Genomic DNA, 72,089 nt, shown 5'->3' with positions numbered 1-72,089 from the left:
CTCAGATCTTTATAGTGCCAGAAAGTGCCCAGTTGGATCCTGCTGAAGAATGGAGCTTCTTTGATGTTATAACACTTATCTACAGCCACTGTTCTTCCTAACATTTGCTGGTATATTCTACTTCAGATCTCTGTTATTATTAGAGTTGATATATCAGAGGTATATGTAATCCATTCCTGTAGTTGAAGTTCAAAGAAGGAAGAAGTCATTTAGTTGTGCATCCATACAAAGCGTATCTTGGTATACCTGAGCATTTTAAGGGTGAAACATATCTATTGTATCTGTGTTGGAAGGACTTTGAGCCTCTCATTCTTGCTGGACACAAATCTGTTAGTGATTGGCTAAATTCCTAGCTGGAATCTCTGTATTTTGAGGGCAGAATACATAATAAAGCCCTGCTGAAGTTTTTAACACATTGCATATGGTATTAGTTGAGTGCCTTTTGAATACCTTCGGTGAAGGTTTTTTACATCATTGGGGTCATTTCCAATAAAAAAGAGGTTGAGATTCTTGGGTTTATTATTGAAGGAAGAGGTCGAGCTACCCTTGTGTATATTCGTGGAGTTTGAGCTGTGTCTCCATTGCTGGTATTCGCGGATTTTTTTATTCTTTTGCATTCCTGAGCTTCCAGAAGGGATATAGAGGCAAGCTCTATAAAGTTTGAAGGAATCAGCTACGTAACTTAATTTAAAAAGTCTAGTCAGATGTGAAATTTCTACAGAATTTAAAGAACAGAATCTCTACAAGTCTGGTATTGGACAATGTATTTTTCAAACTGATATTCTTAATTTTTGAAATCTTCAATAGCTGGGGTTTGTCTAGACTTGCTATAGTCTCCACTAGGATCATTGAGTGTTCATTTCTTTGTTGAGACAATGGCTAGATTTGATGATGTATTAGAGTTACTGAATACACTAATACACTCCACTATTGGTGGGAGGGTAAATGTTAGCAAAGACACTCTTTGTGACATTTAGACCTGCCTGCATGATGCACAAGAAAAGATTGATTTTTTGCAACTAGAATCTTAGTTCCAGCAAGATGAGCTTCAACAGATTTTTCATTCCAAATTGTTTTCTCCTCAAAACAATATGTTGTTCAAGGTTAAACCAGCAAGTGGTGAAATTAGTAAGATTGAGGTTGAATTAGATCCATAATCCAATAAAGCAGCAATTGTACATGTAGATGCAGAAACTCAGTCTGCACTTCCCAAGCCCATCATCAGACCTTGGGAACAACTCGTCCACAACAAGCACAGAACTGGTCTTGGATATGACAAGGACTTGTCCTTTCATATTCCAGACTACACCAAGCCCATTCAGTTTCAGAGTGCTAGATTCATTCATGACAGTTCACTTGCTCTTCATGACAGTTCAGCTTCAGCTGTTCCAGATTCTGCCCCTCTTCCACAGCAACAACAACAACAACAACAACAGATCGTGAAATGCCAACACTGTGACCGAGTTGGCCATCTGAAAGATCACTGTTTTGATCTTCATCCATGTAAGCACTGTCATAAAACTAGTCATTCTTCACACAGATGATTCAGAAATAAACGTCCTGCAAGAACAAAGATTCATCTTGGATGGATCGCTTCTTGGCAATGGGCATCAACAGCCAAGAAGATATTCCAAACACATGTCAGAACTTGTTCCAGAATATTGAACAGTATTGCAGTTGAGTTTTCTCCATCTTCTCACCTTGTATCTGACAGGGGGGGAAATGATGGTCATCTACAAGCTTCAAAGCCACATCAAGCGAGCCTGAGCCACAACCTGCCACACCACTTTCAGAGTTGTAGCCAGAGACAAAGATGCCCCTGAACATGCCTTCAGTTGGCAATCTGGGACACTTCCTCTAGCAGAATACTTCAGCTTCTTTCCAGTTTTGGAAGAGTTCCAGGAACAAAATTGAGAACACTTCCTCTAGCAGAAGACACCAGCTTCTTGCCAGTTTTGGAAGAGTTCCAGGAATTGCATTAAGCATTCCAGAGTTGTTGGTCATCCTTAAACCATCACAGGTTGAGACTTCCCCTTTTAGGTTGAAGTTTTACCTTTTATGTGGGGTGAGACCTCCCTTTTATGGTTGAAGGTTTCCCTCTTTAAAACAATAGGATCACTTCCTCTAGCAGAAAACTTCAGTTTCTTGCCAGTTTTGGAAGAGTTCCGGGAACTGCACTAAGCGTTCCAGTGTTGGTGGTCATCCTTAAACCACCGCCCTTTATACCAACATTTCATAGAGCACATTCAGCCTAGTGCTGCCATGCATTTTTTGCACATTTTGTATTACAGCTCTCTTCTTGGACTCATACATAACCCTTCGGATTAAGGGGGGGAATGTTGGACACCTAATCCTAAATGGTTACTGTGGAATTTGAATGGACAAAAGCAGTCCAAGAGACCTTGGGATCTGAAACCCAAGAGTCACATATTGTACTATAAATGTATATCTGATGTTAATAAAAAAATGAACTCACTGATTTATCTTTCCTATTCTATGTTTTCCATGTGTGTTTAACACATCCGAAATCCAGCTATCTATCGCATGTTCCTAAGGGTCAAGATTTTGGAAAGGCAATTTGATTTTATTCAATATCAGCATATTTCCATAAACTTAAACACATTAACAGATTCATTGGCAAATTATGTGTTAGATAGACATTTGCAACATTTATAAAAAGAAGCATTTCATCAGTATTTGCATCAGGATCATGTAACTTAACCAAAATAAAGCTCCGAAAATCAAAAATATATATATAATTGTTTATGGTTTACACATAATGTTTTGTAACCAAGACAAAATTGGTCAAATGACCCAAAACTCAAAATGCTAGGGAGCACCCTAGTCTAATGATGCTGGGGATAATAAGTCACCGCCTGTGCAATCATGCGTAAAAGCCTAGTCCATCGACTCGACACGCCAGTAGTATGTCGCTGCAACCTCAGGGGCAGCTCATCAGTCCTCATGTCCGGAATACCAAGAGTGAGGCCTTTGACCTAATCCTGCAATGCTGAGAGAGTCTCAACCACATCAAGGTCACGAAGGATAGCCCTTCCCATTGCCTCTCCTGCTGGAGCGGCAGCTGGCACTCTCAGGTGTACTACTGGCCGAACTAGTCCAACAACTACATGAGCACATGAGTTTTGATTAGTCCTGATAGAAGAAAGCACAAGAACATTATAAAAGAAACGATGAACAGAGATATGGTCAGAGAATTCACCAATGACACCCCACTGCTCGCCAACCGACGATACCAAATCTAGGTCACCCCGGAAATCCCTACCAGCATATGGATACTCGGAAAAGACCATCTCTTGATGATTGAACCACTCGAAGAAGGTATCAGAAAAGGAAACCTGGGACTGACCAGCATGTCCGGCCATAATGTTGACCCATCTCTGCATTCGTGGCTCAGTCGGTGGAGGTAAACCAAGTGAAACATACTGCAGCTGCATCAGTGGGATCTTTTCCAAGGAAAAAGCGGTCAAAATAGAACCATATCCAAAGTTCTTCAATCTTCCATTTTTCACCTTGGTCAGTTGTTCTTTCATCACAGAGAGTACTGCATCACACCAGTTGAACACCTTTGGTTCAAGGCATTCCAGGGCATATTGCATATAAGACTTGTTGGCCACATGAAGAGCCGCACTACCAGCCAATCTAGCAAAAGTGAACAGAATGGTCCTCAGGGACCTGTCAGTGACATCTCGGATATTGATCTTGCCGTCCTTACTCGGCTAAGATCCCTCTCTGCAATACCTGCGAATGTAATCTCTCACAGATTCACCCCCATAGGCCGAACTTGATAATGAGATAGGGGCACCACGCCTCGATAAGCCGGTCAAAAAAGAGATGTCCACGATAGTCAAGGGGATGGACTTGCCCCTAATCTGGAACACCTAGGTGGTAGGATCCCATGCATCGAGAAAGTATTGCAACAAGTTGATTTGCTGCCTCATGCTAGAGATGCGGAAAAACTTGAACAGGCCACAGTTCCGCAGTGCATTTACCGTAACCGGATCATGTAAAGAAAGCATGTCCTCTTCTTCATGCTCACGTTCTCACCATGTAACAGGCATTTTGCTCCAATGAATCTCTGCAAACAAACAAGAGAAGAGTTAGGATCTTGATTTGGTGAAAAATAGGCAAAAATTTCCATGAAAAACTGTGCAAAAATTTCCCTCCTTGCGCCCATCACACCCCCAGCAGTGTTCTCGGTGGGATGCATGCTGATTGGCCAATGGCCAAGCCAGCATGCATCACACCTTTAAATATAGAAGAGGTGCGATGGAGCCAGGGCGAGTTTTTCAAACCTGAGAGGCTCAAAAAAACCAGAAAACATGCTCAGAATTCAAAAAGGAAAGAATGAAACTGAAGAGCTCAGGTTTAGCTCCTACCTGGTCGAGATGGCACCAACAATCATCCACAGAATTTCTCGGAATCAGCTAGTGAAAATCAAAGGGGAAAGCACCTCCAAAGCTCCAACAAGCCAAAGTTCAAATGAAATGGTAAAATGAGAGGTAAAAAACCACTTTTAAATTACTTTTCACGTAATTCAAGTAAAATATTAGTGTTTTGACTCATTTTTCAAACATATATTGCTTGTTTCTAACTAGATTTATGAAGCAATTGAGCAGGCAGTACAACATTTGAAGGAACAAAAGTTGTCAATGGTAATATCAAGATAATCAATGACCATTGGATCGAGCAGTTTTAACGCGGAATTCAAGCTGGTTAAAAAATAAACATAAGAAATGAGCAAATGTTCCCACAGAGTTTAAGCTCATTAAAAAATCAACCAATTTTCGATAAATAACCATCGTGAATGTATTATCATCAGCCTTTGAAGCCTTGGTCATGTTCTCATCATCACCTCCACTCTATTTTCGCCGATCATTCACCTCCATTTGATTTTTTACCCTTTTTGAGGAACAGCCGCGAAGAGTGATCCTGTTAGCCATCCTTGTGACACTGCTGTGATTGGACAATTCCAAACCTTACCTGGAATTAAGTGCTACCAAAATTTATCACTCATTCCTCAAAAAACGAGTCTCCTTTAAGCTCTTTTCAACTGACTCGTAAAATATGAAACGATTGCCGAGTAATTGGCCTCTCCAGCTCGTTAAAGTGACCGGAAGTGCTATCCCTCCTTTAGATTTTAATCTTTTTGGACTTGAGGGATTATTACACAAAAAGATCGAGCGCTTGTTTTGTTCGGCTCATTAAAAATACCGAAAATTCATCCCTTTTGTATTGTTTTATACTTTTTCGGACTCAAGGGATTATATGACGAAAAAGGATTATTGGAGTTTTCTTTACGTCCCCTTTCAGACTCTCTAAAATTGAAAAGGATCGAGTTATCTTTGTCGTTAAACTCGTTAAAACCTAATAGCGAAAAACTTGTCCATATAGACAAGAACGAGTTTCACTATCGCTAGGCTCGTTAAAATATAGCGATGGGTTTTCCCGAAGGGCAAATTATAGAACAAGCATATGTTATCCTCCTCAAGCTTGACAAAAATAAAGAGGTACTGGTTAGCAATGACTGGGGAAAAATTGGGAAGAAAACTTGAAAAAACTTTATTGGTAGGAAGTCACTCTTGAACATGACACTTTCACTCCGCATCCGAGTCGGGTTGGGTTGTTCCGTTCACTGGTCATATCACCATGGGTCCGTCACACCATCCACATTTGGGGTTAACACTACCAATCCATCATGTCAGTGTCGCCGATATGTTCAAGAGAAGTCGCTCAAAGAATTCACCTGTGTCTCGTCCACTGCAATACAGTTACGCTCCGTTCTTTCATGACCGCCACCCTAAACCTTATATCATCAGATCATTTTCACCTCCATTAAAATCATTTGCTCCGTTCCGTGTCATTGACGTTGGATTCACTAAGGCCCTCCTATGACAAATTGCTTCTTGTCAACATCAGCTCATTATCCAGGAAGTCGATCTAGGAACAACCCTTTCAGTACTTTGAAGCTTGCATGCCTCAATGGCAAGTTTCTCACTTCCGGCGACAGGTTTACATCAATGGCCTCCGACCGAAAGATTTTGCGTGGTGTTTGATGCCAAGTCCCTTATTCACACCATGTGAATTGTACTGTAGTACCCTGAGGGTCATCATCATTATCGGTGATTCCTCTCACGCCTGTTAATAGCGTACATCATTGGCTGGTAATTAGGCGATGTCTTTCCATGTTCGACTCCAGAACATCTATCACATGGATCAACTTGTACTTTGAGTGAAGATCGAACGAGATTGAAGACCCTGGATCTAGTTTCATCCATCCGGGCTGTGATATATATTCAGGAAAATAAAGACATCAAATGTACATCATTCCTGCAGAGATAATCATCCAACCTAAGGGATGATGGCTCTACTAGAATCATCAGTCTGCACGCAAACGATTGTCTGTCTTATGTACATGAAAATGAATTTATAAAGCTGAGCATGGGAATGCCCGCCTCAACTAGATCATGAAAAATATTATGAAGATAATGTATTGTATTGTATCCTATTATAGGTCACCTTCCAGCTCGAAAAAAAAACTTCAGATCCTCGTGATAAGGCATTTCACCTGACATCAAAAAGATTAACGACCTCATGCTTTAGGGGGAAACTGTTATAGACATTTTTGGGCACTGAAACCCCAGTCATAAATGTCCATAAACCAAGGGCTCTTAAGTCCCTAAAAGTGTTGTTCCAACCCCTAAAAGAACAAGGTCAGCAGATTACATCATCTCCCAGAAGTTCTCCATGAAAAACTACTCAGAACTGGTCAAAATTGGACCATCTCACTTGCTCCATGGTCAAAGTGCACTGCATCCCACCTAAATGCACACGAGAGGTGCGATGCATATTGAAAAGCCCTTCTATGGGGTGTGATGGGCGAGAGTGGACAAATGGCAGGGTCAATCTGCAAGGTGGAGGATCATGGAATCTTCCAGAAACTTCTCCTGTGACACTTGCCTCTCTGCATTCGCCCAAGGATGAGTAAGAGATCATCAATCTCTAAGTGGAATCAAGAACTATCAGAGAGAGGACACTAATCAAATCTCAAAAGCTGACTCACCCCCCTTGCAAACATCTATATATGGATCCCTCATCCCAGAGATCCAGAGGCTAGAATTTTGTGTCTTGTAAGGAAGTACTGCTGGTTTCTTGGTGTAACATCATAGTGTTGGGTGATCTAAGCTTTCTATGAGGTGAAGAAGGGCTTTCTTGCTGAGAAGATGATGCTGAGTCAGAACAATTGGTTGTAATCCTCTTTTCTATTCTTGATTATTAATAAAGCTATTCAAGTTTTCCTCCACATTCTTGTATGATTGATGATATATGCACTTGTGTGGTCAATATATATCTAGTCCTATATTTTTTATGATAGTAGATCTATGTTCTTGGATAGTGTTATGCTGCTTTGATTCTACAGGTGCTCTTTGAAGCTGGGTAGACAAGGAAGTGAGTGGCAAAAATCTATCAGAAGGGAGAGGAATCAAGAAAGGAACCAAGCGCAAGACAAAGGTTGGTCTCCTTTGTTCCCGTCTTATCTACTTCTCATAAAGGAAAACGAAAGTGGTTTTAGTTTGTTTCTTTCTAAGGTAGCTACCAGCCTTAGTGGGACTAGTAGCTCTACATAGACACTAGATTTCCCGATAACACTGTGCTAGGTCATACCATTTCTCAGCAAGGATTACAGGTGGATCCTAACAAGATTGCTATCATCCCACCACCTCAAAAGGTAAGAGATGTTCGGAGTTTCCTAGGCTTAACAGGGTATTATAGAAGATTCATTAAAGATTTCAGTAAGCTAGCCTCGCCATTCTTTGGCCTCTTAGGAAAAGATGTTGAGTTTAAATGGACTGAGGACTGTCAAGGGGCTCTGGAAGAGTTGAAAGATAAGCTGGTGTCCGCCCCAATCTTGAGAGGTCCAAACTGGGCCCTACCTTTCCACATCCACACTGATGCATCGAACAAATCCATAGGGGCAGCCTTAGGACAAGTTGAGGAGAAACTACCATATGCCATATACTTCGTCAGAAAAACCTCTCCAAGGAAGAAATGAACTATACTATAACCGAGAAAGAATTCCTAGCCGTAGTCCATTCCCTAAATAAGTTCAGACACTACATCACTGGTTATCAAACATTCGCACACATTGATCATGCTGCGATTAGATACTTAATCAATAAGCCTGATGTCAATGCTCGTATCATTATATGGTTCCTTTTGTTGTAGCAATTTGATTTGACTATTATCGATAAGCCAGGTAAGGATAATATTATTGCTCACTTCTTGTCTAGATTGGATTTTCCTGCAGGTGAAGAAGGGACAGTGGATGACCAGATGCCAGATGAACACCTATTTGCTATCTTAGTACTCTCTCCATGGTTTGCTGATATAGCAAATTACTTGGTCTCAGCATAGTTCCCTCCACATCTATCCTCAAAGGAGAAGAGTAGAATTGTAAGGAAGAGTGCCCCATTCACTTGGATCAGGGGCAACCTGTTCAAACTTGGCCCAGATCAGATCTTGAGGTGTTGTGTTAGGCAGGAGGAAGTCTTTGACATCCTTCTAACCTGTCACGAAGGACCCTGTGGAGGCCACTTTGCAGCAAAAAGGACTGCCTTCAAAATTCTACAGGTAGGCTACTATTGGCCTACTCTTCATCAAGATGTCAAAAGATACATCAGCCAGTGTGACCGATGTCAAAGGATGGGGAAACCGACTCCAAGGGATGAAATGCCTTTCCAACCTCAAGTGACCTTCGAGCCATTTGAGAAGTGGGGCATGGATTTTGTGGGGCCTATCAAACCTCCTTCAAAGCAAAGGTCTTACATCATTGTGTGCACCAACTATTTGACAAAGTGGGTAGAAACAAAGGCAATCAAAGCAGCAACAGAAGAAAAGGTGGCTGAGTTTTTAAGGGAAAATATCTTCTACAAGTTTGGCTACCCAAGAGAGTTATTCACCGATCAAGGAAGCCATTTCACCTCTAACCTGATTGAAGACTTGCTCGTTCATCACAAGATCAAGCACAGGACTTCCACCCCATATCATCCACAAGCAAATGGACAGGTGGAAGTCACTAATAGAGCATTGGAAGGGATCTTAACTAAGGTGGTGAGTAGCAGTAGAAAGGATTGGGCAGATCACCTGGTTGAGGCCACCTGGGCCTATAACACCACGTGGAAGACTACAACAGGTTTCACACCTTATTAGTTGGTCTACTGGAAGAAAGCTTTGTTGTCCATAGAATTCGAGTACAACACATTGAGGGTGGCAACTCAGCTGGACTTGCATCTCAGCCATGCTCAACATGAAAGATTACTACAGCTGAATGGATTAGATGAACAACGAATGCACGCCCTCCTCCACTCAGAAGTAGTTCAGCTTCAGAGAAAGATATGGCATGACCGGCACCTTAATGAAAAACAATTCCAGCTGGGAGATTGGGCGCTGCTGTATGACTCCAGATACAAGGATTTCAAAGGAAAGCTGAGGACAAGGTGGTTAGGACCATATACAGTGGAGAAATGCAATGACAATGGTTCAGTCCTTATCAGGACCATTGATGAAGAAGCCATCCCCATGCTTGTCAATGGGCATTGATTGAAAATCTACAGGAAACCCCTTTCGAGGTAGGAGTTCATTGAAACTTTGGAAAGTCAGTGCTAGTAATAGAGAAGGGCTATGCCTCTATTCCACCCATACCTTAATCATTCAAAAAAAAAAAGGGGGGAATAAAAAGATCCTTGGGTGAAAACCTCCCTGAGGCACTGAGGGCAAATAGTGGGGGTGAAAACCTCATTGAGGCGCCCCTGCTGTCCCTCAAAAAATAAAAAATGACAAAAAAAAGATCCTTCGGTGAAAACCTCTCTGAGGCGCCCAGGGCAGATAGTGGGGGGTGAGAACCTTATGGAGGCGCCCCTGCTGTCTCTCAAGAAAAAAAAAGAAAAAAGAAAAAAAAAGAAAAAGAAACAGAAACAGGTCTAATCTCTGTAAAATTATTACAGGTTGTAGGGAATACATGGCAGATAAAGAAGGTCGTGCAAAAGGACGACAGGGGTCTGTACCAAGCTACAGGACATCCTTATAGGCACTCCCTCCATCGCCACTCAATTTTCCTAGGATTTGATCACATTCAGGCCGAGATTTCACCTTCTACAGGAAGTTTTAGGCTTTCTACAGGAAGTTCTGCATTTCTACAGGAAACATCCTGTAGAGCCTTCGGGCAGGCCAAATTCGATTTTAGAAGGGGATTTGAAGCTTGAAGTCTGTTGATTAGGCTACAGCCACCCGTCTCTTCCATCCATCACCTGTTTCATCTCTTTCCACCGCCATTGCAACCATTTGGTTATGTGTTCGTGTAGTCATGCAAGAAATATTGTTTTCCTCAGATTGATTTTTTTTTTCCAAGTGACAAATCAAGCACACAAAGGGTCACACACACGACCTATCAAAGCTCCATCAGGACTCTTCATCAGTGAATAAAACCTTGCTCGTAAGCATGCATCCCGGGAGGAGAAGTAGCTACAGGATATCCTACAAAAATCCTGTAGCAGCTGATCCATTTGGAACACATACTCTAGGGTCTGTAGCAGCTGAAATCGACACAGGGAACATGAAAAACTCCCCTTGGACGTGAACACCTCCTCAACAACTGAAATCAGACAGAGCCTGTGCATGCAGCATTTACAACCAGAGGATCGGGTCCCAAAGCCATGCATATAGCCACAACCAATGAAGGAAGGAGTTCCAGCACCGGTGCACGAAGCGGCAGTGAGCAAAGCCATCGTTCCAAGTCCCGAAGCCTACAGAACACGTCCATGGCCACACAGGTAAGTGTCTAACCTTATTCGTCAAATTGCATAGGCTATATTCTGAAAACTGCATGTCTGTGAAATGGTTCGGATTGAGCGAATTCGGTGGCCAGTCAACTGGCCACCCACAGTCAGTCGAATGGCTATGTGGGATCCGAACGAACTTGGTTACGCTCGAATTTGCCAAAGAGACGTGCAACTGACACATGGGAAGTGTCCAGTCGGGGAAAGTTGGCGGACTGGCAGTGGTGGCAGTGATTAATGGCAGAGGGGAAATAGTGGCGGCCAGGAACACGCAGGGAAATGATGAACATGACGTTGGCTAATGGATCGGCCCGGCCACCTCACCTCCCTCGCCACAAATTGTGCCGCATTTCAAAAATGCTTGGCTGAAAACTTGCATTATCCGCTGATTATCTACACTTGCAACTGTTCTCATCAAAGTACGTGTCCTCCTCCTCCACAGTTCGTTAGCCTAAGCTTTTCGGCCTGTTTCAAAATCCTCCCGCATTCCAGGCTCACTCAGAAGCACCGTAACATACTCCAGAAGCCGGTAAAGCATTCTACAGGAAGAGGCTCTACAGGAAATCCAGCATCGCCTTCTGGAGTAGAGCAAACGAATTTTTCTTGGACAAATTTGGAGTTCGAAGAGAGGTAGGCCCGAAAACACCCTTCCAATGCATGATATATGTCAAAAACATGGTAAATTGAGCCGTCTTGAATTAGAGGGTTAGAGACAAGTCTGCCTGTGCGTCAAAATAGCAGTTTACTTGACGTTGCATGAAATTTCTTCGTTGGTTTTACATCCAAGTTTTTTCTCGACAGTTCTTGTTAAGAAATTCCTCCGCTAGAAACGATAGACCACTGTGAGGGCTAACCTGTGTAAGAAAAATGTGAATTTTACGTGGTTATATGTATGCTGGGGGGTGGAAATTGAGCTCTGCACTCTATCTGGGGAAACCCCAGTCTTCCTTTTGTACGCAGACAGTTGAGTTTTGAAACCAGGGAATTGGTGCAAGGTTAGAACATAAACACTTGAGGGATATTGTCTTCAAGTTCGAAGAAGGAAACCATAAAACAGCAGTCCATTTCTGCTCAAAACATTGAAACAAGGCACTCTCACCATGCCATGAGGGTTTATCAGGAAGGAACCCTCGGATTCCAGGAAATTGCGTGAGCATCCCGAGGTGGTGAACCTCTTCACCCGTGCCAATTGGATGACCTTTAGTGACAGAATTCAAGGTCATGACGATGAGGTAACAGAAGAGTTCTTGATGTCCCTACAGCCTAAATCAAAGACACTGGACACTGTGAATTTTAGAGGGTTGACCCTAAAGCTCACCCCACAACTCATTAGTCGAGTTACTGATCTGCCATTGGGGATACCCTGGAGCAAAGAGGAGAGGACATTGGGCCAAAAAGCCAAGAAAGAATTCTTCCTACCAGAGGAACAGTTTTCAGAAGATAAGAATGGGGTCCGAAGAGCCAGCCTACATCCTTTTTGGAGTGAAGTCAGTCTTCAGATCATGAAATACATTACCTGTTAGGGGCGGTTCAGTATTGTATACGGTTACCACTTCCGGTTGCTAAGTGAACTCAGACATGGGATGGATTTAGCCCCAGAACAGAAGTTAAGAATCCCCTATTTCCTCCTACAATCACTAATTGAGTGTGGCACCAAATTGAAGGAAGGGACACCGGATCAGCTAGCCCATCATGGGCTTATCAAGCTTCTAGTGGAAGATGCCCTCCATACTTACATTGTCCCTCTCTCCTGCGAGATTTTCTGCAATATGTCCAAGGATGATTATATTCGAATTCTGGCCGAGGAACTGACTTCATCCAGCAGTGAAGAAAGGGAGCACATTGAAGCAGAAGGGAAAGCCAAGGGTAAGGAAACACAGGACAGACCACCACAGAAAGAACAAGAAGAGAAACGAGGGAAAGGCCAGGCTACTGAGGCCAAAACTGTGAGTGGAACAAAGGCACTATCTTGACTGGCTATTCGACTGATTGTTGGTGGCCAGTTGACTCCATCCTTCTTGTGCACCAATACTACTGGAGCAAAGAAAGAACTTTGACTCGGTTGAATTATACCAACCTCTAGCATTTCTGCAACCATACGTTCAATTTCACTTTTTTGGACATAGGGATATCTGTACGCCCTGATGTTTGGAGGAACACTTCCTGGAATTAGATGAATAGCATGATCATGATCACGCATAGGTGGGAGACCTTTGGGAGTCTCAAATACCTTGGAATGATTGTCCAGGACTTTTTGGAGATCTGGAGAAATAGATGATTCTAATGTGGAAACATCTAGCGAACATAATTGTGCAATTACACTCCTTTGCTCCTTTTTTAGAAGCTTTTTCATACCATTAGAGCTGATTACCTTTCCTGGTTTCCCTGCAATACCCCTTAATTCAACTTCCTTTCCTTCCACAGAAAATTTGATGAAAATTTCTTGAAAATTAGAAGCTATTGTACCCAAGGATTGTAGCCATTGGAATCCTAGTACAACATCAGCACCTCCCATTGGAATGGAAAGCATTGGGCTAGTCAATACATATTCTCCCATGGATAGCTTGATATTATGGCACTTTCCAGAGCAATTTATTGTTCCTCCATTTGCAATCATCACTTGACACTCTGGTGCTGGATATAGGAAGCAATTCAATTCTTTTGCTACCCTACAATGAATAAAATTGTGGGTGCTTCCTGAATCAATCAACACTATTACCTTTTTTTTCTTGATTTGTCCTTCTATCTTGATGGTTTGAGGAGTGGTAATTCCCGCCAATGCATTACAAGATATGGTCGGATTTATTTGTTCTTCATCTAGGCTTTGTTCCTGGAATATATCCTCTTCTTTTGACCTTTCTTGCTCCTTTTCTTCTTCCTCTTCACAATCTATGTAGAATAATTTCTTCTCACCACACTTATGACCTTTTGTGTATTTGCTATCACAATTGTAACAAAGCCCTTTTGCTCTTTTTTCTTCCAATTGTTGTGGTGTCAACCTTCTAGGTTGTGGAAGACTATGGGCAACAACACTTCCGTCTTTATAGTTGTGAACGGTATGCTTCCTAGTTGCCATAATTTTGCTTTCCATTTTTCTTGCTAATCTGAATGCCTTCTCTAATGAATCAGGTTCCCAAAGGCGCACATCATGTTGGATATTATCCTTTAAAGACCCTATGAACACATCAATCCAATGCTCCTCTGGAATATCTTTTACCCTTATGTTCAATTTTTGGAACTCCTCAATGTTCTCCATTATTGAACCCTTTTGTTTGAGACTTATCAATTGGCTAAAAAAAGTGTTGCTTTTTGTATCCTCATAATGTGCTATCAATTCTTCCGTAAAAATTGCCCAAGTGATAAATTGTTTACGAGAACAAAGCCATTGATACCATACAAACTGATTTGGTTCCAAATATAAAGTTTCCGTACGTACCTTTTGTGGGTTTTGCACATTATTGAGATCGAAGAATTGCTCCATCTGTAATATCCATGTGGCGGGATCCTTGCCATCAAACTTCCTCATATCGATTTTTGGAACATGGTGAGTCTTCGATCCAACATTAGAGTCTATGGAATCATGATTAACATTTCTTTTGTTCTCATCATGAGTTTCCTTTACTACCTTTTCACCATTAGTGACCCTTTCTTGTAGCAACTTTTTCAATTCATCCATCTTATCATCCATGCCATCAATTTTAGCGTCCATGCCATCCATCTTAGCTTCCATCTTAGCTTCCATGCCATCCATCTTAGCTTCCATGCCCTTTATCTTAGATTCCACGCCATTTACCTTAGATTCCACGCCATTTATCTTAGATTCCATGCCACTTATCTTAGCTTCTGTTAGCTTTTGTGAGCGTGACATTTGTTGCACTTGTTCTTGTAATTTTGATATATCATGTAGCATTTCTTCCTCTTCTTCATGAGTCATGCTAGAGCTTTCAGGTTCCTTACTAGGTGTTTGCATTTTCTTTCCTTGGGGCATCAGTTATCGATAATAATGCTTTACTATGCCCTTTGAATTCCGTTAAACCAAGCTTACACAAAAATTTAAAAAAAAACTACACACCTTTTTTCACTTTATAGAAGCCTGATATTGAATCCAATGTATCTCTGTAATTTCGGATCATCCAGTTCTGAAATTGCTATCTGTAGTAGCCTTCTGCGTCCTCTTTCCAATGCCACAAGTCTGAGCCAAATTGGATTCTCCAAGGAAGAGTTATGTGAAATCTCCCACAGTGACTTGCTTTTAGACTGGTTCAGTATAGCGAACTTGTACGATGTTCCACGAGTCACTGTTTCAACCTTTCAACCTGAAACTCACCTACAAGAAACTACCTTCTGTCCTCTTTCTGTACCTTTTTACGAAATTTCAATCCAATCCTCAGAGAGAGAGTTATGACGATTTTCCCCAGGTAACCTGTTTTCAATGTAATTCAGGAGTCTGCAAAAAGGCCAAATTACTCAGATCATATCTCCGAAAATATTGCGCGAACAGCTCTGAAATTCAGACCCAACGTTCAGCGCCAATTCTTCTCAAATGGGTTTTTTTTGCGACTTCTGAAACGTCACAGAAAAACAGTTATAGCGAAAATACCACGATGTCCTATTTGGAGCAGCGAAACCCTAGAATCCAAAGCTCGGATACCAAATGTTATGAAACCAGCTCACAAAAAGATAGAAAAGATAGATCCACGCCTTAGAATTAAGCCTCTTCGAGGGGGAAACCTCCTTTACATTACATAAATGAACAATTCTTGGATGATACAAATGACAAAACCTCCTTTCTATATATAGGAGTCTAAGGAGTCACCATATAATCCAGCCGACCTAACAATAATAATATAAAGCCACAAAAATAACAATACAGGGATTCTATGGGGCACAGAAATAACAATATGGGGGTAATAGGGGCACAACAATATAAATAAGGGGTATAATTACAATAGTAATGGGGTAATCACTAGTATTATAGGGACCCAACACTATCACCAAGGGAGGAACGATTACAGAGAAAGGCAGAGAGGACTGAAAAAGTCCAAACAAGTGAGAACGTAACCAAGGCAACCACACCACAATTAAAACGGAAGACACCCCTAGCCAAGCAAACCAAAACAGTGAAGACAGTTTCTACAGGAAGCCAAAAACCAATCGGCACAGGACTTTCTACAAGAAGTCTGGAAATGAAGCAGCAAAGGGAGAAATCGCCTGAGATTTTGGCCAGGGAGGTGGCAGTAGTGTTCGCTACCCTAAGTACATCTCCAAAGCAAAAATAGAAGTGGAAGAGGGAGCCTCCCATGTATTTTAAGGCGAGGAGGAGCATGCAGATAAAAACTGGCAGACCCCAGCCACCGTCAAAACAGCCAATCACAATTCTAGACACCCCAGCTACACAAAAGGAGAGGTCTCCCTCAAATGCATCCATCACCTATGAACGGGGAAGCCCGAAGACATCCACCTGGTGAGAAAGAATGAAAATGTTCGACACAAAGGCCTCTCTACAGGATGCTGAGGCTGTTCTACAGGAAACACTGGCTAGGCTAAAGGAGACCAAAGAAATGGAAGGGGAGGTAGCTAAATCACCACAGGAGGAAGAAAAGGTGGAGAAAATTGTGGAACCTAGCCCCCAACCCAGCTTGGGCTCCTACTATAACTTCTTAGAGGCCGGAAAGATCATTCCCCAAAAATTCACGGTGCCACTTTTATTTGCACTAGAAGAAGAGAGAGTGAGGACCCACACTTGGATGAAAATCGCCAAGTCTAAGGGTGTGGAAGATATAGGTCCCCTGGAGGAACAACTCAAAGAGGCAAGAAAAGAATTGGCCATGGAAAAACATGTGGGAAGCTGTCAGCAGGCTAAGCTATAGGAAGAAAACAAGCTGCTTAAATAGCAGCTACAACTATTGGGACAGAAGTAGGAAGACAGGCCTCCAATACTGGGAGAGCAACAGCAATAGAAAGGGCCAACAACAAACAAAGAAACCCCTAATGAGCAGCAGAGAAGAGAAAGGTTGGAAGCTGAAATTGAGACACTACATAGACATCTACAAGAGAAGGAATTGCAAGCAGGCTAGGAGATATAGTCTCTGAAACAACAGGTACAAGACAAGTAGGCCCAACCGGCCTACATGGCCAGTTGGGTGATGGAAGCTCTACAGTGTAGACAGCATGCCAAATTGTATGCCCTATACCTCAAGGATCAGTTGTTTCCATTTCAGATCAACACCTTGGCCCAAAGGGGCATCACTCCATTTCAAAATTGGCATCAATTTGCAACTTTATGTAGCAGTAGTTCATTAGAGGACAGGGCCAAATTATCAGAGTTTTATTTGCACAATTTAGCCCTTCCAAACATGAATGCATGGGATCCCAACACTGTGATAAGAGATTTCAAACATATGGCCATGGCCTCTTGGATGAATCATGAGGAAAAGAGAGCAGCAGAGGTCCGCAGTATTATGAGCAGAGAAGTCAGTGAGCCACTAATGATTAGAGCAGAGCCGGATGACCCCTTAGCAGTGATAAGCACCCACCAGCACTTGGCCAACAACCCTTAGGATTTACCAGGATACATTGAGCAGCAGGCTCAAGCTATTGGCCACTTTGAGGACATGGAGAGGCTATTGGGGGATAACTGCCTTCATGCCTGCACAAGGTGGTGGAACACACTGCCTCACAACTTGAAGATAAGGGAATACAACTCTCCCACCAGGATGAGGGAGGCCTTGGCAAGGGTACCTCTCTACAAATAGTTGATGCAAAATCTGCAGGCCAATTGGATTGGCCTGAAATTCAGTCCTGCTTTGCTTTTGGGATTGCTAGAAGGAGTTAAGGAAGAGGAGGAAACTAGACAGTGGGGGGAAGTGGAAATGGAAGCGGGATTTCATGACCAAGAAGAAGATATCATCGCGGAGGCCTGGGATGCGAGAGAGGCGATCACGGCAATCAAGGATGAGGAGCTGGACTAGTTGCTCAGAGGATGAGCAACCCATTTAGTAGGGGGGTGATGATGAGCCCCGAATTGGGTAACTTATTGGGCTCATTTTGCCTAATTGTCCTTGATCAATCCACCATTTTTCATAGATTATGCATGTTTTTTTAGTATGTTTATGTTATTTGAACGAATAAGGGTGGTCACTTTACCAAGATGGCTAATACGTGGTTATTTTAGGTTTTTGGACAAATTTTGGAGCAAAGCCAAGCAATTATGAGCCAGGTGACAGCCAAGCATGAGGAAGCAAGGGTGAGGATTCGTAGGAAGGTTGTCTCTTGCATTAAATGGCCCTTCCTCGAAATCTCCACCCTCAACTCGGAGCTCAGTAGGCCAACAAAACGAATCCTAAAGGCAGTTGAGCAAGCTTTATGAGGAGTGACTATTTACTAGCAGTTTGAATAGCTGAGTCCCTTGAGTTAAGGAGGGCTGCTAGGACCGTCGTAGGGCATAAATAGGAAGGCTTCAGCCTTCATAGTTTACTTTTGGAACTGTTGTATTTTGCACTATAGTTCTGTCATTTTCTCAGCTCATTTTTGTAGCTACTGGTGTATAACTTTCTTGTGATGACTATTTTTGAGTAATGAAGAGCAGCTTTACTTGGCATCAGTTTTGAGTTCTTTATAGGAGCTTGTAGCTCTTGGGGTTGGGCCCAACCCAAGTGCCAAGGCCTCCTTTCTGTACTACTATTTGTCTTTTATGCTTTTGCAAAATAATTTCTGTTAAGTAGATTAGAATCTTGCTGATTATTCAGGTCACTGTTGATGATTAGAAAAGCTTTGATGTTCAGATTTAGTTGATAGGGTATTAACAAGAAAAAGCTTCAGAAAAATGCCATCAAGCACCTCTTCTTCCACCTCTCCGTCAGCGGGATCAGGAGCTGCGATCAAGGTGACCTTGTTGCCAACAAAAACACTATCATTGCCTCACCATGCAATCATTAGTGTTTGATTCTTATTTGCAGAAATCGGTTGCATGTTCAGATTCTTGATCTCTTCTTTGCATAGTTGTTTCACATAGTTTTAGTGCAAATAAACTTTTGTTCATTCTCTTTACTGTTAGCTAGAGCAGATTAGGTCAACATAACTAGGTCTTTGGTGTTTTAAGTCATTGTTTGTTCATATTGAAGAATAACTTGCAGAGCAACCGTGTTACCTCTCCATCTACCTGTACTCCATCAATCCCATATGCACCATCCTCCAACTTGGATTCTTGCCTCACGATTGCCATTTACTCACTTTGCCCTAATTCCCATATTTTTGTGCAACATTGCTCCACTCCTCCTTGAACAAATCCAACCATCCTGGCCACTCCTTAGCTCAATTTCCCAAGTCCTAGACCTTCTCATACCCCTATCTCACCTCCATACCCACTCCTTCATCTTTCTCCCTCCATCCATCCTCCAAAATCCCATTTCTGAACATCCTGTAGAAAATTACAGATGTCCTGTAGAAATTCTGGAACATCCCATAGAACCCCTGCAGACTTCCTGTAGTAGCTCACGAATGAGGTTTCTTGGAAGCCAAACTATGTGAAACTCTTTGGAAGGGTGCTAGGGACCCCCTTAGGCCCTCTTCCAACCTTCCAAACCTCCTGCAAGCATTTTTTCTCACCAATCCACCTCTGCACAGTCAAAAACCTGTCAAAGCACATGCATGATAATTCTGGCAACTTATTCAAAAATACAAAAAGATGTTTCTTTCATATTTTACTGTAGAAATATCTTAGATACATGCATTTTACCTTCCATAAAGTCAATGGCATCTCTTTCAGTAGCTTGCATCCCATTTCTTGCATCAGTAGGGCTAGCTGGTAAAATTAGGGTTTGCTAGGGTTTATGTTTTCTTTCAGCTTTCCAGTTTCTTTTTGCAAGTAGATTAGCCTTCTTTGAGTTAGCTTTCATCCATCAGTTAAAAACCTTATTCTCAGAGCTCATAGAAGTTGGCTTAAGCTCCTAGAAGACTTGTGCCAGCTAACCAAGTGACAGTTGCGGCAAGAGCTAGTACTTGTGCATACAGCACCGTCGCTTCCATGTTTGTTACGAACTACCAGGTTGATAAGAGTAAAGAAGGGAGTCCCAGCAGTCGCAGCATTATTGTTGCAATACTGGAGCCCACCAGTATGTGTAAATGATTTTTATTGATTCTTGGAGAGGTGTGAAATCTAATTTTGCATTGACATAATATAGACACCAAACTTAACCCGTGGTAACCAAAATTTCATCCTTACAACTCTCTCATCCAATATTAAATACTTCACTAATTAGTCAAGAGGTAATCTCCTTAACAATATATTAAATATTATAAGCATTCATATTAGTTGAAGAAATAAGAATATTATTTAATATTAAGTTATAATGCAGGTAGCTGCCAAGTTGACATATGAGACCCCCTTGCTTGTGAGACAAGGGATGCCCTCCATTCAATGCTTTAACTGTTTAATCTATCGATGTGTACATACCTTAATTTCCATTGGATCGAATCCTATGACCTTTAAAGAGGAAACACTTTAACACAAATCGAACATGTAAATACAAACTTAATTTGTATATGTATCAATGTTACTTTGAGAGTTGCATGGAATGCTTAATTATGTATAGAATCAAGGGAAAACTTGAAGGGTTGATCACAACAAACATGTATGGTCAATTATGATTATCATAGGTATATTAGTTTGGTTTTCCCAATCCAAAACTTGCAGACTTTTTTACTACCGGTAAAGGCATGTCGTCATGGTTTACTAGTGTAACATCATGTACATTTAGTTGTGTCTATTAAAGGCATGTTAGTTCAATGACAAAACCAATTCTTTGTCAACTTGGTCAGCTTAGTGAGCTATGTGTTAATCATCTCAATGAACAACATATAAGGTCAATTAGCTTAGCCATTGACATGCACATTCCATTGTCACTATTAGTGTCATGTTAGGTTGGATATTAATATGTATTTTTGATTAACATTATCTAGGAGATTAACCAAATCAACATGTATGTTTGACTACAATTGTGTGAGATATGTTAGATAGGTCAACCCCATAAACAACATTTTTGTTCAATTGCACATGTTAGAGGCATGACACAATGGTCAATTGATTAGTAACATGTACATTTTGGTTATCACTATTAAAGTTGTGTTCTAGGTTGGTTAGCTTGTTCAACGACTTGTATGTTTGGTTACAATTATTAAAGCCTCACTTGATTGTTTAATGCAGTAAATGGAGTGTAAGTCTAGTTACCATTAATGAAGGCATGTTTTGTTGGTTAAATGAGTTAACATCATATTCATTCAATTATGATTGTTAGAGCCATCCAAGGTTGTTAAACCCCTTTTTAAGGTAGTGCATAACATCGATGGGGGCTTGCTTATTGCATTGTGTTTGAGTATAGTGTGTTATTTTTTTTTTGTAAGTCGAAGATTTTTCATTAATCAAAAAGAATGTACAAGGGCATCAAAATGCATGGCTTATAATTATTTATATATTTAATGTAATATGTCTTTCATTAAGAAGAGAAAACAGACTTTGGGGGATAGGGGAAATGGCGTTGTCTAGGGGAAAAGTCGATCTCATCTATCTCATCTTCACTCTCCCTTCCCTATCATTAGCATCCCTCTCCTTTTTCTCTTTATCCACCAACACCAATAATAAAATTTTTGTGATGAAGTAGCATTGGATGACTCAGGACGAGGGTTAGAGCTCATATGTTTATCTTGGGTTTCTCCTTGGGGTTTCTGAGCTTGCATTTCTTGCTTTAAATTCTTCTTAAACATCCCAACAATATCCTTTCCCATCTCTTGTTCATGAAACTTCAGCTTGGGAGCATAATATTCATCCTAAATTTCCTTTGAAGATTTACGTAGCCATTTTACACCGAGGCGTATTCCTGGGGGGAGATTGGGAGGATCTACATTCTTCAATAGACCTTTTTATTGTTGTCCCATGTTGCCCCAAACTTTATATCCCATATTTGTAGCCAAGATATACCCTCTTCCATATATAAACTATTTACCAGATTGATAAAAAGAGAAGACTAAGCTCTTCCATGAGCTTTTATTTGAAGATGAGAATGACAATGAAATGTTCATTTTTAACTGTACACCTAAACAAGCTTAGACACCCTTCCACCTCACTGGCTTAAAATCTGGACTCAAACCATGGTAAAATGTGACATTTTGAAGTGTGTCACTCTAGTCCCTTTGACAAGGACTGACATGACACCTTTTGTGAAAGAGCAACAACATATGGTCGCCTCTTTCCCCTTTGAAAGTGGTGAAACTTTTTAGAAAAAGGGTAAATGTCTAAAAACATCATGGAAAAAGGTTTCCAAAAATTTAAGAATGATTCCATTTTATTGAATCACTACTACAAGAGACTATCGCCTCTTCCCCCTTTGAAAAAGGTGAAACTGTCTAGAAAAAAAATATATCTAAAAACATTGTGAAAAAAAGTTTCCAAAGAATTTAAAAATGATTCCATTCCATTGAATCACTACTACATGAATTCATCTTAAAATTTCATTTTATTTATTAAATTTATCATAATCAAAATTCCCCATGGAAGACATTGAGAGGCATTAGAAGATACCATGGCAATTTAATAAGAGCTTATTAAAACATACCATGGCAATTTAATAACTTTATTTAAGACATTTTGTCTCCCGTGTACCAGTCACCAAATAAAATTTCGAGGTGGGCGATGCCATTTTTGTTCAAACCCTCAAGGAGCACCCTCGAGGAGCTTTCAAGAATGGAAGAAGAACAATGGGTAATGCAATTTTGTTCATACCCTCGATTTTTGAATTCTGGAGAAGGTTTCAGCAATTTTGTTCAAACCATGATTTTTTGAATTTTGGAGGTTTCAACAATGGAGACCAATGTTTTGCTATGAGTATCCTATTTTTCCCTTCCAGTTTGATAGAGGCAGGGGATTGTTGAGGTTTTGTGCAAGGAATGGGACACCTAACTGGAACTTGTGCAGCTCCTTGATTTTGCTATGGAACCCCAAACCCACATAAGGTTCAAACAGGGATTTTCCTTTCCACTGTCACCCAAAAAATTCCCCTCTCTCTCTATAGGTTGTCGCCTTCTCCTCCAAGGCAGTGAAAGAGGTTGATAGACCTATTCCAGAAATTCTGGACTCGAGTAACTGATGAAAAAGCTTCGGTTGTTGGACATCCCCTTTGGAATCATACATTTTCCCTAGCACAGGCAACAAAAACCCCTCTGAGGTTGCTGCAGCAAAGGCCATTGATAAATCTGGGGAAGAGGGAAAAAAATTAAATGGAGCCCGTCGACTTGCCAAGCCTTGGGAAAGAACTTTCGACTGTATCCATTTCTCGCAGTGGTAAGTCTCTATCTGACTCCAGTTCTATTATCGAATTTCTGTCTTTGGAAGATTTGACGGTTATTGAAGCTAGACTAAATTAAAGGAAATGAAAAACCATAGCAAATTAAATTCAGTTTGAATCCATCAAATAAAATAGACTTCTTTTACTAAGACTAATTCTATCCTAGCATTAACTGATGGAATGCAAATTTGGCAGCTATGAAAAATAATGTGCAGCATGCACCGAGCATGGGTACTAGAAATTACTAATTAGATTATATAAAAGTTTTTTAAACCAAAGATGTAAAAATCATATAAAAAGTGATGGCTCTAGGCTAAACCCACGTGTGTGTCCTGATTGCCTTAATGAGTTGATATGAAAAGAAATGTTGAGATGCATTTGGCTTAGACATCAATAAAAGTCATACCTATTTAAATGAGATTTTAGAACATCGTGTTTCAGATTTCAAGATCCTTGAAATGATCCTTATTTGTCATGAACCCCCTTTCCTTTGATATTAGAATCTCAGAGATGCACAAAGGTTGATCCTTTACCTTCAATAAGCATCTACACAATGGAAAACAACGAACACTATTTTTCAAACCCTCTTGATTGATGTCCAAGGGCCGAGGATACTTACACTCTAGTATTCTCGGAGCTTTAGAATCAGGAATCTTAAACACAGTCTCATGATGTGCATTCAGGGAGGCATAATTCACCCTTGCTTTTCATCAAATTACCCCCTAGCATTCCCTTTACCTTTACATGCCTCAATGCAAGGCATGCCAAGTTGGTACCTGCTCAGTTAAATTAGTAAGTTGAGGGGCATCATATATACCCAACGCTGCCTACCTGTTCTTCCTCTTCCTATGTCATAGCGTATGAACAATCAGCCAGACTAGTCAGGATCCCCATTAATAATAACATCTGTGTTGGCATTTGAATTAGAATGACATGTTTCCCTTAATTATGTGTTTTGGTTTATTAACCAAAAAGGATAACAGAGATAGAGACCTCAAATATGTCTACTTCTGGCCCCTATGGCCATTTTCATCTAGGTTTCTACCATGTCAGTGTCCCTTTCTTTCTCAAAACTACATGAAATCAGTTGATCTATCCATTTCGTAATGCCTTTGGTAAATTTTTCTATCAAATGCTCTAAAGTATATATGAGATCTAAGGGTTTTTCTGTTTGTTGCTGACTTCATATATTTTTGCTAACAATGATATGGGTTTGATGTATAGGATTATGATTGAGTAAGGGTTGCATTGCTCGATATCTGTTTAGGAGGAGTAGAAGGAGAAAAGTGGTGTTAGGGTTGAGAGCTAAAGATGCCTGTGAAAGGAGGAGGTGTGTGGAATGGAGGGTGGCAGGGCTACCAGTGTGGTAGAAATGGAGGATGGGGAGGTTGGTGTTTTCATTATTGAATAGCTGTGGTGGGCTTCCTTGTTATCTTTGTGGTCATGCCATTGGTTTTTTTGGCAATTAGGTTGCATCATTTCGTATCTACATCTGCAACTGGTAAGCTTCTTCCTTCCCTCCTCCCTCGCTGGTAAGCTTCTTCCTGCCCTCCTCCCTCACTGGTAAGCTTCTTCCTGCCCTCCTCCCTCGTCAGGTTGCTTCTGTCTCTTTTTTTGGGGTGGGTCAGCATTTAATTTATCTTTATTGGCAAGCATTCCCTTTCTTAATCTGGTAGTATTACAATGAAGTGTAGACTTCTTACAACATTCAAGTAATATCTCCATTACAATGAAGTGTAGTAATCTTATACTATTTTAGAAAGATCCCTTTCATTGAGAACCCACTGAACAATGTATTTATGTGATTTGAGCCTTGGCGGGGAATTATCATCACTCCTAGTTAGCCATTGAACCAAGACCCCATGAACCTGCTTCGAAATTTGATTTGCCTTCACCACCCCCTGTTAACCATTGAACCAAAACCCCATGGACCTACTTTGGAATTTGATTTTCCTTTTAGCTTTTTCGCAGGATCTGAAGGCACAGATGTTATCAAACTTACTTTCCTCGCTTATTGTCTAATGTTTAACACCTCTAGCATTTTTCCAAACATTTTGTGAGTTTTCTTTATAGGTTTCCTTTCATTTTATCTGTGTGAAGTTGTGAACTCCATCTCTGCATTAACACAGTACAATACCTACTAGGAGAAAGATTCAAAGTTTGTACCTCTCTCATGCAAGAGCAAAGGTTTTACCAATTGCCCCTAGGGTAATTTACCTTGCCAAAGATAATGAAACCATTGATCCCAATAGTAAGAAATAACAATGCTCTTTCCATTTTTTAACAAAGGGAAATGCATATCACTGGTAAATTTGTTGGGCAACTACTCGGTGAATTCACTGGGCACTCCTCATTCTGAGTAGGATGGTACTAAGTGTGCGTTAGATTCTGCATAAGCTGGATGGGTATTATAAAAATATATTTGTTAAGAGTTCAGTTCAACATCTTACTCTTGGGAATTGAATCTGGGTGGGAAGGGTAACAATCATTCTTCCCGTCCACTCATTATCCAAGCCAGACCCACTTTCCATTCATAAAGCTAAATCCACTTCTCATCAGTCAAGCTAAAACTCGTTCTGATCCACCCAACCTAGACCCAATTCACAATGACAATCTTGTTCACCAACTACTTTCTGCTATACATATCATTTTCACATTGTTCCCACAGTGTTCAAAGCACATTGGCCAAAACAAATGATAGATATTATACACACCATTTTATTATTGATGTGTAATGAAATTTTGATCTTAGCATATGCATGATAGCAAAGCAACCCCCTTTTTAGCATTTCAGTATTTTTATAGATATTCTTCTCCATCAAGTCTTTCTACTTGACCTTTTATGCTTTTTTTATCATTTAAAATAGCAGGGCACAACTTCCTAAGAGATGGATCTGTTAGAATGGTATTCTCTTTCCACATCTTGAAAACCAATTCTATTTTTCTATGGCCATTTGTTCTTTTTCAGGATCTGGGCAATGCACTTGCACTTACGTTAGTCTAATCCCAGAAAATAAATAATGTCCCTAAACTTAAATTTAATCGACCTGAGTGGATTGAAATAGAGAGGAATTATTGAGGATATTGGAGCTCTGTCGTATGTTTAAAATCACTCTTATCTATTTATCTGTGGGGTTCATAGGAACAAGTAGATGACTGGAGAAAGCAAAGTTTAACAGAGAGCACTAACTCTCTCTTCCCAAAGGAGGCAAGTATATGAAACCTGCTGCATTTGGATATCTTAAATTTCATTTCTCCCCTATTGAGCAGAGAACTGAAAATAAATTTTATTTACTGGGTAGGTGATTGATGTCATAGCAACTATGACAGAGGACTCGGGAACTCTAAACTTAAATATTGTTGGACGAAATGACTTATCTTCCTCATGGGTATTAGAAAAGCCCTTCGAAGTAAACCAAAGGGATATTACTAACTCTGAGATACTATTGGTGAATATTTTGGTTATTTTCTCTACTGAACATGTAAGGAGACCTATGTGATGATGATCTATGTAGTTGAGTAGGGTTGTATTAAGCAAGAAGTGAAAACTGACATTGGCAGGGATGCTTCTCTATTTCTAATGGTGTACATCAAGCAGAGGCAAACGACTTCTGGAGATAGCTCAGAAAAGTTACATTCACAACAAGATGGTGTGATCTTCAATGAAGAAGGCAAGGAAAATCCTAAGGGGTTTAAAATGAATGACGAGGTGCAGAAAAAACTTCCAATGACGAAGAACTTCTTACGAGGTTTCAAGAGGATGACACAGGAAGTGAACATCGAGACGTCAAAGAGAATGCTCTTGATGATAATTTTTTATTTTCCCTAGTTAACTGATCTATGATGTTGGTAGCCTACTTTAAGGTAATGTCTAGTCAAACTCCTAGAACAATGGTTGTTGTAATGCAGACCATTTGCAGCTTGAAGAAAGTCCAACAAAAGTTTCACGGAGGATAAAATTCTTTGCTGCACTAGATCGCTACTTTTTATTCTCATGGAAAAGGGAATTGTTATATTATTTTCCAAAATCCTTTTTGAATGTTACTTCTCCAATAGAAAATTTTTATATTTCTTATATTTTAGCATAGAATGCTTTAATTTATAGTAGTTTAATGCTTACAACAATTGAGACAAAAGAGGAAGAAGAGGTCAACAGCGCTGATTCAATAGGATGAAGAAAAATGAGATGAGCTTGAAAATGAAACAATCAAATGTTCCAAGGAGGTAGATTCTACTATCCTAGGAAAATACAACATTTGGAGGCGAGAGAATGAGAACGAGAATTTTGACTCCATTGTTAGATTGATGCGAGACCATCTGATCATGGCTAGGGTGTATTCAAGCATTTCCCAGGGTAGGAATAATCTTGATTTATAACATGAATTGATGCTTCGTATTAAATAATGTTAGCGTACATTGGGTGAAGCAAATGCAGATTCTGATCTACCTCAAAGGTAATAGTTTTCGCATTGGCTACTTCTAAATCAAGAGTAGTAACTACTTCCATTTGCATTTGGTGTTCATATCCTTTGTTTCTTTTAAAGTTGCAGTCTGTGTGTCAATCATTCTACTTTTCTTTCTCTTTTTCATGGCCGATAATTGATATGAATGTTTCAGTGCACCTAAGAAGATCAAGGCTATGGGTCATGTCCTATCCAAGGCTAGAGAACAGTTTTATGACTGTGGGATAGTAACAAAGAAGTTGTGAGCCATGCTTCAGTCTACAGATGAGCAAGTAAGGACCTTGAAAAAGCAAAGTATATTTTTAATTCAGCTGGTAGCAAAGACTGTTTCCAAGGGCCTGCACTATCTGTCCATGCAATTGACCATGGATTATTACTTGCTTGCCCTTGAAAAGCAAAATTTCCTAAAAATGACAAGTTGGAGGATCCAACTCTTTATCACTATGCATTATTTTCTGACAATGTATTGGTTGCATCTGTGGTTGTGAATTCAACTGTCATGAATCCTAAGGTGAAGTGTTATGAATTTAAAATACTCTAAAGTTTGGAAGTCCAATAGTTTTGCTACAATTTAATTTCAATATTTGGATCTCATTTTAGGTGATTTACTTGTGTTTGTAGGAATCTCAAAAACATGTATTTCATCTCGTGCTAGACAAGTTAAATTTTGGGCCCACAAAAATGTGGTTTTTACTTAATCCCCCAAGGAAGGCTGCAATACATGTAGAAAATGTTGATGATTTTAAATGGCTCAATTCCTCCTATTGCCCTGTGCTTCGTGAACTTGAATCCGCAGCTATGAAAGAGTATTATTTTAAGGAAGATCACTCGACTACACTCTCAGCAAGTTCCTCCAATTTGAAATATATAAATCCAAAATATTTATCCATGCTAAATCATCTTCATTTTTATCTTCCACAAGTTTATCCCAAATTGGACAAGATCCTTTTTGGGATGATGATATTGTGGTGCAGAAAGATTTGATGCCCTTGTGGTGAGTAGATCTTCATGGAAAGGTTAATGGTTAAGTGGAAACTTGTGGAGAAAGCTTTCACCGGTTTGACAAATACCTTAATTTTTCCAATCTGCATATAGCCAGGCACTTTGATCCTAATGCTTGTGGTTGGCCATATGGGATGAATGTATTTGATGTCAAAGAATCGAAGAAACAAGATATAACGCGAATATATCACAAGTGGCAGAAAATGGTAAGTGTGTAGTGTGGTTTATTTATGTTAATTCCTGTGATGCTTACTTTAAAGTATTTGAAGTAAATCTAAAGTAATTAGCTAGAAAACTTAATGGGTTTTTCTTTGTTCGATTTCTAAGTTTTTCTTTTATTGTATGTCAGAATGAGGATAGAGTGTTGTGGAAGCTTGGAACACTACCCCCTGGATTTTCACATTGGCTGCCTCTAATCAAGAGTAGTAAGTGCTTCCATATGCATTTGGTGTTCATATCCTTTGTTTCTTTTAAAGTTGCAGTCTGTGTGTCAATCTTTCTGCTTTTCATTCTCTTTTTCATGACCGGTAATTGATATGAATGTTTCAGTGCACCTGAGAAGATCAAGGCTAGAGAAAAATTTTATGGTTGTGTGACAGTAACAAAGAAGTTGCAAGCCATGCTTCAGTCTGCAGATGAGCAAGTAAGGACCTTGGAAAAGCAAAGTAAATTTTTAAGTCAGGTGGCAACAAAGTCTATTCCCAAGGGCCTGCACTGTCTCTCCATGCGATTGGCCATAGATTCTTACTTTCTTCCTCTTGAAAAACGATAATTTCCTAAAAAGGACAAGTTGGAGGATCCGACTCTTTATCACTATGCATTATTTTGTGACAATGTATTGGTTGCATATGTGGTTGTGAATTCAACTGTCATGAATGCTAAGGTGAAGTGTTATTAATTTAAGTTATTCTAAAGTTTGGAAGTCCAATAGTTTTGTTGCATTTTACATTTAATATTTGGATCTCATTGTAGGTGATTTACATGTCTTTGCAGGAATCTCAGAAACATGTATTTCATCTCATCACAGACAAGTTAGATTTTGGGGCCATGAAAATGTGGTTTCTACTTAATCCCTCGGGGCAAGCTGTGATACATGTAGAAAATGTAGATGATTTTAAATGGTTCAATTCCTCCTATTTCCCTGTGCTTCACCAACTTGAATCTATAGCTATGAAAGAATATTATTTCAAGGTAGATCACTCGACTACACTCTCAGCACATTCCTCCAATTTGAAATATATAAATCCAAAATATTTATCCATGCTAAATCATCTTCGTTTCTATCTTCCACAAGTTTATCCCAAAATGGACAAGATCCTTTTCTTGGATGATGATATTGTGGTGCAGAAAGATTTGATGCCCTTGTGGTCAGTAGATCTTCATGGAAAGGTTAATGGTTCAGTGGAAACTTGTGGAGAAAGCTTTCACCGGTTTGACAAATACCTTAATTTTTCCAATCCGCACATAGCCAGGCACTTTGATCCTAATGCTTGTGGTTGGGCATATGGGATGAATGTATTTGATCTCAAAGAATGGGAGAAACAAGATATAACTGGAATATATCACAAGTGGCAAAACACGGTAAGTGTGTAGTGTGGTTTATTTATGTTAATTCCTGTGATGCTTACTTTAAAGTATTTGAAGTAAATCTGAAGTAATTAGCTAGAAAACTTAATGGGTTTTTCTTTGTTCGATTTCTAAGTTTTTATTTTATTGTATGTCAGAATGAGGATAGAGTGTTGTGGAAGCTTGGAAGACTAACCCCTTGTTACAGGGAAAAGTGTCTATATAGAACTACTCTATCCCACTAAGGTGTGACAGCTGCCTTAGAAACAAACAGAGAAAAACTACTTTTGTTTTTCCTTTACGAATTATAGATAGAGAGGAATAGAAAGACCAACCTCTGTCTTGCGCTAATCCTTCGATTCGATCCCTCTCTTCTTTGATAGTCCTCAGCTACCTACTCCCTTGCACGCCCAACTTCACAAAGTACCTGTAAGATCACAGAAGCATAGCACTATACAAAGACATGGATCTATATTCATAAACAACTTAGGATCAGATTTAAATTGACCATACAAATGTAACAAGCATCAATGATACAAAAGCATGGAGGAAAACTCAAATAGCTTTTATTGATAAATAAGAAAAGATCCAGGAGGAGTTACAACCAGTTGTTCTGACCCAGCATCAACCTCCCAGCAAAGAAGCCCCTCTTCACCTCAAACAAAGCATAGATCACCCAACAATCTGATGTTTGTCTCTAGAAACCAACAACAATTCCTTACAATATGCAAAATTCCAGCCTCCGGATCTCTGGGATGAGGGATCCATATATAGATATCTATAAGGGGGATGAGTCAGCTTGTGATTTGATTAGTGTCTTCTCTCTGTCAGTTCTTGCTTCCACTTGGAGACTGAGGGCCTTTTACTCATCCTTGGTCGAATTCAGTGAGGCAAGTGTCACAGGGGAAGATTCTGGAAGCTTCCATTGTCTCTCCACCTCGTGGAATGACACTGCCATTTGTCATTTCTCACCCATCACGCCCCACAGAAGGGAATTTTGAAATGCAATGCACCCTCACAGTGTATTTAGGTGAGATGCAATGCACTTAGCCAATGGAGCAGCTGCAATGATCCTATTTTGACCAATTTTGAGCAGTTTCTGGTGGAGAACTTCTGGGAGAAGCTGTAATCTGTTGACCTTGTTCCTTTAGGGGTTAGAACAACACTTTTAGGGACTTAGGAGCCCTTGGTTTACGGAAATTTCATACTTGGAGTTGTAGGGCACAAAAATGTCTATAACAGTTGCCCCCTAAAGTATGAGGTCGTTAACCTTTTGGTGTCGGGTGAAATGATTTATTATGAGGATCCGAAGTTCTTTCAATGCTGGGAGGAGACCTGTAATAAGATACAATACAATACATTATCTTCATAATATTTTCATGATTTAGCTGAGGCGGGCATTCCCATGCTCAGCTTTATAAATTCATTTTCATGTACATAGGATAGACAACCGTCTGAGTGTAGACTGATGATTCTGATAGAGCCATCATCCTTTTGGTAGGATGATTATCTGTGCTGCAATGATGTACACTTAATGTTTTTATTTCCCTGAATATATATCGCAGCCCGGATGGATGAAACTAGATCTGGGGTCTTCAATCTCGTCCGATCTTCACTCGAAGTACAAGTCGATCCATGTGAGAAATGTTCTAAAGTCGAACATGGTAGGACATCGCTTGATTACCAGTCAATGATGTAAACTTTTAACAAGCGCGAGAGGAATCACCGATAATGATAATGACCCTCAAGGTACTGCAGTACAATTCACGTGGTGTGAATAAAGGACTTGGCGTAGAACACCACGAAAAATATTTCGGTCGAAGGCCATTGATGTATACCTGTCACCGGAAGTGAGAAACTTGCCATTGAGGCATGCAAGCTTCAAAGTACTGAATGGGATGTTCCTAGATCAACTTCTTGGATAATGAGCTGATGTCGACAAGAAGTGATCCGTCATAGGAGGGCCTTAATGAATCCCACATCAATGACACGGAACGGAGAAAATGATTTTGATGGAGGTGAAAACGATCTGCTGATATAAGGTTCAGGGTGGCGGTCATGAAAGAATGGAGTATAATGTATGGTAGTGGGTGAGACACAGGTGAATTCTCTGGATGACTTCTCTTGAACATATCGGTGACACTGATGTGATGGATTGGTAGCATTAACCCCAAATGTGGATCGTATGGCATGACCATGGTGATGTGACCGGTGAATTAAATAACCCAACCCGACTCGGACACGGAGCGGAAGTGTCATGTTCAAGAGCGACTTGCTACCAACAAAGTTTCTTTGAGTTTTCTTCCCAATTTTTCCCCAGTCATTGCTGACCAGTACCTCTTTATTTTTGTCAAGCTTGAGGAGGATAACATATGCTTGTTCTATAAGTTTCCCTTCGGGAAAACCCATCGCTATGTTTTAACGAGCCTAGCGATAGTGAAACTCGTTCTCGTCTAAAGACAAGTTTGTCGCTATTAATCTTTTTAACAAGTCTAACGACAAAGACAAATCGGTCCTTTTCAATTTTAGAGAGTCTGAAAAGGAACGTAAAGGTAACTCCAAAATTCCTTTTTCGTCATCTAATCCCTTAAGTCCGAAAAAGTATAAAACAATACAGAAGGGATGAATTTTCGATAGTATTAACGAGCCAGACAAAACAAGCGTTCGATCTTTTTGTGTAATAATCCCTCAGGTCCAAAAAGATTAAAATCTAGAGGAGGGATAGCACCTCCTGTCCCTTTAACGAGTTGGAGAGGCCAATGGCTTGGCAATCTTTTCATATTTTACGAGTCAGTGGAAAAGAGCTTAAAGGAGACTCGTCTTTTGAGGAACAAGTGATAAAACGGGTAGCAGCTGATTCTAGGTAAGGTTTGGAATTTTCCAATCACGGCAGTGTCACAAGGATGGCTAGTGAAATCACTCTTCGCAGTTGTTCCTCAAAATGGGTAAACAATCAAATGGAGGTGAATGATCGGCCAATGAAAAAGTGGAGGTGACGGTGCAAACACGACCAAGGCTTTAATGGCTGAAGTACTACATTCACGATGGTTATTTACCGGGGAATAGTTCATTTTTTAATGAGCTTAAACGCGAGTGGAAACATTTTCTCATGTCTTATGTTTATTTTTTAACGAGCTTGAACTATGTGCTAAAACTGCTCGATTAATCCAGTCGTGTGATAAGAATGTCTCATATAAAAACGGCAACTTTTAGAGATTTTCCCCACATCCTTTCTTTATGCAAGTTAGGAAATGACCAATCCTACGAGTTTAAAGGGTTAGAGGTCCTATAAATTTAAAAAATAAATAGTCGCTCTTCGCTTGCACGCCAAAGGGCTTGCATGCCCCCAGGTATAAAACAGAGTTTCAAGGTTACCCCTTCTTTAGTCCGTTAAAACATTTGTTTTACCGAGAGACGCCTACCTCTTACAGGTTACCAAAGATAGTTCTATTTATGGAGTAAACAAAACACTTCTTCAGCGATGTCTACCGAGATAAACAAAGGTGAGCGGCGATGCCCGCCAACTCACATAACTTTGACAAGAGAATCTTGTTCTAGAATAACCCCCTCTTCCAATCACGGATGGGAGTACAGACTAGTCATATCCTCTCGCGGAAACCTACCCTATACCCGAAGTTTTCTTGCCGAAGCAGACCAGGGTGCATGCCCCCTAGGATTCAGTCATGTCCCCCCGAATCACTCGCACTCATCGGGTGGACGGACTGGGGATTGAGACATTTCTTGCGTGAAAAGACCATTTAGGGATGGTGTATGCCTATTTGCTCTGTATGATCCGGGAAATGAAAGCTGGTCTACGAGCTTGACCACTCTTCCTTCGTGCGGAAAACACATTACTCTAAAGAGTGAGGAGAAAATGGCTCTCTTGCAATAAATATAGTCTCGTCCAAGGAGTAGATTGTAATCCAGGGGCCCTTGAACTACCATCACGTTCATGTGAACGATTTTCCCTCTCAATGTTATGGGCACATTGGGAAGGATCCCTAACGGTTGACTGGTTCCTTTATCGAAGCCTGTCAGATTTCTCATCTCAGGCAAAAGCGATGGCGAACCAAGCGCTTTCCAAGTAGTTGAGGAAAGGATACTCATAGAAGCCCCCTCATCTATGATGGTACCAGCCATAACCATTCTATATATTTGAACAATAATTCGGAATGGTATACAAGCTGGTAAACGGGGTCTGCCTAGTTGATTCCAGTCAAAGGAGACAACTAGGTTGCTTGGGGGTGGGACCGAATAGACGGCCGGGTATGACTCTGACGAACTTCCTTCCTGCGGTAAAGGAACGGGTAAATTGCCCCCATGTTCGTTGGAGTCTGTGCTTATGAAGAGAATTTGGACAATGTCATCCTTGTTCTCTTCAGTGAGTGTATCATCTGAAGATGGAACCTCTGAAGGCAAGACCGGGTCAACTGTCGCCTCAACCTTTTGACTTTCGTCTGGTATGGATTCAGATGGTTTATCTTTGATGATAGATGCTTCAGCTGACCACCTGAGCGGGCCAGCCGGATTTTCAACTGGTGACAGACTCGGCAAGAGTTTTTTATATCCAGGAGGAAGTCGTAACGGTGAAACTGGACGATCATCCAAAACTCTTTTAGCTTCGTCTAAGAAGGGACAATGGTGGATGGCGTGATCGCCTTCGCACAGTTTACAAGGAAATCTATATTTTCCTTTTTGTCATGGGGCTTCACTTTCACTAGTTGACGGTGCGTTTTCAACATGATCATCAGAGGTTGACGACACCGGGGTGTGCAAACGGGGAGACCAGTCCCTTAAGATCCGAGGGATGCAAGGACAATCTCTGTGATAGTGGTCTCCCTTGCAAATGACACATGGCGATTTAGGCCTGGTCGGTGCAGTGTGTGGATTTTCGTTAGACGACACTCGTTTGCCCCCATTCGCTTTTGGCTCCTTCTTCTTCTTCTCTTTCTTCTTCTTTTCCTTCTTCTCCTTAGGTACTTGACTTTTGGCTTTACCAGCCCCATCAAGCGAAGAGGAAGGGGGAGAGGAAGAATTAGAGGAAGTAGAAGGTTGGTGGGTAACTCTGGACTCGTTTATTTGCTGATTTGATATTTCAGGAATAGTGGTGTTCTGAACGACAGAGGTTGAGAAGAGCCATACAGGCAAACCAATTGTCAGTCCTGGAAGCGACAATGTGGCCATATGGGGTGCACCAAAATCTCCCCAAGAGGAGAAGGGACTAGGATTTCCTCCAAGGGGAATTCCTTGGTTGGTGGATTCCATTTTCTCAACCCAAGATCAACATAGGAAATGGGTAATGAATATTCCGTTTAAAATAAATTTTAGAGGCTTTGACACAACTTGTTTTTTCAGTTTTTAAGAGTCGATAAAAAACAAAAGCAGACTCTATTCTCCTTCGATTTTTAATGAGCCTGAAGTGACAAGTGCTCAGATGGACCTTTTCCGTTAAGGAGTCTGAAAAGGAACGAAAGGGACTGCTCTGGAAGTCTAGGTAGAGGGAGTACCAAACCAATCGCAAAAATGCAGAATACTTTTTACGGTACGGCAGTCAATCTTCCCGAATGTTGTGTTCAGTGCATTGCGATCGATAGGGCGGCAGACACGGCTTCCTATGGATAAAGGATTTAAGCCTATAGGGGTCTCCCAAAATATACTCGACGGTACGTGGGAGCACAAGTTCGTACTGGCACTTATTGTTTCAAAGTGGAGGAATCACCCAACCATCAGTGAGAACAACAGTTACCAAGCTTTACGACGCCGAAATACGTCTCTAGCCTAGACCTCTAAATGTTGTGCGTTAAGCTCCAAAGCGTTGTTAGATTCATTGAATTTATTTTAAGTTGATCTTGCTTATGAAGTTTGCCTTTCGGGTTCACCACGAGATGTAGATGTAATTCCTAAAATGCAATCTAAAGATGATAAACAAACTTTTTATCTCTTTTGTGCAATGAAAATCCTAGCTACTAGGGAAAAGAGAGACAGAACCTTTTCACAAAGAGCAAAGAGCACACTGTAAATGCACTTTCCTAAATCAAGCCAAACAGACTGTCTATATGCAAATGCACATGCATGTATTTGTTTTTCAACTTTCTTAATATATAGATGCTTAAAAATAAAGTTGATGTACAAATTTGAATTTCTTTTCAAGCAACAAATATAAACAAGCTCCTTTTCGAAATCAAAAATAGAGACGATTACGACACTTTACGATTTTGAAATGAATACTTGTTTTTGACACTAGAAAATTACAAATTCAGACCAAAATCAATAGTAACAGGATAAGTGACCATCAAAAGTGTTGTTGGGAAAAGTATCTATTCAGAACGCCCCTATCCCACTCTAAGGTGTGACAGTGCCTTAGCAACAAACAAGGAAAACTGCTTGAGTATTCTTCTTTATGAAATGTAAATGAAGAGGAAGGATGTAACTAACCTGTGTCTTTCGCTAGTTTGTTGATCCAATCGCTCTTCCCTTTGTTCGCTTCCCGCTGCCTGCTCCCTTACTGGTCCAACTTCACTAAATTCTTGCAAGATCACAGAAGAGAGAAACTACACGAAGATATAGATTTACATTCATAAAAAGCTTAGGATCAGATTAAGATAAACATGCAAATATAACAAAACATCACTGATATACAAGCATGTAGAAGAAACTCAAATAGTTTTATTGATATGATAAGAAAGTCCAAGAGGAGATACAACCAAGTGAGTCCCGATCCAACATCTACCTCCCAGCAAAGGAATCCCTTCCTCACCTCCAACAAAGCATAAATCACCCAATGTACTAATCTCAATCTCAAACCAACAGCAATTCTCTGCAAAGTACAAAATTCCAGCCTCTGGATCTCTGGGATGAGGGATCCATATATAGATGTAAGCAGAGAGGATGAGTCAGCTTATGTTTTGACTTGTGGCTTCTCTCTGTCAGTTCTTGCTTCCACTTGGAGACTGAGAGCCTCTTACTCATCACTAGTCGAATTCAGTGAGGCAAGTGTCATTGGAGAAGATTCTGGAAGCTTCCATTGTCTCTCCACCTCGTTGAATGACTCTGCCACTTGTCATTTCCCACTCAACGCACCTGGGTAGTGCATTCAAGTGTGTTGCAACGCACCTAGCCAGTGTATTTGGGTGCTTTGCAATGCAGGCAGCTAGTGGAGCTTCTGAATTGATCCTGATTTGACTAGTTTTGAGCAGTTTCTGGTGGAGAACTTCTGGGAGAAGCTGTCATTGGTTGACCTTGTTCCTTTAGGGGCAGGAACAACACTTTTAGGGACTTTGGATCCCTTGGATTATGGACATTTCATGCTTAGAGTTGTAAGGCACAAAAATGTCTATAACAGTTGCCCCCTAAAGTATGAGGCCGTTTATCGGGTGAAATGCTTTATTAGGAGGATCCGAAGTTCTTTCAATGCTGGGAGGAGACCTGTAATAAGATATAATACAATAAATTATTTTTCATACTGTTTTCATGATCTAGCTGAGGTGGGCATTCCCATGCTCAGCTTTATAAATTCATTTTTATGTACATAGGACAGACAATCGTCTGATGGTAGACCGAGGATTCTGATGAAATCATCATCCTTTTGGTAGGATGATTATCTGTTCTGCAATGCTGTACATGTCAATGTCTTTATTTTTCCTGAATATATATCGCAGCCCGGATGGATGAAACTAGATCCGGGGTCTTCAATCTCGTCCGATCTTCACTCGAAGTACAAGTCGATCCATGTGAAAAATGTTTTGAAGTCGAACATGGAAAGACATCGCTTGATTACCAGTCAATGATGTAAACTGTTAACAAGCGCGAGAGGAATCACCGATAAGGATGATGACCCTCAAGGTACTGCAGTACAATTCACGTGGTGTGAGTAAAGGACTTGGCGTCGAACACCACGCAAAATCTTTCGGTCGAAGGTCATTGATGTATACCTGTCGCCGGAAGTGAGAAACTTGCCATTGAGGCATGCAAGCTTCAAAGTACTGAATGGGGTGTTCCTAGATCAACTTCTTGGATAATGAGCTGATGTCGACAAGAAGCGATCCGTCAAAGGAGGGCCTTGATGAATCCCACATCAATGACACGGAACGGAGCAAATGATTTTGATGGAGGTGAAAACGATCTGATGATATATGGTTCGGGATGGCGGTCATGAAGGAATGAAGTATAATGTATGGTAGTGGATGGGACACGGTTGACTTCTCTGGATGACTTCTCTTGAACATATCGGCGAAACTTATATGATGGATTGGTAGCATTTACCCCAAAGGTGGATGGTATGGCGAGACCATGGTGATGTGACCGGTGAATGAAACAACCCAACCCGACTCAGGCACGGAGTGGAAGTGTCATGTTCAAGAGCGACTTGCTACCAATAAAGGTTCTTTGAGTTTCTTCCCAATTTTTCCCCAGTCATTACTGACCAGTACCTCTTTATTTTTTTCAAGCTTGAGGAGGATAACATATGCTTGTTCTATAATTTGCCCTTCGGGCAAACCCATCGCTATGTTTTAACGAGCCTAGTGATAGTGAAACTCGTTCTTGTCTAAAGACAAGTTTGTCGCTATTAATGTTTTTAACGAGTCTAACGACAAAGATAACTCGGTCCTTTTCATTTTTGGAGAGTCTGAAAAGGTACGTAAAGTTAACTCCGAAATTCCTTTTTCGTCATCTAATCCCTTAAGTCTGAAAAAGTATAAAACAATACAGAAGGGATGAATTTTCGATAGTTTTAACGAGCCGAACAAAACAAGCGCTCGATCTTTTTGTGCAATAATCCCTCAGGTCCAAAAAGATTAAAATATAGAGGAGGGATAGCACTTCCGGTCGCTTTAACGAGTTGGAAGGCCAAAACTCGGCAATCTTTTCACAGTTTACGAGTCAGATGAAAAGAGCTTAAAGAAGACTCGTCTTTTGAGGAACGAGTGATAAAATGGGTAGCAGCTGATTCCAGGTAAGGGTTGGAATTTTCCAAGCACGGCAGTGTCACAAGGATGGCTAGTGAAATCACTCTTCGCAGCTGTTCCTCAAAATGGGTAAACAATCAAATGGAGGTGAATGATCGGCCAATGGAAAAGTGGCGGTGACGGTGCAAACACGACCAAGGCTTTAATGGTTGATAATGTTACATTCACGGTGGTTATTTACCGAAGGATAGTTCATTTTTTAACGAGCTTAAACGCGGGTTGAAACACTTGCTCGATCTTATGTTTATTTTTTAATGAGCATGAACTATGTGCTAAAACTGCTCGATTATCCAGTCATATGATAAGAATGTCTCATATAAGATGCCATTTTTTATGGAGCTTGTGCCTTACAAAGCTATGCCCCGCATCCTTTCGTTATGCAAGTTCGGAAACGACTAATCCTACGAGTTTAAAGGGTTAGAGGTCCTAAAAATTTAAAAAATAAATAGCCGCCCCTTGCTTGCACTCCAAAAGGTTTGCATGCCCCCAGGTATAAAGTACGATTTCAAGGTTACCCCTCAATTTGCAGATAAAACATTTGTTCTACCAGGAAAGGCTTACCTCTTTCAGGTTACCAAAGATTGTCTCATTTGCGCAACAAACAAAACACTTATTCAGCGATGTCTACCGAGATAGACAAAGGTGAGTGACAACGAGCGCCAAACACATAACTTTGACAAGAGAATCTTATTCTAGAATAACCCCTATCTCAATCACGGACGGGGTACAGACTAGTCATATTCTCCCGCGGAAACCTACCCTATACCCGAAGTTTTCCTGCCGAAGTAGACCAGGACGCATGCCCCCTGGGTTCCAGTCATATCCCTCCGAATTACTCGCGCTCATCGGGAGGACAGATCGTGGGTTGAGACATTTCTTGCCTGAAGAGACCATTTAGGGACGGTATATGACTATTTGCGATGCGTGATCCGGGAAATGAAAGCTGGTCCACGAGCTTGACCACTCTTCCTTCGTGCGGAAAACACATTACTCTAAAGAGTGAGGAGACGATGGCTCCCATGCAATAAATATAGTCTCGTCCAAGGAGCAGGTTATAATCCAAGGGTCCTTGAACGACCATCACGTTCATTTGAACGGTCTTCCCTTTCAATGTTATGGACACATTGGGGAGGATCCCTAAAGGTCGACTGGTTCCTTTATCAAAGCCTGTCAGATTTCTCGTCTCAGGCAAAAGCGATGGCGAACCAAGCGCTTTCCAAGCAATAGAGGAAAGGATACTCACAAAAGCCCCCTCATCTATGATGGTACCAGCCATGACCATTCTATATATTTGGACGATAATTCTGAATGATATGCTTGCTGGTAAACGGGGTCTGCCTAGTTGATTCCAGTCGAAGGAGACAACTAGGTTGCTTGGAGGTGGGACCAAGTAGACGACCAGGTACGGCTCTGACGAACTTCCTTCCTGCGATAAAGGAATGGGTAGGTTGCCCCCGTGTTCGTCGGAGTCTGTGTTGATGAAAAGAATTTGGACGGTGTCATCCTTATTCTCCTTAGTGACTGTATCATTCGAAGATAAAACCTTTAAAGGCAAGACCGGGTCAACTGCCGCCTCGACCTTTTGACTTTCGTCGGGTATGGATTCAGCTGGTTCATCTTCAATGACCGGCGCTTCAGCTGACCACTTGAGTGGGCCAGCTGGATTTTCAACTAACGAAGGACTCGGCAAGAGTTTTTTATATCCAGGAGGAAGTCGTAACGGTGAAACCGGACGATCATCCAAAACTCTTTTAGCTTCATCTAAGAAGGGACAATGGTGGATGGCGTGATTGCCTTCGCACAGTTTACAAGGAGATCTAGCTCTCCCTTTTTGTCCTGGGACTTCACTTTCGCTAGTTGACGGTGTGCTTTCAACATGGTTATCAGAGGTTGACGCCACCGGATTGTGCAAACGGGGAGACCAGTCCCTTAGTATCCGAGGGATGTAGGGACAATCTCTGTGAAAGTGGTCTCCCTTGCAAATGACACATGGCGATTTAGGCCTAGTCAGTGTTGTGTGTGGATTTTCGTTAGACAACACTCGTTTGCCCCCAGTCGCTTTTGGCTCCTTCTTCTTCTTCTCTTTCTTCTTCTTTTCCTTCTTCTCCTTAGGAACTTAACTTTTGGCTTTGCCAGCCCCATCAAGCGAAGAGGAAGGAGGAGAGGAAGAATTAGAGGAAGTAGAAGGCTGGTGGGTAACTTTAGACTGGTCTAACTGCTGATTCGACTGTTCAGGAATAGTGGTGTTCTGAACGACATTGGTTGAGAAGAGCCAGACCGGCAAGCCAATTGTCAGTCCTGGAAGTGACAATGTGGCCATATGGGGTGCACCAACATCTCCCCAAGAGGAGAAGGGACTAGGATTTCCACCAGGGGAATTCCTTGGTTGGTAGGCTCCATTTTCTCAACCTAAAGATCAACGCAAGAAAAAGGGTGTGAATATTCCATTTAAAATAAATTTTAACGACGCTTGGACACAACTTGCTTTTTCAATTTTCAAGAGTCGAGAAAAAGCAAAAGATGACTCTAGTCTCCTTCGATTTTTAATGAGCCTGAAGTGACAAGTGCTCAGATGGACCTTTTCCGTTAAGGAGTCTGAAAAGGAATGAAAGGGACTGCTCTGGAGTTCTAGGTAGAGGGTGTGCCAAACCAATCGCAAAACTGCGGAATACTTTTTAGGGTACGGGTGGTCAATCTTCCCGAATGCTGTGTTCAGTGCATTGCGATCAGTAGGGCGGCCGACACGGCTTCCTATGGATAAAGGTTTTATGCCTATAGGGGTACGTGGGAACACAATCCGTACTGGCACTTATCGTCTCTCATGAGGAATCACCCAACCATTAGTGAGGCCGACAGTCACCAGGTTTTACGACGCCGGAACACGTCTCTAGCCTAGACCTCTATGTTGTGCGTTAAGTTACAAAGCGTTGTTAATTTCATTCAATTTATTTTAGGTTGATCTTTCTTAGAAGTTTGCCTTTTTGGATCACCATGAGATGTAGATGAAATTCCTAAATGCAATCTAAAGATGATAAGAAAACATTTATCTCTTTTCAACAATGAAAATCCTAGCTACAAGGGGAAAAGAAAGACACAATCTTTTCTCAAAGAGCATAGAACACACTGTAAATGCACTTTTCCTAAATCAAACCATACAAACTATCAATATGCAAATGCACAAATGCATGTATTTGTTTTCACTTTCTTAATATTGATGCCTAAAAAGAAAGTTGTTGTACAAATTTGAATTCGATTTCAAGTGAAAACACAAACAAGTTTCTTTTTGAAATCAAAAAGACGATTACGACACTTTATGATTTTGAAGTAAACACTTGTTTCGACACTAGAAATTCACAAATTCAAACCAAAAGACAAAAGTAAAAGCGCAATCAACTATCAACAGCAAACAAATTTACTCCTAAGATCAAAACGACACTTACGACAGGTCTATATCTAAGGGCGACAGTATGACTAGTTTACTTTTGTAATGGGAAACTGCAAATGATGTAACAAATACACAAAAACAAATACAGTTTCTTTTATACAACTGAGGCGGAATTAAGGCAAAGAAAAGGGGTTTTCAGATAGGTACACACACTGATAACAGGCTGCAAAAATCAGAGATAAAACTGAACAAAATGAAGCAAAGAACCACAGCTGCACAAGGCAAAGGCTGATCAGCGCACCTGTTGCACAGAGAAACTGAATTGCAGCGCAGGTAGCCCTCTCGAGACCTGCGTTGAAATGTAGAACCTCTTCACAGAGCCTGCGCTGAAGCAGAAACGAGAATTTTCTCTGGGTTCTGGGTCACGGTTTGCAGTTTAATCTATGGTTTTTGGCCGGATAAAAGCTATCAATAAGGTACAATTAGAAGGATGATTTAAAGGAGGACTAAGAGCTATCACAAAGGGCAGTTAGAGAATTTGTGGATCAGCTGTTCAGATCATAAACAGGCCCAGTGAGTGGACTAGAGTGGCAGATCTCTACTTTGCATTTGTAAATGGCAAATGCAGTTCGATTCGCCACTCCTAAGTTTATGAGAAGAACAACAATAGAAACACAAATAAACTATCTAGATACGATTCCCCAGCGGAGTCGCCATTCTGTTGTTGGGAAAAGTATCTATTCAGAACGCCCCTATCCCACTCTAAGGTGTGACAGTGCCTTAGCAACAAACAAGGAAAACTGCTTGAGTATTCTTCTTTATGAAATGTAAATGAAGAGGAAGGATGTAACTAACCTGTGACTTTCGCTAGTTTGTTGATCCAATCGCTCTTCCCTTTGTTCGCTTCCTGTTGCCTGCTCCCTTACTGGCCCAGCTTCACTAAATTCCTGCAAGATCACAGAAGAGAGAAACTGCACGAAGATATAGATTTACATTCATAAAAAGCTCAGGATCAGATTAAGCTAAACATGCAAATATAACAAAACATCACTGATATACAAGCACGTAGAAGAAACTCAAATAGTTTTATTGATATGATAAGAAATTCCAAGAGGAGATACAACCAAGTGAGTCTCGATCCAGCATCTACCTCCCAGCAAAGGAATCCCTTCCTCACCTCCAACAAAGCATAAATCACCCAATGTACTAATCTCAATCTCAAACCAACAGCAATTCTCTGCAAAGTACAAAATTCCAGCCTCTGGATCTCTGGGATGAGGGATCCACATATAGATGTAAGCATAGAGGATGAGTCAGCTTATGTTTTGACTTGTGGCTTCTCTCTGTCAGTTCTTGCTTCCACTTGGAGACTGAGAGCCTCTTACTCATCACTGGTCGAATTCAGTGAGGCAAGTGTCATTGGAGAAGATTCTGGAAGCTTCCATTGTCTCTCCACCTCGTTGAATGACTCTGCCACTTGTCATTTCCCGCTCAATGCACCTAGGTAGTGCATTCAAGTGCATTGCAACACACCTAGCTAGTGTATTTGGGTGCTTTGCAACGCAGGCAGCTAGTGGATCTTTTGAATTGATCCTGATTTGACTAGTTTTGAGCAATTTCTGGTGGAGAACTTCTGGGAGAAGCTGTCATTGGTTGACCTTGTTCCTTTAGGGGTAGGAACAACACTTTTAGGGACTTTAGATCCCTTGGATTATGGACATTTCATGCTTAGAGCTGTAAGGCACAAAAATGTCTATAACAAACAGCAATCAAACTCTTTCCTACGATTGAAATCGACACTTGCGACAAATTCAAATCAAAGGACGACAGTACGAATATGCTACTTTTGCAAAGGAGAACTGTAAATGACTCAAAAAACACACAAAAACATCTATAGTTCTTTTGTACACAGGAGGCGGAATAACAGCAAGGAAAAGGAGTTTCAAACAGACATATACTGATCACAGGCAGCAAAATACAGGAATAGAACTGGAAAGAATGAAGCACAGAAGCCACAGCTGCACAGAGCTAGTCTGATCAGCCAACATGTAACACAGAGAATATGAAATGCAGCGCAGGTTGTTCACTTGGGAAGTGTGCTGAAATTCAGAATCTCTGAACAGTACCTGCGCTGGGCCAGAAACGAGACTCTGTTCGGGTTCCGGGTCACAGTTTGCAGTTCAGTTCTTGGTTTTTGGCCGAGTAAAAAGCAATCAGTAATGCAACAATCAAGGGTAGATGTAAGGAGGATCTAAGAGCTATCACAAGGGAAATCAGATAGTTTGTGAATCAGTTGTTTAAATCATAAACAGATCCAGTAGATGGATTGAAGTAGCAGTTATCTACTTTGCATTTGTTATGGAAAATGTAGTTCGAATGCTACTTGTAAGTTTATGAAACAAACAACAAAGAATGATAAACAAACAAACTAATTAGTTCCCCAGTGGAGTCGCCATTTTGTTACAGGGAAAAGTGTTTATATAGAACTGCTCTATCCCACTAAGGTGTGACAGCTGCCTTAGAAACAAATAGAGAAAAACTACTTTTGTTTTTCCTTTACGAATTATAGATAGAGAGGAACAGAAAGACCAACCTCTGTCTTGCGCTAATCCTTCGATTCGATCCCTCTCTTCTTTGATAGTCCTCAGCTACCTTGCTCCCTTGCATGCCTAGCTTCACAAAGTACCTGTAAGATCATAGAAGCATAGCACTATACAAATACATGGATCTATATTCATAAACAACTTAGGATCAGATTTAAATTGACCATACAAATGTAACATGCATCATTGATACAAAAGCATGGAGGAAAACTCAAATAGCTTTTATTGATAAACAAGAAAAGATCCAGGAGGAGTTACAACCAGTTGTTTTGACCCAGAATCAACCTCCCAGCAAAGAAGCCCCTCTTCACCTCAAACAAAGCATACATCACCCAACAATCTGATGTTTGTCTCTAGAAACCAACAGCAATTCCTTACAATATGCAAAATTCCAGCCTCCGGATCTCTGGGATGAGGGATCCATATATAGATATCTGTAAGGGGGATGAGTCAGCTTGTGATTTGATTAGTGTCTTCTCTCTGTCAGTTCTTGCTTCCACTTGGAGACTGAGGGCCTCTTACTCATCCTTGGTCGAATTCAGTGAGGCAAGTGTCACAGGGGAAGATTCTGGAAGCTTCCATTGTCTCTCCACCTCGCGGAATGACACTGCCATTTGTCATTTCTCGCCCATCGCGCCCCACAGAAGGGACTTTTGAAATGAAACACACCCTCACAGTGTATTTAGGTGAGATGCAACGCACTTAGCCAATGGAGCAGCTGCAATGATCCTATTTTGACCAATTCTGAGCAGTATCTGGTGGAGAACTTCTGGGAGAAGCTGTAATCTATTGACCTTGTTCCTTTAGGGGTTAGAACAACACTTTTAGGGACTTAGGAGCCCTTGGTTTATGGACATTTCATGCTTGGAGTTGTAGGGCACAAAAATGTCTATAACACCCCTGGATTAAACGTTTTATGGCTTGACCCTTCCTTTGGACAAGTCTTAGCATGTGTTGGTTTTAGGATATAATCCTAGTGTGGATTGTTGGGAGATTGACAATGCAGTTGTTATTCATTACAATGGGAACATGAAACCTTGGTTAGAGCTGGCAATGATGAAGTGCAGACCTTACTAAACAAAATACATAAAATATGATCATCCTTTCTTACAACAGTGCAATATAAATCAATAGTTGTGACCTTAATATTCATACTGCAATAGATTGTCAAATGTCAAGTGTAAAGGCCCTTGATTTTGGTTGATAATTCATTCTAATTCATTTATTTTTGGAGTTCCACAGAAGATTTCTAGTTTATGGCTTAATGAGTTAGGTTTTTGGAGGTCCAGTGGCCTAGCCAAGTTTAAGATTTACAAATTTTATGTCCTCATTATATTCCTTGATAGTCGGAAGTAAACTTCTATATAAGTATTCTTTTCTTTGTTAGTTAATATTTCTCTTTCATCAAGTAATTACACAAATTGTTCTTCCAAGAACACAAAGAAGTACGAGACACAAAGATTTAGGCTTTCAAGGTAGGGCAAAACTTCTCAATAGGGGAAAACCCAACAATCCTCCTCTTATTGAATTTATTCAAAATGAGATATCCAACAAAACACCAAAGAGTCCCTCCAAGTCAGCCCTCCTCTTTACGTCAAGGTCAATAGTTGAGTCTCTTCCTATTCAAAGTCAGAAGCAGCTTCTCAATATCTATCCTTATTGTAGGTTTAGTCTCTTATTATAATACAATGACTTCCAATTACAGACTCTTTTCCTTCTATTACTGATCTTTGGCTACTACAACAAACCCTTGACTCTTTACCACAGATATTCAGATGCTGCTACAAATAGATAGCTTTAGATTGAGATTCAGCTTAGTCACAGATTTTAGTTTCTTCAAGTGTTGTAGACTTCTTTTTATCCTCAGTTTTTCTTCTCCCGTTGGATTATAGAATTCGAGCTTTTTCGCTTTCTTGGTTGCTACCCAAAAGAGGTCGAATATAGGCTAAAACGCCCTGATATCATTCTCCATGAGCTTTGACTTAACTAAACAAAGAGTGGCTATGCCTGCATTGTTCCTTTTGTAATGTTGAACTGTCCTGCAATCTTTTCCTGTGACAAGATGAAATAGCCCTAATTGGACAACACTGAAACTAGCTCAATTCAGTGTTTAACTGCCATGACCAATTCCTTCATTTTCCCATAGCAGCTATGCTACAATAGTCTCACATGGAGCGAGGGTTAATTTGCACATGAACATCTCTCTTTTGACAATGAAGGCAATGTGCTAGGCCCTTATCTAATATATGTTCCTAAGATATAATAAACTTATGGTGTATGAGTTATCATCATTCATACTCCTTAGTTATATTATATGTGCTCCCTGTCTTTATGCTCATGGCTGAAATAAATAACTCTCCATTGAATTTCTATTAGCCTCATTCAGAAACTCTTGATTGATTGATGCTCTATGAAACACATTAGCTCTGAGTTACTCATAGTCCACTTTCTTGTTGAGTTAGAGATCAACTTCCACGGTTCTAGAGTTGTTGCATTTCCTCAAGCAGTTGCTAATTTGGTTTGTGTACGACTGTTAAGAATTTCTCTCTCCTTACCTAGAGTGTTCTTAAGTGTTCTTGGGTGGATTTTTACTTACTAGAGTCGTTTCCCTCTCCCCTGAGCATTATTTTCATTTGCTGGGGTGAGTTTGAGCTCAATATTGGTTGTCTAAGAGGCCATAGGTACTAGACAAGGCCATACATAACTGTAGGAGATCATTGGCTTTCCAATTTCCCTTCATTCCCATAAATCCATCGAATACATGGGTGCTGAAATCTACAAGGCAAAGCATTCTTGATGTGTATTTATGGTAGAATGTAATTATATTATAATGTTGTTAAATTGAGATTCATTACTTGAGTGATTCAAATTATATGTTGTTCCATTGGTATTGGGAATCGTTACATGAGAACCCATTAACTACAATTATTCACCAATAATATCCAAAGGTTGTTTTGTTCTAGAATGATGATTGTCCAGTATGATGTATAATGAGGATAAGGTTGAAGAAATGAATGAGGAGAAATCACATTCAAGGGGCAGTGTGGATGAAGGTTGTACTGTAGAAAAAGAAAATACAACAACATGGACAAATATGGACAAATTCTGATGAAGAACATGCAACATCAGCCAACTTTGATGAAAACACAAAGTGTGAATAGTTTGAACTATCCGATTTTGCACTTATCGCATATTCAACTGGTGGATTTGTATCTTCTTGTATTTTTTTTTCTCGTTAAAACTATTCTATTATATACATAAACAGATAACAGTTACATCATTACAAAACAGAAAGAACCAGCTGCCTGGAAGTAATGGCAGCCTGGAACAGCTGAGACTGCAGTGTCTGAGGACTTAACCAGACCAAAAATAAACCAACCCTCGCAGGGGCGCCAGTGGAGTAGCAGACTAATCCCGCGCAGGGGAGACAAACACTTCCCATCCACAGAAAAAAGATTCCAGAACCCAAACATAGACAATTTGCCATCAGCATTGGCACAGAGACAGTAACATATATCCAAAACATAATCAAAAATAGCAAGAGAGGCCGATTATATCTTCTTGTATTGATAATATGGAAGATCAAGATTACGTACAACAATGTATACACAATTTTACCTTAAGGCAAAGTGGTGGGCAAAAGACCCTCAAGGAAAACTCCCCTGAGACAAGTATCAAGTCAGTGAGCAAAAACTATTGTAAAGATGCTAGCAGTCAATTGTCCAAGGGTGATTTTTGGACACCCTCACAAGAACTAAAGATTGTATCCCACTATCCAAAAGATATTCTCTCAACTAAAAATGGTATGCTAATAAATGCTTATGGGAAAAAGGCACAACACATTTATCTTTGGTTGGGAGCTTATCCATATTGCCCATGATGTAAATAGTTATAATGTCATGTTGAGTAGATTTTTGGCACACCTTAAGAAGGTATCATTATCGAATGGGGGCTAGAAATCTAAAATGTTGTCCATTGAATTAGATATAGGATTATATTTGTCTAGATCAGAAGGTTGATATAGTTTGAGCTTGTAGGAATTAATTATTGGAGAATAACCTATTGCAGAGGAAGCTTTGGGTTGAATGAAATTTGATGAACCTACTCTAGAATATGTGAGCTAAATTTTTTATTTTTAATATATTTTTTCCTTATACTATTTCTTATGATGGATGGCATATGATATGTAGGAAGCTTTTCACTCTATAGAAGATATTCACGGCCTTGTGTATGGTCAAGAAGATTCCTAAATCTCAAATGAAGACAATCTACTATTCAAAGTTAACAAAGATATTTTGGATATTAGAAAGTCATTTGTATCATGCTTATGCATGGTACAAGCTCTATATCCTACAGAAAAGCTACAATAAATACTTAGCATAGAAGGATTTGTAGCTGATGGCATCATCTGGATTATTGGTTGCCTTTGTGAAATGGGATGAGGGAAATGTGTAGAAAAATCATATTCTAGAAACCATTTATCTTTGGTTGGGAGTTTACCCATATTGCCCATGATGTAAATAGTTACAATGTCATGTTGAGTAGATTTTTGGCACACCTTTAAGAAGGTATCACTATCGAATGGGGGCCAGAAATCTAAACTTTTATTTATTGAATTAGATATAGGATTATATTTTTCTAGATGGTAAGGTTGATATAGTTTGATATTGTAGGAATTAATTATTGGAGAATACCCTATTGCAGAGGAAGCTTTGGGTTGAATGAAGTTTCATGAACCTACTATAGAATCTGTGAGCTAAATTATTTTTATTTTTAATATATTTTTGCCTTATACTATTTCTTATGATAGATGGCATATGATATGTAGGAAGCTTTTGACTCTATAGAAGATATTCATGGCCTTGTGTATGGTCAAGAATATTCCTAAACCTCAAATGACGACAATCTACTATTCAAAGTTAACAAAGATATTTTAGATATTAGAAAGTCGTTTGTATCATGCTTATGCATGGTACAAGCTTTATATCCTCTAGGAAAGCTACAATAAATACTTAGTATAAAAGGATTTGCAGCTGTTGGCATCATCTGGATTGTTGGATGCCATTTCTATTATGCCCTATGATCACAAGCATGGGGCTCACCTTTTTGAGCTAGAGAATGAGAAGGAAAGAAGTTCAAGAATGGCTAGTATTTTAAGCTTTGGGATTTAGTTTGGATTCTAAAATGGATACCAGAGAAGTGGTAAGTTATTTCAATGAAAAGGATTAAGTTCATCTATTATTGTTTGAGATGTTTGCATTTGTATAGTTTTTTCTAGTATAAGTATTATATTTTATGCTTAGTTCAAGTAGTTTTCTTCAAATATGTCTAATAATAATATGTTTTTTGGGCAATTGTCACGCCCAACACTTCTATCTGAAGTGGTAAGTAATAGGTACAAAGATCATTAAAGAGTTTATTTTTGAAATTAAGTCTTTCCTTGATGTTGCTGAGAAGTCAGAGCACACATATATTCTTTTAAGCACTTTTTATACCTGTACAAGTTACCTCCCATATGTCTTTCCATATGTACCTTGTGATGAGCCCCAAAAATGTACAATTATTTGGGCTCATTCAACCTCCTAATTTGGCTTAGTCCACCATTCTCATTTGTTTATTGCATGTTTTTGATTATTTTTATGTTAATAGAGTGAATTTGGTTAGTCATTATGCCAACAAGTCTAATGGGTGCTTTGTGTAGCCTTTTTGGTCAACTTGGAGACAAAATGGAAGGTCTTAATGAGCACTTGGCAGCCAAATTCGTGGGAGAACAAGCTAGAGGATTTGTAGGAAGGTCTCCCCCTCGTTTATGGGCCCTTACCTCGAATTCTCCACCATCAGCTCGAAGTTCAAGGGCCACCAAATCAATCAGCACAAGGGCAGCCAAGCAAGTCAAGTAGGACTGCTGTTAACTCCAAGTCTTGGGCAGCCAAGTCCCTAACTTTTAGGAGGACTGTTGGGTCCTCAAATTGTATAAATAAGAAGGCTTGGGGCCTCATTTTGGTTAGCTAGTAGTTAGTCAATTTGGTTAGCTAGTAGTTAGTCAATTTGGTTAGCTAGTTGGTAGTCATTTTTGTAGCTAGTGGTTAGTCATTTTGTAGCAGCTAGTTAGTCAATTTGGTTTTTGCTCTTTGTAAGCCAGTTTTGGCATGACATTAGACTTTTGATTATGAATAAAGGCAAGCAGATTTGGATCTAGTTCTGAGCTTTTAAGGGAGCTATAGCTCCCAGGTTAGGGTCCAACCTAAGAGCAATAGATCTCCTCTGTTTTGTAATGTTATTTGCCTTTTATTCCAGCACTTTGTTTCTTTGCTTTAACATGCAATTCGAAATTACAGTCTGCTGATTTAGTTTTTATGAGATTGAGTGAGTTTAATTTATGGTTAAATTGCTTTCAGTTGTTTAGCTAGAATAGGAGATTGATAATTCATTGGAGCTCCAAGAAAAAGGTTGAGAGAGATCCCACTGCCATCTCTGTTTGGAGATTGGGGTGCAGTCTCCACCAACCACCAAAAAAACGCAGTCTTTTACCTTTATGCACGCTGCAACATAGTCACTGTCATGATAGATCTTTCCATGCACTTCACTCTTGAACCATACGCCTTCATCACAGCTTCATGCACACTTCTCTTCACGATTTACATTGATGTTCGTTGAGTTCATAGCACAGGTAGCATAGGTTAATGAATTCTCGTTTTTGGTGACAGTCATAAGCAATTTGTTTTATTTACACTACTCTTCATCATTCCATTTCCTTATTCTTTATCTTGACCACGCCCAAAGCCACATCCTTGACCTCTGTTTAGCTCGGTTATCTCCCAACACCTCCATTCCCCACGTAACTTCATTTTCTTGACCTTTCGTTGTTCTAGCCTTCCATCCACCAGCCAACTTCATGGACTCGTTCTCCGTCCTATTTCTCTACTCCTGAGCCATCACCAGCTTCATCTCCACCCTAAATATCCCCCCATACCATTCCATCACTTCACCATCACCCAAAACTCCCACGGTAGGACATCCTGTAGAAATTAATAGACTTCCTGTAGAAATTGCTGAGTTTCCTGTAGGATCCCCTGCAGACATCCTGTAGGAGCCCACACACTCGGTTTCTGAGCATCTGAACGTGAGGAACCTCTGTGGACTGATGCTAAGGATCCCTTGGGACCTTTCCTATCCTCCCTGACCTTTCCCAAGCTTTCCTTCCCTCTGCACCACCTCTGCACAACCAAACCCTAATAAGAACAAAATCACAATCACTCCATCCACTTAAGAAAAAATACAAAAACATGTCTTTCTAGATGCAAGTAGCTTAGATTCATTCATTTCCACTTACTAGAAGTAATGGCATCATTGGTAGAAGTTTCATTTACATTTTTGCATCATAGAGGTTAGACTAGTCAGATTAGGGTTTACTAGGGTTTCTATGCTTTGTTGGCTTTCAGTTTCCTTTTTGCACAATAGGTTAACTTTCTTCGAGATAGCTTTCATCCATCACTCATAAAGCTTCTTCTGAGAGCATATAGAAGTTGGATTGAGCCCTAGCGGACTTGTGCCAGCTGACCAAGTGACAGCTGCGACAAGAGCTAGTACTTGTGCATACAGCACCGTTGCTTCCAAGTTTGTACGAACTACCGGGTTGATAAAATTAGAGATAGGAAGCCCCAGGAGTTGTAGCATTATTGCTACAATACTAGAGCCCACCATCTTTTTGGCACCATTGCCGGGGAAGCGGCAGAGTATTGGTGATTGTTGCTATTCTTCTATTTTCTACTACAACCTTCTGCTAAGTAGTTTATTTCATTTCCATTATGCAATTTCATTTATGCAAAAGTAGATTAGCATTTCTTGCTTTCATAGATTAGCATTTCAATTCCGCAATTTCATTTCTACAAGCGTAGATTAGCATTTCAATTCCGCAATTTCATTTCTGCAAGCGTAGATTAGCATTTCAATTCCGTAATTTCATTTCTGCAAGCGTAGATTAGCATTTCACAAGCGTAGCCTAGCATTTCATTCCTGCAATTTCATTTGAGCAAAATAGATTAGTCCTTTCCTGCTTTCATTTGAATTCCGCATTTTCATTTCAGCAAGATAGTTAGTTGCAGTTCAACCTATTTTAGTTTTGTAGGTACAAGAAGAAAAATGCAAAAATCAACCAAAAAGATTTCATTTCATGCCTTGTAGGAGTAGAGATAAGTTAGAAAGATGATTTCACAACACCCCCCATTGCCTCACACAGCCAACCTTCTCTCTTCTTCGATGGCTGTGACTAAGAAGAACCCCTGGATGGACATCAAGGTATATTTAAAGAACCTCTAGGGGAGAAGAAGAAAGAAACATTCCTCTGAAGCAAATGGCTACAAGCAGAAATGTTTGGAGCAGTACCTTGTCCAAAGATGAATTTGAAAGTCAGATCGAAGATTTCAAGAGTGATATGAGGCAGTTTCTTGCCATGCAACTAGATACCTTGTGGATCCAAAAGAGGCAAGAAGAAGCCAAGAGGGCTTTGGCCATTTTTTGTCCTAGGTGCACTAGAAAGCGTCCTAGGAACGAATGTCCAATGCACTCCCTAGAAGTGTGTTTCATCTGTGAAGAATACCATCCTACAAATCAGTGCCCTTCCTTGCCTGGACTTAAAGTTGCATATCAGAGAGCCAAAGGAGCCACTGAACCACTCCATGATATGAACCAAAGGAGGCCACATGGACCTAGACCTTACCAGCAGGAACTGCAAGGGACATCTGAGACCTATTATGACCCCTATCAAGCCACTTTCATGCCTTCTTGGGGTCCCCCTACTCATCCTTCCTGGTTCACACCTCCTCCTTGTTCCTTCACAGATCCATATTACGCCCAACTAGCTGCTCATTCATTTCACTCTTATGCTCAGCCATAGCCTTAGTGGAATGCACCTTATCAGGAGTGGAGGCCCCAGTACAACTCTCATCCCGCTCATTTTCCTCCACCACCCGCTCATCCACAACCATCGCCTCCTCCTCCACCAAGGCAACCTCAAATGCCTACCCAACCACAATGCCATCCATCTCCATCTCAATTTCACACCTCCACTCAACTACCCGTACCATTTCCAAAGCCATACAATGGAGCAGCTCAACCCCATTGCAAATCTGAGGCACAACATGTGCAAATGATTCCTCGTGAGCTCAATGATCTTCACCATAGCTCAGGAAAAGCATTGCACAAAAGAGATCATCTTGAAATCATTGAAGGATCACATCCAGCAAAAGAAGATTCAAAAGAGGAGATCAAAGAACCATGGGCTGCACTTGATGAAGAGAAGAGATCAGAATCAGAGATCAAGAGAGTTCCCTCATGGTTATCATCAGATCCTCCATGTACTCAAGAGAAAGATCAACAAAAAGAGGAAGATCAGAAGGTCATGATAGAAGGTGACATGAAGAATGATCCAGATCAGCAAAAGAACCAAGGATATCAAAGCTATATTGAGATATGGTTTCAGAAGGTCACTAAGTTGCAGCAGTACTTTCTTCCTCAGCTTTGTTTGATCCCTTCAACGCCAGATCATTTGGTCTCTGAGATCTGGATCCTTGTCCAATCATGCATTTCGAGCCTTCACATCATTTTTTCTCTAATCTCGATGTGCACATGGCTCCATTGGAAGTATTCTTATACTTGAAAATGATTTTGTTTTTCAAGTAGGGTAGGGTAGAGAAAAAAAAAAAGAAAAAAAGAGAAAAAAATGAAAATAAGAAGAAAAAATAAAAATCTAAGGTGAAAACCTCCTCGGAGGCGCCTTAGATTGGCTCATTGATTGAAAACCTCCATGAGGCGGTCAATGGGTTGGAAAAAGAGAAAAGAGAATAAGATCTCTGGGTGAAAACCTCCCTTGGAGGCGCCCAGGGCAGGCAATTAGGGTGAAAACCTCCATGAGGCGCCCTAGTTGTTTTTCAAAAAAAAAAGAGAAAAAAGAAAAAGAAAAATAAAAGCTAATCTCCATTGAATAATTTCATGTTGCAGCAATGACATTGCAGGTTGCAAGAAGGATGTTTCATGACAGGAGGAGCACTCAAATCAAGGTCAAAGTAATCTTTCTTGTGCCTTCTACAGGAAGCTCTGTATTTCTACAGGAAACATCATGTAGAACCTTTGGACGAGCCAAATCCAATTTCAAAAGTGAATCTAATGGTGGGAATCTGTTGATTAGGCCTACAAGCACTTGTGTGTCCATCCCTTGCCTTTCTCCATCATTTTTCCACCTCCTTGTGCTTCTCATTGTACTTCTACAGGAACTTCCTGTAGAAATTGTGGGAAACTAGGCATGCATTTCAAAAAGTGGTTTGGCAAGCATGGTTTCTTCCTCAAGGGTTCAGAAGCCCTCATGCAATCTTCCAACTCCTCCTCCATCATCTCCATACCTGCATCACATCAAAAAGTCATTTTGTCATCCCATGCAACCAAAATGCAATGTGCCTTGAGGCAAAAATCCATAGAACCAAATTTTTTTTTGCCATAACTTGAAAACCATGCATCCATTTGACAAACCATTTTATGGGGAATTGTACAAGGTTGATGACAACATGCCTGAGCAGTTTCATGCATTTCCGGTGCACGGTTTCCGAGAAATCAGCCTCCATCACCATCAGCCATTTTTGCATTTTCTCCATATCTGTGCATCCGTTTTAAAACCTATTTCATGGGGAGATGCACATGGGTGATAGTAGCCTACCCAAACAGTTTCAGCCGATTCCGATGCACATTTTCCGAGAAATCGAGCTCTGAAATCTTCAGCCATTTTCCATTTTTCTCGAAATCCGTGCATCCATTGATCACGAATTTGCTATGGGAGATGCATAATAATGGTAAGAACATGCTCCCCGAGTTTCAGATTAATCCGATCTACCGTTTGGGAGAAATGGCAAAAAGAAGTTCTGGTTTTGTGACCATGCAGCAGCAGCAACTTGAACGGGCAGAGTTGAACGAGGAAACGATTGCATGCAGCTTAGATCCGGCCAGAGGACACCTGCACAAGGAAAAGAAATAAAAAATCATTAGCCAAGCCTCATGCAATCAAAGGATCCAAGCATGTAGCAGCAAGAAGCTTCACAAGCAGCCGTTTGGCTTCAGGTACGTGACAAAACCTATTCCTCTATTGCATGAATCTAATTCAAGAACTGCATGAACGAATGGAGTGATGGAATTAAGCCACGAATTTAGGAAGGTTCACTTGATGTCCAGTTCTCTAGCAAGTCACGTAGCATGATCAGTCATTCACGTGGAAAAAAAACAGTTAGTGTCAGCTGCTTGAACTCCAGTGCAACGGATCAAGAAGAAAACATACAGTTCATAAGTAGAACATGTAGTTCACGATAGCCTAACTGTCTGCATGGCCAACACATGTCTCTGCCACCTCACTCCAAAAATCATGCAGAAATCTGAGCGCTCAGTGGTTGGTCAACTTGCACTTGCATCATGTTTAACTCGAAGTATACATCCTCTGCTTCCACAATCGACTTAACCTATCGTCCTCCGCTGAGTTTTCTACCTGGCTCGAATTTCACTCGTGCATCGGGCTCACTCAAAGGCAGAATCACGTTCTACAGGAAACGGGTGGGGTCTTCTACAGGAAAGCGCAGCAGAGTCTTCTAAGAGCAGAGAGGCCTAAGGTTCCTCAAATATGGTCTTGGTGGTTCTTCCATGGCTCTGTTTGGCAGAGTAGGTGGTGGTATTTACAACAAAGCAGCAGATGTAGGTGCTGATCTTGTTGGCAAGGTTGAGAGGAACATTCCTGAAGACGATCCACGCAACCCAGCTGTCATTGCTGATAATGTTGGTGACAATGTTGGAGATATCGCTGGTATGGGATCAGATCTATTTGGGTCCTATGTTGAATCTTCCTATGCAGCTCTGGTTGTTGCATCCATATCATCATTTGGAAACTCTCATGATCTTACTGCCATGTGTTATCCCTTGCTTATTAGTTCAATGGGTATCATTGCTTGCTTAATCACAACTCTGTTTGCAACTAACATATTTGAGATCAAGGCTGTGAAGGAAATTGAGCCTGCATTGAGAAAGCAACTTATTATCTCCACAGTAGTGATGACTATTGGCATTGCTGCTGTAAGCCTAGTTGCATTGCCTTCATCCTTCACTATCTTCAATTTTGGTGCCCAGAAGGTTGTAAAGAACTGGGAGCTTTTCTTCTATGGTGCTGGCCTTGTTATTGGTTTTGTCACTGAGTACTACACTAGTAATGCTTACAGCCCTGTCCCAGATGATGCCGATTCATGCAGGACTGGAGCAGCAACTAATTTTATATTTGGGTTGGATTTGGGATACAAATCTGTTATTATTCCCATATTTGCTATCGCAGTAAGCATTTTATGAAGAAAAGAAAGCTTCCGCAGTCGGAAAGTATTATCATGTCAGGAACAGAAACGTGAATCAAGGTTAACCAATGGAAAAACAGTGATTTAAAGGCCTGGAAACACTTTTTCCCATCTAGCTTTGGCATGCAATATCTATTCTCGAGCAGTTCATTGTACGTGTGTGCTTTTATAATACATTAGATTTGCCATTTGCGTTGGATTCGTCAGCTTTCAGGCAGCGCAGTTCAAGGAGAAGGCACCCCCAGCCAAGCAAGTAAAATCAGTGAAATTGGTTCTACAGGAAGACAGAGGACTGTTTCTACAGGAAGCCAGCGAACAGTTTTTACAGGAAAGTTTGAAAAGCGGGAAGCCAAAGGAGAAATCGGCCGAGATGCTAGCCAAGGAATTCACAAGGGCCATCAAAGACAAGGGGAGAGATTTGGTTGCTCAGAGGATGAGCAACACTTTCAGTAGGGGGGTGATGATGAGCCCCAAAAATGTACAATTATTTGGGCTCATTCAACCTCCTAATTTGGCTTAGTCCACCATTCTCATTTGTTTATTGCATGTTTTTGATTATTTTTATGTTAATAGAGTGAATTTGGTTAGTCATTATGTCAACAAGTCTAATGGGTGCTTTGTGTAGCCTTTTTGGTCAACTTGGAGACAAAATGGAAGGTCTTAATGAGCACTTGGCAGCCAAATTCGTGGGAGAACAAGCTAGAGGATTTGTAGGAAGGTGTCCCCCTCATTTATGGGCCCTTACCTCGAATTCTCCACCATCAGCTCGGAGTTCAAGGGCCACCGAATCAATCAGCAGAAGGGTAGCCAAGCAAGTCAAGTAGGACTGCTGTTAACTCCAAGTCTTGGGCAGCCAAGTCCCTAACTTTTAGCAGGACTGTTGGGTCCTCAAATTGTATAAATAAGAAGGCTTGGGGCCTCATTTTGGTTAGCTAGTAGTTAGTCAATTTGGTTAGCTAGTTGGTAGTCATTTTTGTAGCTAGTGGTTAGTCATTTTGTAGCAGCTAGTTAGTCAATTTGGTTTTTGCTCTTTGTAAGCCAGTTTTGGCATGACATTAGACTTTTGATTATGAATAAAGGCAAGCAGATTTGGATCTAGTTCTGAGATTTTAAGGGAGCTATAGCTCTCAGGTTAGGGCCCAACCTGAGAGCAATAGGTCTCCTCTGTTTTGTAATGTTATTTGCCTTTTGTTCCAGCAATTTGTTTCTTTGCTTTAACATGCAATTCAAAATTACAGTCTGCTGATTTAGTTTTTATGAGATTGAGTGAGTTTAATTTATGGTTAAATTGCTTTCAGTTGTTTAGCTAGAATAGGAGATTGATAATTCATTGGAGCTCCAAGAAAAAGGTTGAGAGAGATCCCACTGCCATCTCTGTTTGGAGATTGGGGTGCAGTCTCCACCAAACACCAAAAAAACGCAGTCTTTTACCTTTATGCATGCTGCAACACAGTCACTGTCATGATAGATCTTTCCATGCACTTCACTCTTGAACCATACGCCTTCATCACAGCTTCATGCACACTTCTCTTCACGATTTACATTGCTGTTCGTTGAGTTCATAGCACAGGTAGCATAGGTTAATGAATTCTCGTTTTTGGTGACAGTCATAAGCAATTTGTTTTATTTACACTGCTCTTCATCATTCCATTTCCCTCTTCTTCATCTTGACCATGCCCAAAGCCACATCCTTGACCTCTGTTTAGCTCGGTTATCTCCCAACACCTCCATTCCCCACGTAACTTCATTTTCTTGACCTTTCGTTGTTCTAGCCTTCCATCGACCAACCAACTTCATGCACTCGTTCTCCGTCCTATTTCTCTACTCCTGAGCCATCACCAGCTTCATCTCCACCCTACATATCCCCCCATACCATTCCATCACTTCACCATCACCCAAAACTCCCACGGTAGGACATCCTGTAGAAATTAATAGACTTCCTGTAGAAATTCCTGAGTTTCCTGTAGGATCCCCTGCAGACATCCTGTAGGAGCCCACACACTCGGTTGCTGAGCATCTGAACGTGAGGAACCTTTGTGGACTAATGCTAAGGATCCCTTGGGACCTTTCCTAGCCTCCCTGACCTTTCCCAAGCTTTCCTTCCCTCTGCACCACCTCTGCACAACCAAACCCTAATAAGAACAAAATCACAATCACTCCATCCACTTAAGAAAAAATACAAAAACATGTCTTTCCAGATGCAAGTAGCTTAGATTCATGCATTTCCACTTACTAGAAGTAATGGCATCATTGGTAGAAGTTTCATTTACATTTTTGCATCATAGAGGTTAGACTAGTCAGATTAGGGTTTACTAGGGTTTCTATGCTTTGTTGGCTTTCAGTTTCCTTTTTTCACAATAGGTTAACTTTCTTCGAGATAGCTTTCGTCCATCACTCATAAAGCTTCTTCTGAGAGCATATAGAAGTTGGCTTGAGCCCTAGTGGACTTGTGCCAGCTGACCAAGTGATAGCTGCGACAAGAGCTAGTACTTGTGCATACAGCACCGTCTCTTCCAAGTTTGTACGAACTACCGGGTTGATAAAATTAGAGATAGGAAGCCCTAGGAGTTCTAGCATTATTGCTACAATACTGGAGCCCACCACCTTGTACCTTGTTACCTCCCAATGTACCTTATTACCTCCAAAATCGCAAGTAAACTGTTACCTTCCATATGAACAATTATCAGCCACTGAGACAGAAATCAATGTTTCACCTGCCAGAGGTCCCAATGTTCAATCAAAAGCAGTACCCATAGCAGCAACTCCACCTCCTGTACTAGATCTTCTTGTTTATTTGATAGGTTTAGGCAATGCACTTGTCCCTAGAGATTAGTGAGTAACAGGCTCTGGGTGTGTATTAGATAGTCAATTCCATTTCATTTTGTAAATAACAAATGGAAAAAATTGGCTTTATTGTTGTTAGATGTGAATTGTATTTACTATGATAATCATCAACCTGATTAAAGCAACTTTTGATATTTGGTTAATGCTTTGTGCATGCCTCCATTGTGTGTTTTAATTGCAACATCAGTATGTCAAGGCCTTCAGATCAATGGGAAACTTATATGGCGTGATGGTCAATTTTTTTACAGCGTGAAGCTTTAGAATAACTCTTTTGGTCTTGCAGCTGCTGGACCTCTACAGGTGCAGTTCATAAAATGTGAAAATAGTTGATATATTAGTTCTATTTACTGTAAATATTACTATTTTAATAGGATGTACATGCACATCTATTTTGAGTCCTTTTCCTAAGTTTTGTTCCTGGTAAATTAGGTGCCACCATTGCAGCCTGGTAGCTCAGCACACACACTGCTACCAATGGTACTATTTCAAAACATATCTCCTAGACTGGCAAACGCTCTTTTGTAGGTGGAAGTAAAAAATAATCAACAACTTGTTTGGTATTTTAATGATAATATTTCATTTGAATTTTTCTTCATTGAGGATGGCAGGATGGAGCGTGCAACATTTCTGGACGTAATAATGAATGATAGGATCTAAATTTTAAGCTTTGGAAGTTTTCTTCATTGAGGATGGCAAGATGGAGCGTGCAATGTTTTTGGAGGTAATAATGAATGCTAGGACCATTCCCTCTCCGCCACTCTACCTGTGCCTTCGACTCTATTGGATTTTTAGGACTTTTGGGTTAGAAGGACTGGGCAGGATGGACAAGTCCAAGAGATCAAAAGGGGAAGAGGAAGAGCACATAGATGGTGAGCTTGTTCTCTCCTTTGAAAAGCTGCAGGAAATCCAGGATGAACTTGAGAGGGTAAGTTCTCATGCACTCTGAAAACTGCTTTTTGGGGTTATTTTATTTTATTGATTTATTTTTAAATTGGCTTTCTTCTTATCTTTTTTAAAACATTTTTCCAATTCCTTTCACTATGTATTATTTTTTTCATTTATTGGTGCATCTGTGGATTGATTTAATTTTTGCTTGTCCATGCACTGCTTCAGAATGATTTCTTACAGCCCTTAAGAGCAGGTTTGAGGAAAAGAGCGGTTTTTTCATTAAACCCACACTTCATCTTCATATTCTTTCACTCTTTTGGATATGGACATTTTGATTGGTTTACATTTATTGTTTTTCCAATAGTGTCGGGAAAAATATTTCAACGAAAAATTGAACTAGAACATCCTCAAATTAGTTATTTCAAATTTTTTTCCATACCCATTTATTGTTTGAGCGTGAGTTGGTAAACCTCGGGGCTCAACAAATGTAATATTTTATGCGACAATTCTTGATCAATTACAATCTGCCTATTTACGATTAGGTTCATAATGACCTGGTGACCTAAAGCTCTCTCAATGTAGTATGCAACACTCCTAAATCCCTTTTGGTCTCAATTACAGCCTGAATGTTTATGACAAGGTCATAGTGGCCTAGTCACCTAGGGTACTCTTGGCCTAGTCACTGCCCTCAAAGGATCTAATAAGGTTGCTAGACTTAATGGCAAAAGCTCGCAATTCTATTCGGCACCTGCACTTAGGGAAGGGTAGACCTGCCTTACCTATATGGTTGTTGACAGTTGGCTTATTCTTACATTCGTCTTTTTATTAGTTGCTGGAAAGCTTTCTTGGAGGAATTAGTGGATAGAGTTTAAGTTGGATTCTGGATGATAATTAGAGTATTCCTACATTACATATTTGTAATTTCATAGTTTCTTTCAATTGAGGAAGAACCAGATTCATTGTATCACTTTTCTTTTCCCTTTCCCCACTTATATGGCGATGTTGTAGCTTTGGATTTTATTTTTTCCTTCTACTTGTTCTCTCTGAGATTGAATCTAAAGTTTCCAGTACCTAGCAGAGCCTTTTTCTCTTCTATCATAAGATGCATATCTGTGTAAACCTCTATAATTGATGAAATAAGTTTGGAGTGGATTGAAACAGTGAGATTTTGCTATGGCACTGGCGATGAATCATTTTTTGAATTGAGAATAACATGTCTATACGATATAATGGAGAAAAATGGAAAACAAAGTGAAATTTTTAAAGGGTGCATCGAGCTGCTCTCTTTTGGCTATTCATCTCCAGTTATGTTCAATGTTAGAAATGGGGGCCAACTTCAAAACGTTTTTTCTTTCATGAGACTGCAGAAATCGTCTCCAAATGAATTGAAAATGTCTTGGTGCACTTTGGGTTGTTCTATCACTAGTCTTACATGGGATGTTTGTATTCAAGTCATTCAGGTTATTAGTTTTTTTAGTTATTATATGATTTCCAACTGTGTGGGGCCTTCTACATGGGTAAATTTCACTTTGGCATTATGGAAAATTGAGTCCTCAATTAATTTTTGTGCTTTTCCTTTCACTACAGGGTCTTTAACATTCATTACTGTTTGATACACTAAGCATTAAATATCATCTACCCTTTTTGTGCTTTGCCTTTCACTACAGGGTCATTAACATTCAATACTGTTTAATATAAAGATAAAGCTTTCTTTATATATAATTTATTTGAATCAAAAAAAGGGAGAGAGTTGTTGTTTCAATTTCTCTAGCGTGGCATACACCAAACTGTGAAACACATCATTTCTATTTTAACAGAATAAGCATGCAGTTCATCGAATTAAAAATCGAATTATATCAAAGCTACAAATTAGAACACCCATTTTTAAAAGTCCCCCCTATCAAGGAACAACATGGAAATATGCTTATTTCCATTAAAATCGAGTGTCAAGGCTATGATATGTAGCTTAATGTTATGAACATTGCAGCATGTTTACATGAGATTGCCATTGTGAACTAATGGCATTCTAGGAAGGGGTGTCTTCCTTGTGTATAATCTGAAACAAGTTCTTTGTTAGATATATCAAATTTTATGATAATACAACATTCAATAATCATGTGATTCTGCATCCTATGAATAGTAATAATGGGATACATAGGACTAAGAATTGACCATGGTTGGCAATGTCTAATCTTACTAATTAGGCAGGGAAGACTACAACTGAAGAAGGTGATGATAGCAATCTGCAGCAAAAGGCCTATGATCTCAGTCTTGTTCCAAGCATCTATTCTATAAATTCCTCAGCAGCACAGACACATTCAACCCACTTGTGTTGATAAGGTGTCCAGTACTCCACACATCAACTTTAACCCCATCAACTTTCAGAGAGAAAAGAAAAAGCCACTTAGTGTAAGTTGGTCTAGTTAAGTTGCCATTACTTGTTGTCATAAGTTTCTTTACAATTTTTTGGTGGAATTTTACCATGTGAATTTAGGTATCACATGTCGCTTTATACTCCGAAAGGAAAATCTAGTGTGGTTATATGAAAATCTAGTCTATGTGGTATACTTTTTAATTATTATTAATAATAAGGTAATCTTGCATTGAAATTAGGTATCACATGTAGCTCTATACTCTGAAGGAAATATATGTGTGTTATATTTTTTAATTATTATTAATAATGAGGTTTTTTTTATGTAAGATAATAATAAGTTTGTTTATGTCAGAGGTTTTCGTAGTCTTGTCAACAAATGTTTTTTTTTTTTTTTTTTGTGAGAATTTATTTCAATAGAATCACTCGATTCATTATTTTCCTAGAAATGTATTTTTGTGGTTAATATTATTAAAAATGTATATAGTTTTTGATACATGTGGTTAATATTATTAAAAATGTATATAGTTTTATCTAGTATCAAGTGCTTTCATGTAATAATATTAGTTGGATTCATAATAAGATTACTATTATAGATATTCGGTGGTTATTGAAGATATCTTTACGAAAAAGTAATTGAATTCAAAATTGGAGGATTTACCTCTCAAATCAGTTGTGATGAATCTCTCATACTACTTTATAAACCATTCATTTGAACTTAATTTGGGGTGGTGGAGAACTTATGGCCTGCCTCCTTATATTTTGTTTCAAGTTGAAAAGACGTTTCATAAAGCCTTTCCTTTGACCCCTACGATTTTGTTTTTTAGGATGGAATTTGAGATTGTAAGTGTTGTAGTCATTTTTAAAAGTTCATGAATAAAGCTAGCCTTGATGAACTCATCCACAAATTAAGGCATTGTGTTATGTAAGCTTATCTATGATTTCTAATTATTAGCACAAGACACCATTAAAATCATGTCAATAGTTGGAATCTTCAATATACAAGTCTCAATAAAATCTATTCACATGTTGGAAGTAAATCCAAGGATTATAGAAAGACAAATGTGATGGGATGGATGATCAAATTCATGTATACTTTGCAAAGAAAAGGTTGCAAGATATTTCAAAGATTAACAAGGTGTCAGAATCATAAGATAACCTTGCACTCGTTGAACCACACATGGTATGTTGAAGGAGAATGGTAGTTTTAAAAACCATTGGAAAAGCCTCCATGTACCACTCATAAATTTTTATTCTCTTGACCTGTGAGAAATTCCAGAATACCAAATATGCAAAGAAATACAACCCAGAACATAGAACAAAATGAGAAAAACAACAAGTATTTTATTATTAAGAGATGAAAGCGGTGTTCACTTGGCTCTTCGAGGGGGCAACCTCCAACATAGCAGAGCTCAATTACAAAATAAGACTTGATATACCTCAATGGGGAGTCTCTATCCTTTATATAGGATTCATAAATACAATACCATGTTTCATTACCATGGCTCTCTCAATACCATCTATCTAATACCATGGCCCATTTGCAACTAACTATGGTCCCTTTCTTAAATGTAGGTCAACCACTTACAATTATTAATACGAGCTTTATTGACTCTTTGACTAACTATAACTATGACTCGACCCTATTACATGAATAAAAGGGTTAGGGTTGGACCGTAACATAAATCCCAATGATATTTCCTGCAATCCTTATACAATGTTTGGAAAAGTAATTAGTGATGACTTGATTTTCAACCAAAATAAATAAAAAAGGGGAATTTATCTAAATGACAAGGCATTACTAATCCCAACTAATTATGTCCGATGGAAGTTCAAGTTCATGGTTTGAAAATATCATCTAGAAAGTTATTATTCATGGAATTCCATTAAAATTTACAAGCATAGAACCTGCCAAAATTTGGAGCCCCATTTCAAATATCAAGCATTATCCACTACCCCAAAGTTGTAAAATATTCACATATGCTTGTTTTTCTACTTTCATTTTACATTTTGAATTAGATGTAGGATTAATAACATTTCCTATGGCTTCCAAAGAAATATGTTGTTCCTTCTAAAAACCATTTCTCAGAACCCTAAAGATGAGAGCCTAATTCACCATGAACTATATATTTTCCTATAACTACTACATTTATGTATCAGATGTCAATACTATATAAGAATGTTGCACACTTGGACAATGAAAATCCTTCATCGTAATATTTAAAACCATAAAAAAAATTCATGTAAAACACCTATTGCCTCATTGCCTCTGAAAAGGAGTCCCTCTTCTTGAAATTATCTTTCCTTTCCAAGCTTTTTCCTTTCCAAATCCTTCTAGAGAAGCAATTTTGGTGATTTCTCTCATACTAGAATATGATGATGATGATAATGTAGATGAAGCTACCTTAGGAATGATGGAAAATATTTTTTTCTAACTCCCCAATTAAAAACACACTATGAGAAACACAAATACCGTGCTTATATACATGTTAGGGATTTATTTAGTAGATAAATATAGTGCATAAACACTACCTCTTGGATTTATATCTTGAGCATATCATATTATCCTTAATAGTGGAAGCAATGTTTCTTGAATATTTTACTTAAAAAATGAAATTGCAATGGACACTAATGGTGAGAATTCTATCAAAACATTATAGAGTATCTTAAGAAATCCTACTTGGCTTATAGGGCTCTACTAACATGCAAATATTTTATGATTGGATCATTTCTTTCTATTTAGTCTAAGAAGTTTATGATTAAGAGCTTTCCAAGATCTATAAAACTACAAGGTTAAAATAAATTACTCATGAAGATCACAAAGTATGCTACCCTAATTTAGAATATAGATTGTTCACTTTATCTCTTAGCAAATGCAAAGATCTATGTTAATCTGGTTGCTAGAGACAAATCCCTAATTCATAGATCTAATTATAACTAGAATTGTGATACCATCTCCATAAATTTCTAAAGAATCTTAACTATGCCTTAAAAATGCATCTCCAAGCATTAGTGTTGTACAAGATATTACTTATTGATTTTGGGCTTGGGATGAGAGAGATAAAAGAGAGATTGACCATTCTCAAAGCAAACACTCACTTTTCCATAAATAATGTCCCTTTTTTACCTCACACCATGTACCAATTTTTTCTAATAATATTATAAATCTTGTCATGTTCATAAATAGGGCATATATCAAAAGATATAATGGACCAATGAGTTAGGAAATTTCCCATAGGGAATATCTTGGAAGGTATAGAAAATCAATGGATAAAAGTTTTACCTCATGTAACATGAATATCTTACATTTATCTCCTCAAATTTTCACTGTCTAAAACATCATAAAATGGAAAAATGACTCATTCACTTCCGAAACCAAATTTCTTCTCCACTTTTAAAATGTCAATAGTATTCCCTAGGTTCTTTTGTGCACTTTGAATCTCTTTGAGCTTAGATGTTTTTCAATTATACTCATGTCACCCCTACCTGTAAAATTGGGTGAGCTAACTCATACTACATGGCTTAGTCAACTTGACATAATCTTATTTCATATGTCCCTTTTGTGTTGGAGTTACCACGAGCAACATATATCAACATATACCATTGGAAATGTCCAAGAATAATCATTTGATCCATATATCCTATGCTCCCATTTAAACTAGGCATTTAGAGTAAAAATGAATTCAGAGATCAGATATCCAATCTAGTCATCAAAAGCGCAACAATAATATTTCCAACAATATTCATCTTACAATCTTTATCTTCAACATCTATAGTCTTCCCATATCTTTCACATTAATTAAAATAATATTTCCAACAATCTTTGTTGGAGAAATGACATGAACCCACGATTTCCACAATTTCTATCTTGAGGACCGAGCTTAAATGGATATCGAGCACATTAATGTCAACTAAAGAGCAACCCCTAATCATGAAATACTTTAGGATAGTTTTTTTTGGGATTTTTACCAATAACATTAGGAATTGCCAATGGTTAAAGTAGGTTGTTTGTTTGAGTTGAACCTAATGTAAAACTATAAATAAGTATGCAATGTTCTATGACAGGTATGGCTAACAAATGGACCATGCAAAACAAACATTCTTGTAGATTAATTCTTTTTGTCAATTTACAACAAGTGCACCAAGGGCCTGTGTCACACGGAATGAGTCGATCTTGCAGACAAGATAGACCTTCCTAGAATCTAAAGAAGACCTAATGACAAGCAAACCAACTAGACACTATCTTTCTCTAAATATGCTTTAATAAACAATGGAAAACAAGTGTTTTTAGGGCCTACCTTAGGTCCAACGCAAGCTTGTGGATGCCCTCGCTTCTTCGATCCAAATGATCTCCTTTTCGTGAATCTGCAAACACAAACAAGGCAAACACATTAAATAGCACCTGAAAAGCCACTAGCATAAAACATATTTAACATGAAAGTCAAGGAATCCATGAAACAAATAACATGAGATACTTGTTGAGAAAAATGAGTTTGATAGCATTAATTCAAAAGAAGAAGAACTTTACAACTTGTGCCTTGACGCTGTACAAGCTCCTCCCAGGGTCCAGCAAGAGTTCTCCCCTACTTTGACAAGATTCACTCACTTCCAAATGGAACCAAGAGGTGTGTGATCTCTCCTCTCAAGCTCAACTAAGAAGTCCTAATTTCACTAGCATTTACCCTCAAAATATTTAGCTTCTAACCTCCCTAGTCCTCACCCCAATGCCTGTATTTATAGTGCAATGGAGGGAAGTTACTAGGTCTTCCTTCAAAGGGATAACTCCTCTCATCAAGGGATTAGCTCCTTCTCTTTTGGGATGCATGAACCACCTCAGAGCAATCCACGTCAAAATTCCTTCTAGAATCCTCTAGAATTAACCCAAAGAGTTTTTTAAGATAAAAGTTGCACCTTTTGACTTTCACAGGGGTCCGCACCTACACCGTTAGGGACAGAGTGGGAAGATCCGCAGTTTTTGCAAACAGAAGGTGCGGGACCGTAGGTGACAGTGAGAGAAAGTGCGGAACTAGAGCTTTTATTGATTTTTAAATGTCTTTCTCTCATTTTCAAAGCTTGACTTGAAGAGTTGAGGTCTGAGACATGCTTAGGAGGATAGTACAAGTGATGACAGACTCATACGGACTGCAAATAGTCATGGTGACGATATTTTTGTGTAACAGATTGCCCCCTAAAGTGCGAAGTCTTTAGTAGATGAGGATTTCATTTATCATTTAAGAAGAGTGAAGTACTTTATCATTTCGAGGATCATCTTGTGGAGAGCCCGGTCGAAACCTATAAAAACATTCAATGCAAGATATATATATGAGATCATATCATCGCTAAGGTAGGCATTCCCATACTCAGATCAAAACTGACTAGAAAACTAACTACTGCTCTGATACAGGAATGATCTTGTAATACATCACAAGAATAGACACATGTAGACACAATATGGACGCAACCATCTGTTTATGAATAGTCCACAATATAATGAATACAAAATTCCTCACAGCCTGGATGACGGAAACTAGATCCAAGGTCTTCATTTCTACTTCCTGAAACTGTACGATTCTATCCATGCGAATGAATGTGCTGAAGTCGAACATGGTAGAAACCACTTGATTACCAGTCAATGATGTAAACTGTTAACAAGTGTGAGAGAAACCACCAGTGATGTCAATGGCTCTCAAAGTACCCAGTAAAATCCATGAGATGTGAATAGATGTGTTGATGTCGAACATGTCACGGAATCCTTTGATCGAAAGTAAATGATGCGAACCGTCGTCAAAGGCGAGAAACCTGCCATTGAGGCATGCAGATCTCAAGGTACTGGCAATTTCTAGATCATCTTTCTAGATAATGAGCTGAAGTTGATAGAAAGTGATCCGTCGTAGGTAAGCCCACAACACGAAATCATAGATCAAGTTGAAGAAATTTAGTTGCAAGGACTGACTCAGGGATGGTCAAGATGGATGACAGATATTTTGCAGATGAATGGCTTATTGGCAGTGACCTCTTGAACACATAACGACACAACAGATGGTTTGGTGACAATTGACCCAAAGTTAATACCCAAAAACCGGCTGAAGACTTTCAATGTGGTTTGATCAACTGTTAGGCAAAGGATTTCCCAACCTAGGTGAATGAAAGTGTCGTGTTCAAGAGTGGTTACAAAGTATGAAAAACAGGCTCATTTTTCTCTCTTTTCCCCCACCATTTCTGGCAAGTACCTCTTTATTTTTGACAAGCTTGAGGAGGATAACATGTGCTTGATTATAAGCTCATCCTTCGGATGAGTCCAACTTAGTTTAAATTCAAACCCTAAGAAGGAGTGGTTCGTTCCTGTTTGTAATTGAACAGGTCCTTTACTGTGAAATTTTAACGAGTCTAGTATAGGAGAAACTCAGCGTTTTTCAATTTTAGAGAGTCTGGAAAAACTTAAGAAGACTCCAGGGTTAACCTTTTTCATAAATTTGTGTCTCCCAAGCCCGAAAAAGTATAAAATAATACTTGAGAGAACTGCTTGATCTTTTACTACCAAGGAGTACTTTCCGTTATTAGTGCCCTTGACCCGAAAAATTAAAAAAGCGATCAATGACACGTCGTTTTATAACCAATATCGAATTTGAAACGACAAAAATCTGGCAATATTTTCATGTTTTTATGGTCGGAAAAGAGCTGTAAGTGGACCGTCTTTTAATTCCGTTTTAACGAGTTTAAAAGAAAAACTCGGCAATCTTTTAATGTTTCAGGAGTCAGAAAAGGGCTTAAAGATGACTCTACATGTTTCTCCATCGAAAATGATAGATTTCACCTGAATAATCCGTTATTCTGCACAAAAACACAAACATTACTCATACCTGTTTGAAATGGATAAAAATGTCGCAAAATACCTTTTCAAAGTGAAACATAAACAAATTTGCAATTTATTTACTCAAAAAACTTATAAAAAGGGCCTTTCTCAATTCATTTTTACCGTTTGAGTTTGGGTGAGAAAATAGTGCCTTTGTTCAAAAAACTTCCCGTGAAGATTGCGGAAAATCCAACCGTCAGAATCGAACGCTGTCTTCTCCAGGTAATCCACATCATCTTACTCTTCATTTTTAACCATTTCATTTTTTGTTTTAGTCATTTATTTCATTTTTGGGAGGGTTTTTAGGCATAAAACCCGCGCGGGGGGGCCCGCAAGTTTTCCACTGCTGGCCTGCGAACCCCGACTTTTTCTCCATTGGGAAAAAGCTTGGGGTCCGCATCTTCCATGTAGACAAAGTGTGGTCCCACGCACTGTGTCTAACCCAGAGGGTACGGTCCCCACCGCGAGGGTTTTTAACCCAAAAATTCTCAAAAATGGACCAATTAAAATCATTTCTAGCAATTTAATTTATCTTTATACTTGAAGCAGAGAGTACATCATGCTAGATTCGCGTGAACGAGAGCATGAGGACGTGGATGCTGCTGCATGGAATCATCAGCCTTCACTTGATGCTTTGAGGGCGTGCAGCTTGTACAAATTCTGGGCCATTCCTGGCATGAGGGCTCAGGTGGATTTCTTACAGTGGATGGTTGACAGATGAAGCATACAGGACCAGTGCTTCTTCATTGGCGGCCACCAGCTCGAAATCGAGCTGGCGGACATATATTTCTTGACTGGTTTGCCTAAGAGAGGCGAAGACTTGACTCTGTTTGGGGCTAGGGCAGGTGGCCAGTCTGTCGATAGCCTCAGGCTAGAGTACTGCAACAACCAGGCTAGAGACAAAGGGATAGACATAAAGACCATATCTCATCCTGAACTCATGGTGATTGCGTTTACTATCACTAGACTTTGCAGAGCTGCCTCATTACATATTGCCACCGGATCCCAGATGCGTATGGCAGTTGATTGCTTTCGAGGCACCATCTTCAACTGGTGCGATGCTGTGTTGGCCAATGTGAAAGGCCAACTGACCAGGGCCAAGAATGGATGACTAAAGACCTTTGGTTATGGGGCTTTGGTTGTGAGTTTTGGCCTGGAGAGGGTTCCTATGCTAATCCCGCAGCACCTTACTGTTGGAGTTGGGCTTCCTCGAGAGCCCAAACTGATGCGATGGGTCGCAGTTATGGCCCGTCACCCAGACGAGAGGATAGAGGTTGCTCGATTCAAACCTGAGTATTTCCAATGGCTGGAAAACCAGGTCTTTTCTATTCAGGACTTCCCTTATGCTGGGATAGATTTTCGTGGTGACCCAGACATGGCTCTTCCACCAGGAGAGCAGTGGGATGACTCAGGTAAAATCCTTTTCAACATTTTTCCTATTTTAATTTTTTTTTTTTTTTTTTCATCGTCTCAAAACTGATAGCAAAAGTTTCAAATGCAGATGTCGGTCCACAGCGACCAGCTGCTCTCCAACCTTACGAGAGAAAGCAGCCAGTTTCACCTGCGCTAGCCCCACAAGACGAATC

General features: G+C 39.8%; 2 pseudogenes; both read left to right on the top strand.

Annotated features, from left to right (window-relative positions):
• Positions 1-27,313: 27,313 nt before the first annotated feature.
• Positions 27,314-46,310, top strand: LOC149213230 (polygalacturonate 4-alpha-galacturonosyltransferase-like; annotated as a pseudogene).
• Positions 46,311-56,852: 10,542 nt separating this feature from the next.
• Positions 56,853-57,545, top strand: LOC149213229 (pyrophosphate-energized vacuolar membrane proton pump 1 pseudogene; annotated as a pseudogene).
• Positions 57,546-72,089: the final 14,544 nt, after the last annotated feature.

This window comes from Pinus tabuliformis, chromosome 1_1 (genome assembly GCF_031772625.1).
Source record: "Pinus tabuliformis cultivar Carrire ecotype Pingquan chromosome 1_1, CPIR1, whole genome shotgun sequence".
Classification (NCBI taxonomy): Eukaryota; Viridiplantae; Streptophyta; class Pinopsida; order Pinales; family Pinaceae; genus Pinus; species Pinus tabuliformis.
This window is presented reverse-complemented; position numbering and strand designations above follow the sequence as displayed.